Source organism: Medicago truncatula, chromosome 8 (genome assembly GCF_003473485.1).
Source record: "Medicago truncatula cultivar Jemalong A17 chromosome 8, MtrunA17r5.0-ANR, whole genome shotgun sequence".
Lineage (NCBI taxonomy): Eukaryota > Viridiplantae > Streptophyta > Magnoliopsida > Fabales > Fabaceae > Medicago > Medicago truncatula.
The window spans coordinates 7,659,410-7,730,945 of NC_053049.1; the positions used below are offsets into that span (position 1 = coordinate 7,659,410).

Consider the following 71,536-nt stretch of genomic DNA (forward strand, 5'->3'; position numbering starts at 1 on the left):
GCACATTGGTTGGTGTTAAAAGTAAAACTCTAGGGAGTTATTTTTCTTTTTTCTTTTTAAATTAAATGGTGGTGAGGTAGTTTCCACTACCAAATTAGATTAAACATTTGTATGAGTTTGTATCATGTATGCGGTTTTCTAGTTTGTAGTGATGATGAGTGTTTTTTATGATGATTTTAAGAGATGTTTTCATCTCACCCATTTGGGTTTTATTGTTACTATTATCATCCTATATCTTATTGTTGTTATATATCTATATCAGTTAGTATTTTAATTAACAAGTCTGGTAGTAGTGATATGCATGTGATAATTGGTCGGTACAAGTACAATACAACTTCCTTAAAAAAAATAAAGTACAATACAACTCACAACGCATGATCCTTCCCATCCCTTCAATAATGACATTACATTGCACAATCAAGTGATACAAATACAATTGGAGTTTAAAATATTTCAGATAAATGGTAAGTACCCTGCGGGATAAATGGTAAGTGGTACATTCACTACCCCCAAGAGGACAAGAAACTACTAAAAAAAATGCAAAAAAATAGCAAGACCATCAATTAAAGGTAGACATTAATGGTATTCAGCTAACATTACAAATTGCACCAACTTTTACATCTCTACCTCACGATTTGAATTCATTTAAAATTGTCATCAAAAGGAGGAAAGAAGGTTTTCCTTTAAGAAAAAGTTCATCACAAGTCTTTTTAAAAATATATATCATAAATTGCAGAGGTGGGTGTCTAAACAATCATGGTATTCAATATTTATCTTCAAAAGAGGCTTGTTTGTGGCTTTAAACGCCGCCGCAAGTGTACGGTAAGATTAGATACTTCAAATTAATCGGTCCTTAAATTAGATATTGAGTTTTGCTTATATGATATGCGAAGTTTGACATAAAACACAACACTGATATTTGTGTGTGTGTGTGTGTGATTTTGAAAATATTTGTGGTCAATACATGTTTATTTTTTAGTATGTCTTTTATCATCATCACGAAACAGGTTTTTAGAAAAAGCAATTTAGAGAGTATGATTATCTTTTATTAGATTAATTTCTATTTGAAGGTAATGGAGCTTATTCTCTACTTGTCCTTGAAAGTGTAGTTCAATTGCATGAGTTGAGACGCTGAAAGAGTATTAACAAGATTTAGGGTTCAATAATCAATTTTTACCGCTAACAATTTCATCCTCCTATAAATTAACGCTAAAAGAGTGTTAAGAAGGTCAAAGTCTTTTTGAGGTAGATTCCAAAATGGTGTTTAACATGCTAAATTTCAATTATGATAATGGATCTGAAAGTAGATTATTAAAGTCTATGAATCTATCTTTAACTATGTTCGTAAGTTTTATCATGAGGCAAGCGAATGTGACTCACTCATTAGCTGGAGCAACATTGTTCATGGCTAATCCCCAACGTTTTTTATCATCCTCCACATTATATTTTTGATATTATTATGAATGAAATAAAATTACCATTGAACTATTTAAATGTAATATCTGTAGTGAGTGAGTTCTTAAATTGGAAATATTTTTGCATCGTAAAAGTCCTATAAAATGGATTGTTCTCAATAGAGAAATTGGACAATGACACTGACTTGCTGAAAGCATTGTGAAAAGATTGCGGTTTTTGTTCGAAAATACATACTCTATCCTATGCAATATTGCACATACTAAGACAGCTAATTTTTTTTATTGAAAATAATTATTTATTGAAACTGGACACGCTGACGATTGTCGATTGAGAATTGATAGATCACTGATAATGTATAACGTTGTTTGGAACCATAGATGATACTAAAATCATTACAACACTAAAATGGAATTGGCCACATCCTTCATGGACCAATTTTGTATTCTCTTAAAACTAGTTATGCCTCATTCCACATACTAGAGATTGAAGATAGCATTATCTCTAATTTAAACTCTCAATAAGGTGTAAAACCAACTTTACAGTCTCAATAATAGCAAAATAATTAACTCATGAAACATTAACTCAAATAAAACGCATGAAAAGTGTTGAACATGGGAGTGAAGATTAATCCTTTTCCAACCTTGCAATATACTTGTCATAGTATTGCCCTGCTTTCTCAAGGTCTCCAAGCTCAGTGTAACAATCAGCAATTGCCCCAAAAGCTTCTGTGCTCCCAGAGTCTTCTCCTTCTCTTTCAGAGATCGACAAAACCATCGAATGGTATTTAACAGCATCCCGGTACTTTCCTTGTCTTTGCAATGAAGCTCCTGTAATATAATAAAATATGCAAATATTCTTATGGTTTGTTTGAATTGACTTATTTGAGCTTATCTACTGAAAGTATTTGTCTGACTATTTGGGAGAGCTTATAGAAAAAGCTCGTGACATGTCCATTAGCTGTTTTCACCTTATTTCCATATGCTCTCCAAAATGTAATTTACTTTATATTTTGTTATAGAAATTTAGCTTTACATAAACACTTATATGAAAATCATTTATGCTATAAACTATTAACTAAGTTGTTTACCCCAGTATGACCTTAAATGCCTCTTGTGAACTTCTTCACTCATTTAACACACACAAAGTCTAATGTTGATTGTGTAGGAGCCTTCAAGAAAACACATATCGATAAGCAAAATAAGGAAGATTACATACCTAGACCCCTAGCCGCTTTTTTCTCCTCAATAGGATCCTTAATATTCTGTGCAAGCTCGAGCGCAGTCTTAAACTCCGTGAACGCTCTATCAGGCTGCTGATTCCTTAGAAAATTCTTTCCACTTTTTAACTTCGAAATTAGCTCCTGCTTCTTTGGGTCAACAATAATTTCACTCTCAGCTATCCTACCACCACCAATGGGAGCATAACTCAAAGTGGGAGCATAGGACTCGATTTTCGCTTGCTTCCTTAAAGCTGCGTTAATCTGGAGTAATTGCTCATTTAACCGCTGTAATTCTCCTTTCCTTTGTCTTGCGACCAACCCTATCAGATCAATAAATTCAGGAAAAGGATGAGATATCACTTTCCATAAAAAGTACAAATAAAATGCAGCGACCACATTTTAGTAAAAGCGCAGGTTTAACTTGTGATATACAGAAATCAGATATTCAAGGACACAAGCCACCTTTATTTATTTGTTCACTTCTAAAATTTCAACCAACACATGTCTCTGTTGCTTTCTCATCAAGTTCTATACTTCATTAAAAACATTGAAGACAACTTAACTAGTTAACACATTGGGCTTTCAAAGGCCTTCATGCTCCACGTAGCGAAATATCTTAACTTCTAAACTAAACTTGTGTACTTCAAGATTTTTAGTTGTAAACGAAATAAATTTAAGTAATACGCTACTCCTATATTAATACAACCGATGAACCAGTTAAATCAACAAGGAAAAAAAAAGTTATAAAATCTGATGCGACTAAATGAAGTTTTAGTCTTAAAGCACTTGGGGTTTAGAAACATTCACGTGCTAATATAAATGTATATCGTAATCTAATAGTACCTTACCTCCCACAGTGGCTCCAATGAGGGCTACTGCTAGCAGTATAGGCATATTGAACATAGAGTTATCCGCCTCACATGTTTCGGCCAAAGCTTTACAAGGCATAGAGAACATCAAAAAATTGCTCGCAAGAAACAGCGATGAATGGAATCTTTTTGGCATGTCATCCTGATAAGGCAACCATTTTCAGTCATAAATCACAAGTCAAAGAAAAATAAGCCAAAACAATCGTTTGTAAAGATATTGACGCAAAATAGTATACACAGTTGATAATTTCCAAAGCAGGATTTTAGATAAGGGACCGTAATAAAAAATTTAAGAGTAAATCGTCATTTTCGTCCCTAATGTGCGAGGCAGTGTCACTATAGTCTCTAAATGGATTTGAAATTACAAAAGCATCCATCCCTGAGTGTGTCTTTTGAGTAATTTCATGGACTAAACTGATTAACTAAAGACATCTTTGAATATCAACTAACTAATGAAATACACATCTGAGGACCAAACTCGGTAAAGAAAGATACATTCAAGAATATTTTTGCAATTTTGATACAATCAAGGATTATAGTGACAATGCTTGACACATTCAAAGACCAAAATGAGTGTTTACTCAAATCTTTTAATTTCCTCATTTCACTGCAAAATTACTTTTGAAACTATAGTAACATTTTCACAGTAAAAATTTCAAGTGCATAAGATTACCTTACAGTTTGAGCAGTGAAGCACGGTTGGAATTTTAGAAGACCGGTCAAAAGTATCTTTCAAGAGTGGCACAACCTTGTCCACTTTTAAAGAAAAACAAGTGAATTTTCCTGATTCATTCAACAAGTCCAACCTCATGTGAGTATCACTGTCTTATAATAAGTTGCACCATATCAGACATTTTCATTAATTTGACAAACTTAACTAGTTTCCATAAGGCGTGCCGGTAAAGAAGATACACTAAAATACTTGGACCTATTTGGATAAGCAACTTAATTACACACATACAGTATAAACGCTTATCACGTGAGCGCTTATGTATAAGTTACATCTATAACAAAAGATAAAATAAAGGTGAGCTGTTTTCATATCAACTATAAGTTGTTTTCATGAGCTATCTTGGAGAGCTCATGAAAATAAGTTGAAAACAGCTCATCGACATTTCATAAGTTGTTTCCACAAGCTTTTCCAAACAGTCTCACAAGTGTTTATGACATTATATAAGCTCAAATAAGTCAATCCAAACATGCCCATGGTTGATGAACTAGATGCTAAAAAAAATCATAATTTTTTTTTCTTTTCTTAAGAAACTAACATAATAATAAAATTTAATCATGAATTGTATAAAAACAGAAAAAGGGTTCAACCAAAAACAGTTTCAAAGTCTTATATATGATGAAAGTTATGATTTTTAGTGTCATTTTGAAGGAACAAAGCAACTAACCTGAAAGGTGAAGGTTGGTGTTGTTGGAGCAGAATTGAGGAAGTGAAGAGTGAAGACGAGAGTGGAAACAGGAACAGCGTACAACAACCGCCATTGCTCTCATTTGTTTTGCAAAGGTTGTGCTGTTCTGAGAGGATAAATGTTGGATTTTTGGGGATAACAATGATAATCCTTGGATTGTGTTTTTGTGTTCTGTTGATAGATTTTGTTATGGATTATTACAACTTATACCATGTGTCAGGACATAGATTTCTTTTACTACTACTTTATTAAATTCTTATTATGCTTTTGTGTTTATTTTACTCACAGGGTTATGTTAGTCTTTTTCTTAACAACTACATGTTACACTAAAAATACAAATTAACGGGAACAAAAAAAAAACTAAGAAAAACTTTGTATGAATCTCATAGGACAGCTTGATAAAAAGTGAACTCTAATAAAATGATTTTGAAAAAAAGAACTAAAATAAAATAAGTGCATTTATATTTTTTTAAAGGAAGAAGTTCATATCTTTTCATCCCTAAAAAAAAAGTTCATATCTATTAACAAGTCATTGATACACATTGGTGCACCAATAAACAACTCGAAGCTAGTGTTCAACGGGGTTGCATGTGTTAATTCATGAGCGACCATATTTTTTTGTCTCCGGTTAAACTCAACCACAGAGTTGTAAAAAGATTTGTGAGATATTTGTCTACAATACTGAATAATGCTACCAAACTCAATATTGTGAATGCTTCTGCCATTCAAAGTGTCTACCACTATTTTAGAATTAAGTGAGAAATTCATACCATTATGGAAGAGACCCACTGCAACACTTGAGAAAGACATATTGCTTCACCTAGATCAACCGAACATAATGGAGAGAACCATGTTGTTCTCGCAAGGACAAAGCCACCATCGGAATAACGAATGCACATTCCTATGCCAACTTTATTATGATCAGAAGAGAAAGAATCATCAACTTTGCATTTATATCTACTTGGTGTGGGTCTCTTCCATCTATGAGTAGGAGTACAACTCGGTCGTAGTTGAGGTTGTGCTTCGGTTGTCTTGACATTTGTTCTCATCTCATGCGTGAGCTTCCAATCTTCTAGCATATGCACACCACGTTCAACTACTTTTGTTTCATGGACTTGCTGCCACAATTTGAAATTCTTTCGCTCCCAAAGACTCCACATTATTGTTGCAAAAAGGGGGCATTGTGCCGTTTGGAGTTTTTGTAGAATACAAAAAACCACAGTGGCTGTCTCAACATACGAACTTAAAGCGTGCTTTGTAATGTTCCATAAATTGGTGTCGCACCACACTTGAGTAGCATGTGAGCATGTAAATAGTGCATGCACAAAATCTTCAAAATCCTCATTACAAACAATACATTTAATATGACAAATAACTCCTTTACTAACCAGTCGTACACATGTGGAGAAACACCCAAAGAACACCTTTCAAACAAGATTCTTAACTTTCGTGAGAGCTTTGATGTTCCAAATCGACTTCCAATGGTTTGGACAAGTGTTATGGATATTTTCGGTGCAAATTCGATAAACGTTACGAACATAATACTTTCCATTCTTCTCTCCTTTCCAAACTAACGCATTTGTTGTGACTTTGGAAAAAAGAGGACTGTTGAGGATTGAAAGCGCACTAGGCGGATCAAAAAGGTAATGAAAAAGGTAATGTTACTTTCCTTTAATTGATAAATAATCAGAATCAAAATGTGTACAAAATTTATATATAATTAAATATTATTTTGGTCCAATTATACCAATAAAAAATAGAAGAAAAGAAAAATAAAAATAATCATCATATTAAAGACATTAAATCAACGTCTCGTGATGATTACTCAATCGGCAGAGACAGCGTATTGTTTTTTTTTTTGGTAGATGAGACAACGTATTGTTATATGTTGTGTTCAAGGATCGTTTCTGACACCCCACTTATATTAAAAGATAAATTTTCGCCATTAACCTACTTGACCATAAAAAAAAGACATAGCCTAGCGGCTAAAATTTCAATAGAAATATATTTTTTATATAAGATCAAAATTATGTTTTTTCACAGTGTTCAATATTATTCCTTGTTATATATTGATATAGCTAGTAATACTATCTTTGCAACAATTACTCTGCTTGGATGGCTACGGGTCGTTATAGTTCTTTGGGGTGTAACCTTTTTTCATTCTTTTGGTAAGGTCGCTTCTCTTCTAAGTTCTTTCTTTTTTGAAGAATTCTAAGTTCTTTGTTATCATTTTAAAATGACATATTTTTCTTTAGGAGTAAGGTCGTTTCTATTTGCTTAGGTTTGTTTGCACTTGAGAAATTTATTTATCATTCAATTAAATGATAAATTAATTAAAATTATTTAAAAAATAAATATAAATAAATCCACTTAAATATTTAGGAATATCAACGTCCAAGACCAAAGCCTTATTTGTTTTATATGCAACTGTCATTTCATTATTTTTTTCATTAGTTAGTTGTACAAATGGTTAAATACCAATTATTATTGATACTCTGATTGTTTTCTTGGTGTTTCTTCCTTAATACATCTTGTATTAGGAAGGCCAATTATCGTCGTAATATATTTTATTTTAGCCTCTTAAAAAAATACTATTATTGATAAAACAATAAAATAAAATAAATAGATTAAATATAAATAGTAAAATGAAGATTACGTTTTTAAAACAACTTGTCTATTAGAATCAACAAACACGAGTTCTGGATGTAAGAAGGCAACATGCCATAAAGTTGTCCTTTCTTTTGTTGTGAAGACCCACAAATTCAAGAATATCTAAGTAGCCTAGACGACCAACCTTTAGCTGAAACTTTTGTTAGAGATTTCAACATCTAGGGACAAAAACTCAATCAAATTAAAATTGGAATCAAAAGCTTGAAACAAGAATGGAAGAAAGAAAATGCTAACATTTCTAAACTAATCGTCAAATTAAAATTAGAATAATGTTGTAAAGCATAATGAAAGAGAAAACCACACGAATTAGTGTTTCTTACCGTGAGACCGTGAACGATGTGAAAAAACGCAAAGCGGGTGACAAGTGTTTGCGTCAAACCGGAAGAAATGAAAACGAATAAGGTTTTGTTGAATCGTCAAATTGGATAAGGGGAAATGGAGGGAATCGAGTGTGTGATCCAATTTACTTTTCGCCTTCAAATTTTACGATTTTGATCTCCTAAATTTATTTGTTAGATTTTATCTCTTCGTTCAGACGTATGTGAAACACATGCACTTCAGAGTATCCGATACATATCATGCACTAATACCACCCCTCGATACGTATTGGGAGTATGGTGATTAAATTTTATTAAAAAACTAATAATTTGTTTCATACATTTCAGATACGGATGGAAACCGGTACATGCATACATATTTTTTTGTTTTATTTTATGTTTTCTTAAAAATAAAAAAAAAGTAAACATTTTTTTTCGAATTTCTTATTTTTCTTTGACTAAAATAATAAAAATGAAAAAATATTATAATATATTAGTGTTAAACCGACACTCCGTGTCTGTCTGTCAGCTTTTTTTATTGCGTTAACGTGTGTAAATTATGAACAAATATTTCTATGTAATTCATATTTCCATTAAGATTAGTTAGATTTTGATTAAAATTATATGTATTGTGTAGATGTTTGTGACGTTTAAACTCTTACCATTTTTAATGATACTAACAATATATTGTTATTTCGTAAGAAAAAATAATATATTATTATAGAAAAGTTTGTTCAAGGATATAATTAGAATAATGAAAAATCTAGTCCAAAATCTCTCGCAAAACTTTAACGTCAAATTATATATATTGAAAGGATTCAAATTATATTAATTATTCTCTTAGTTTTTTAAAAAATGAATAACATTGCGAATTGAATAATATTTTGATTTTAGATTAAAAAATAACTATTTAATTTTTTATTCTTGTTGAAGTATAAATTTCTATGTATAGAAAAAATCATAAAAATAACTATTTAATTTTTTTTTACTTTTTTACTATTCTATTTATTTTATTTTGTTTGAGATCATATGTCCTCTCATCCACCTATAGCCTCTACTTAAGGAAGCACAATTTTTTCTTAATATCTTGGCCCAAATTTCTTCATTTTTGTTAGTTGAGTATGGACAATGCATAATATATGCAAGGTCCAAGGTTCGAACTTCGAACACCACCAAAAAAAGTTGAATATTTCATGTGATTGTTTATAAAAAAATATAATTATTTGATAGATAATAGATACATAATATATATAAATTTAATGAGGTTAAAATTTACAATTAATTTGTATTTTTAACTTATACATATATATAATATTCATTATCACATGAGATGCATGTATGACTCTAATATTCATATTTAATACATGAAAAATTAGAAAATATGTATTTAAAATTCATGCATGTAATTTTTTACATTAAATTCATGCATGTAATTGGTTGGTGGTGTTCTCGGTGGTTAATATGCATGTAGTTGGTTGATGGTATCTTTTTATGATTGATATGCATGACTTCTACATGATAATGAACGAAAATAAGTTGTATATGATTTATTTAATATTTAAAATTAAGTTTTCTAGTTTAAATTTAAAGATATATAATTTGTGTTTTCATCATTTCTTTAATTAAAATTCATAACACTTAAATTTTGAAATCACAACTTAAATTGTGAATTTTATAATAAGTTTAATATTGATTCTTCATCAAAAGTATTTAAGTTTGATCTCTAATTAAAATGATGCGTGATATCACGGACAATATCACGGATGAATCCATAATTTTTAATAAATGGGGTTATCATCATATCATCAAAATTTGATCAGTTTAATCAGAGGGTTTGTATCTTATCAAAAAGGAAATAGATGATTTGTAAGGTGGTGGTTGGAATCATCGCATCTAGTCCTCCTTCTAGCTTGATCAAAATCAAGTGAAATATATTTTCTTTCTATAATGAGGTGAAGAACCTCTCTATTGTCAAAAGAAAATGAGGTTTAAGAGACACAAATATAAATACAGACGTACGTGATTGGTGCATGAAACTTTAGTATCATTTAAAATATCTAAATTATTTAAAGAGATTGGTATAATCTCCTTTGCATCAGACTAATTATTTTTGTTAAAAATGAAATGTTTTCTACATACCTTGGTATAGTGGTATATTGGTAATAGACTGTGACATTATGAAACATTGTGAATTACAACGATATATTATATCATTCAATTGTGTTTGATGATCAACAACAACAATGTCCTTAGCAGCAAGACCAGTACAACCAACAACACCCAACGAAATTTGAGCCTAAACAACATCAACAATAACAGTCAAACATTTTATAACAGTCAAACATGTAAGATCAGAACGATTATATAAGGTAAATATATTGAATGGTTTAAATCATGGTGTATGAGTGTTGTGCCATACCGACATTGTTCTTACCCAAAAACCTGACGAGTTCCTAGAGGATGACATTGTTCTTACACAAAAACCTCGCAAGTTCCTAGATGAATATATAATTGATTTTGTAGAACTGATTTTGTCATATTTGGTTACTTTCGAGTATAATTGATTTTGTCTACAAAATTGATTCTATTTGAAGATTATTAATTGTAGCTTTTGATTCTATAAATAACTTTTACACTCAAATTTATTTATGGTTCAACTCACTTTTACATGAATATATTATATAAACACAAATCACTTTACTCTCAACTCATATTTAGTCAGAATCAATTCACTCGAAATTAAATTTTGTCCATGTAGAACCAAAAGTACACATTTTGGTGAGTGTAAACTTCCTGTTATTTCTAACGTGTTTTCCACCCACCAAAGTTTTGACATATTCTTCAACTACGTTATCTAGAGCTTCATTGTTTTACCGATTCTCGGTCCTTCTGCAACCCAGAGACAAACAACTTCCTTATCAAGCAAGCCATCAAAGCACAAGTCAACTTTTAGCATAGCGAGATTGTTGATGCTCATATAGTTTGTTCATGCTCATTAATCACCCTTTGGCCTATTGAAGGTGATTCATTAAATAGTTAGTTAGCTAATATGTTTGGCTTAATATAGGTGAAACTTTATACTAGAGTATCAGGATTCTCTCCATAACACTAACAATCTTGGTAAGGTGCAATAGTTCAATTACCTAAATTTAATCACCTCGGTTCAATTACTTTGAACATCAAAGCTTCATCTAATTTGTTCTTCTTTCTTTGCTCATTTTCATCGTTCCAACAAAGAAAAATTCATGATAATTAATCTACAACCACAACAACATATCCCATGTAATTTTCACTGTTAAAAAAATAAATAAATCTATAAACAACTTATACCGACTCTGACATTCCAACACCAATGATAATTTGAGCAAATCACATAGTTCAATGTATCACATATGTGTCTGACAACATGTCTAGCATAATCCAAGCAGTGTCTGCGCTTGATAGAGAAATATAGAAGAGATTAATCTTAATGCAAGGGTGTGAAAAGTTTTACCATGTCATCTCATCACAACCAGTATTAAAAATCAAACATTTCAAATGATCTGACAGTGATTGTGATTAACTACTATCTATGTATACATCACTAGCAAAAGGGGATAATAATACACATACGAACCCAGCAACAATTATTGCGAAAAGAATAAAATAAAATTATTTTTTGACTGGTTTGCGGCGGCGGTGATGATCGTCGTCGTCAGATTCATCGGAAGAGGGAGGATCGTGGTCTTCATCATCGGATACAGACGGCGACGGAGGAGAAGGATCAAGACGTGCAGAATCTTTAGCCCATTCAATCAATTTCCGAATCTGAACCTCTTCATCTTCTTCCTCTTCATCTTCACTTTCATACCGAAATTGAGTTTCCGATGTAGAGACAGTGGCGCCGGCAGGATTGGATTTGATTTTGAGAGCATCGAATCTGGCGTTGATATCCAACGGTTGTTGAGATTTGGATTTGGTTTTGAGAGCTTGAAATCGACGTTCCAGGTTGAGGTCGAGTTCGGGATCGGGAGTAGGATTAGGATTGGGATTGGGAATGGTTGAGGAAGAAGGTGAAGGACGAGATAAGTGGGAATTGAGAGAGAGGTTTAAGAGGATTTCGTCTTGTGCGGCGCGTAGCATTTGTTCAACTTCATCTTCGGGTTCTTTCTTCTGCTTTCTGTTTCCTCGACTCATCCTCACAGTGACAACGATGGAAAGCAAGGAGAGATGGAGACACCAAATTTTCTCCAATCCCCACTTTCAATTTTTTAATACCCGTAAACAAATAAAAATATTTGAAATATCATAGTACTAGAAAAAAAATTTGTTTTTCAATAAAATTCTCTATGTTCCTAAAAATAAAAAAATCTCTATCTACTAAAAAAATAAGAGTAATGTATATTTCAACAACTATTTGAGACAATTTTATGACAACTTCATTTTCTCTTTTTTATTGGTAAAAGACAATAGAGAGCATAAGATCATAATGTGAGTATAAAAGAGAGTTATCAAAAAATTGTCATAAATTGTTTGTACAAATATCATTTTTAAAAAAATAAGGGCATGCAATAATTTTTTTTTTTTTTGTTTGAGCAACATATCTCTATTTATACTATGTTCTATTTTAAAATTGCGTCGCTGGACGAGGACGGAAGTCCCCATAAAAACTAAAATTCATGTCTCACTAAATCACATTACAACTTTTTGTTAAAATTATAAATTGTTAAAAATATCAAAATAATCTTTTGTCCACAAAACATCGTACTGGACAAAAAAATTGTACAATATTTTAAAAATTTGTCATGTTTTCCTTCCTGTTGGCTTGTATTTTTTTGTCCAATACTTATATTTTAACAAATCAAACGCATCAATATATATGAATATTTTTTTCATAAGTTGATTGATGAATTTCTCTTTTTATGACTGTATTGGTGAAAACCCTTCAATTATTGTATGATTTTATTGTGATGATAACTTATCGTATAATTTATCATTTTTTATATATGAAGCGACCAACTCCATCTAAAAATTCACACAATTGTACGAGACAAATAAAAAAATACAAATAACTTGGGGAATGTTTTATGATGGAGAGTGTCAAACCGAGAGCGTAAGAGCAACTGCTGCTAGCATGGCTCAACCTTACAATTTTCCAAAATGTTCATCCACTAATTCGAGACTTTTTTTGGTGGTGTCCAGGGTTTCAACCTACGACCTTTATATATATTATGCATTGTCTCTATCATCTGAGTTAAGCTTGTGAGGACCACTAATTCGAGACTTATAAGAACGGTCACCTCGTTCAAATGTTAATTTATCATGGTATAAGTGTTTCATTCCCTCCCAAGAAAAAAACGTGTTTCATTCCCTTTTGTTAACCAAAATTAAGGATATTTAAAAACGTTTAGATAAGATGATATATACACCATCTCAATCAAACTTAACCATGCATCATCTTAACTTCTAAAAAAAGTTTACCGTACATTACAGAACTTGATAAATTAATTTTCTGCAGTTGCAGGTGAAAAATACTAAGATATTCGACGGCTTAATAGTCAATTTCCCAATGAAATTGTAAGTTTCATCAATTACCCCTATGAAATTAACAAAACTTCAATTATCCCCCTGAAATTTCACAACGTTAGTCAATTTACCCCCTCCGTCAAATTTTTCTGTTAGTGAACATGACGTTTTGCAAATACCCCCTGAAGTTTTGCACTTATGTGCAAAATGTCCCCCAAACTTAAAAATTTATATTATTTTTTTCTTAAAAACAAACAATTAATAGTTAAATATTAAAACTAACTATTAATTTTGAAATTTGGGAAAACTACATGCATATATACATCAAAATAGGCTCCAAAATGAGGAAAAATATGTATTTTTTAAAGTGACAATAACAGGATGATTTGTGGATTAATATTGTGGGTTGTGTAGTTTAAATGGTTTGAGCAAATTGTTGAAAAAGTTGGAGGAGTTAAAAGACTAAGATGGTGAAGGAGAAAATATAAATTTAAAACTGATTATTAATTTGTTTATAAACCTCTAAAAATAATAATTTGTCTATTAAAAATAACCATTATTGTCACTTTAAAAATACACATTTTTCCCTATTTTGATGTATATATATATGTAGTTTTTCCAAACTCCAAAATTAATAGTTAGCTTTAATATTTAAGTATTAATTGTTTGTTTTTAAGAAAAAATAATATAAATTTTTAAGTTTGGGGGGCATTTTGCACATAAGTGCAAAACTTCAGGGGGTATTTGCAAAATGTCATGTTCACTAACATAAAAATTTGACGGAAGGGGTAAATTGACTAACGTTGTGAAATTTCAGGGGGGTTATTGAAGTTTTGTTAATTTCAGGGGGTAATTGATGAAACTTACAATTTCAGGGGGAAATTGACTATTTACTCGATATTCGACTATTGATAAAAAAAATAAAATAATAAAAAATACATATTTTTTTTTAATGTAAGCGTTCAAACAAGAAGAGAGAAGGTAAATCGACCCGGTTGAATTGAACCAAGCAAGGGTTTAACGCAACACAACACATCAAAGCAAAACGCAAACTACAGACATACCTTCCCGCCCGGAAAATTCAGTGTAGGTGTGTTGGGGTTTGGGTTTTCTAGGGTAAGCAAGAAATCAGAATGGAGGAAGAAATGGCAATGGATTCTCCTTTCTTCGATCCACAAGACCTCACCACTCGCGAGAAGTTCCGCAGATACGGGTCACTACTCTTTCCCCTCTTCTTTTCATTTTCCATTTTTCAACTTCAATCGAGTTTCCCTTCTTTTGGTTCATTTTGTTAGGGTTTATGCTTTTAGGGATGCAGATTCACTTTTCAATTAAGCTTATAGCTTATAATGCTTCTTCTAGTAATTCTCTTAGTTAATTTTCAACTTCTTTTAACTTCTAATTTTCACTCCTTGATTTAGGGTTTATGTTTTGATAATTGATGCAACAGCGTTTGAGTTTAGAGATGCAAAATTCACTGATTAATTGTTAGTGCCACTTCCACATTCAATAATGATGGACAAAATTGTTGTAGTTGCTGTACTTTACTTGAAGATTGTTCTACATCATTTGAAATTCAGAGTTATAGAATTTGACCACTTCTCTGATTGTATTTTGTAAATTAATGTAGCAACATTCTATAATGTGATTTTTTGCAGGAAGAGGCACTTGAATTCAGGTGCCTCAGTTGAGCAAGATTACTCGGCTTCCAAATTAAGTGAAAGTGGGCTGTTTTATGATGGACAAAACATCCATAGTCCTACTAATGCTGCGCTTATTCTTGAAAATATTAAACAAGAGGTTGAGAGTCTCGATGCTGATTACTTGGACGATAAGTCTCTGTATTCCTCTAGAAAAAGGTCATCGGCTGATGTTCCTGGAATCCCTGGCATGGATGATGGTTTTGACTCTGTACGCTATTCGTTAAAGGCTTGCAAGCAAGAAGGCGACTCGTTGGGAGATGATGCAGACAATATCTTTAATTCATTTGCTTCTCTGTTTGATACCTCTTTGACAGGTACCATTCATATATATATATATATATATATATATATATATATATATATATATATATATAACACGGTTTCCCGAAATATTTACGTTGTTCATTTTCTTTTTCCTGTTAAATTTGGATAAAAAGATATCCTTTTCAAGATTGAAATTCCATAAGGTACAAGGATATATTGCTTTTGGTTGTTTAAAATTTGCTCAAGCATAATGTATGCCACTTTTAGGAGAAGAGACTTTGTTTTCCTGTTAGTAATAAAACTTTAATCTAAGTATGGTAAAAGAAAAATAACCTCTCTCCACTGTGTACCCTTTGTGCAAGTGCATTTTTGTGTCTTTCTCAGGAAAAAAAGGAATAGCGTGGTTTTGATTTTGTTGATTATTTTTGCAGGAATGATGCCTATTCCTGATCTGATACTAAGATTTGAAAATGAGTGTCGAAACGTTTCAGAATCTATCAGGTTTGTTTACTATTAGTTGGTGTAATCATATATGTAGAAACTTTATCATGCAAATTTTCATGACATTTATGTATATCTTGACATTTATGTCTGTAATCTATGGGATTGAGAGACCTGAAGTCACCCTTTCTTTCATTTTAGGCTGTTATTGCTTTAGACTTCATTATTTACTTATTTATTTACTTATTTATTGAGTAGTGGGTTTATTGGAATTCTCTGGAGGATTTTCTGTATTTTAAGTTTCGTATACCAAGAAAATGAAGGATAGTGTGTGAGAAAATCAGAGATTTCTGTATCAACGTGAGAAAGTAAAACTGAATTGAATCACATAACTGAATATACATAAAGAGACTATTTATAGAGGTAGGAGACAGTTGCAAACTGTTAAATACAGTGGCAATGGCTAAGGTTTTATTATTTCTTACTTGACCAGTCTTTATCTATGTCGTTTTGATATCACTAACTTGCCAAAGTAAATCGTTGCTGACATGCATTTACTAAAACAATATAACTAGAAAATCATACAACTCAGGCGATAAAGATAATTGTATATTCATGAATCACATACTTTTTCATAGAAGCTTTTAGATAGATTTTTGTTCCATGTAATAAAAACTCAATGAGGTACTGTTCTTGGTCAAAATAAATTTTTCGTATATTCATATGAATCACATACTTTTTCGTCGAAGCTTTTAGATAGATTTTTGTTGCATGTAATAAAAACTCAATGGGCTACTGTTCTTGGTCAAAATAAAATTTTCTGTTTCCAAATTGAGGTTAAAGCAATGTAGCTGAAGCCAATGAGCTAACAGCCCATTTGACGCTTTTGTTGTATGGGGGTATAGCATAGGTACATACATTGCTATATCTGAGGCAAGGCAGATTTTCCAAAAACATGGGTACACACTGTTGCTCAATACTGCTGCTGTTTTGTAGCTATATTTGAAAAAATACGAGCGATATACAAAAGGAATGCATGGTTATTGTTATTAATTTGGAGTGTAAAATCCTAGTTTACTGTAACTTGAAGAAATTTGCTGTGTTTGTCAGCACAGCTTCTTCTTTGTTTGCTGTCCTGTGAATTGTCCATTTATCAGGAGTTTTTGCCCTCCTTCTACGTTTCTCCGATGTTCCTTAATAAATTCGTATTATATTAGGGGAAAATGAGGGTTGTCCTAGACTCTTGATTCTACACTGAAGAGTCGATAAACTGAATATGTATAGTGTGTACTTGGATATTAAAAAATTACTGTTATGGTAATATAATCTTGGCTTTTCATCTACAGGTATGGCTTGAACATAAGGCATCGAGTTGTTGAGGACAAATTAATGAGGCAGAAGGCTCAGCTCCTGCTTGATGAAGCGGCAACATGGTCTCTCTTGTGGTTCCTTTATGGGGAAGGTAATATATCGCTATCCTTAGATGTTCTGTTTTTAAGGATTAATTATGTCTCCATCCTTAATTGTTCTATGATGTCTGGTTTTTCATGTTTATTTCCTTCAGTTTACTGACCCATAACATACTCATTTACAAAATCAACACCACTGATGTTTTGACTTACTGTGTTTATCGTCATACTTTTTAATTCAAATATGGTATTGAATGCTATCTTTTATTTCATACTTGAGATATACTCCCTCCATCCCTAATTATAAGCACCCTTTGAATTTTTTTTTTTTGTCTCTAAATATAAGCCACTATACAAATTATTAGGTGCATTTATTATTTTTTCTCCAAATATAACCCTAATTAATACTACTAACTTGTCTTGGAATATGAAAAGTCAAATGAAATACACATATAACAAAGTGCGATCTAGTAACATTGACACATAAAATGGACTCATTAACTGCACCACCAACTTTTCTTAATATATGTGAAATTGGTTAGAGGGGCTTATAATAAGGGACATAGGGAGTAGTTTGCATGTTGAGGGAATCTATTAGTATTTACCAGTAATTCACATAAGTTAAATAAGTATGAAAGTTTGCTCAGGAGGAAATTGCTTCCCCCATATTCAAATCGAGACATGGAATGGAATAAAGTGCCTCTGCAGCTTATGTCCTTACTTCAGTTCTCCTCTTTCTTTGGATTACTTTGGGTTTTCTTTTGCTGATCCTTTTCTTTTTAACTTTTTTTTTTGCAATTGTTTTTTCCAGAGACGGAAGAGCTTTCTAAAGAGAAAATACTGGTAATGTGTGTGTGATATACTTAATGTAACAACATAATCTCTCCTCATCCATGGCATAGACTTATTGAAATCTGTTCACTTCTTACAGGTGAAACAAACATCACATTTAATGGCTTGTGAATTTGTTACGGAGGACCATATAGCTCAATTGTGCCTCAGGATAGTCCAGTGGTTAGAAGGTTTAGCTTCTAAAGCACTTGACTTGGAAGCAAAGGTGCTATTTTCCTATATTTTCTGCACGAAATGTTGATTTGTTTGCTAGTTGCATGTTATTTTTTGAATAATGTTACTAGTACAAATTTGATTACCTTGAAGGCTGTATGGTGCTGTCTGATAATTTTTAATAAAAAATTTTAAGTTAGCAAGTATGCCCAGACTCCAGAGAGAGGTCAAGATATAAAATGATTAATTGATTGGGAACGTGAAAGGAAAAAAGAACAATGCTGCCAGGCTACCCAGTCGCTTTACATATTCAAAATGCCGTCTTCTTGAAGGGCGAAGAGAATACCCTTGAAAACGCAAGCATTCCTATCACCTAAATGCACTATATTTTTGAAAGTGAAAACCATACAATTTCTTCAAAAATTAGCTCCTCAGTATATGCAAAGAAATAAAAGCATCTTAACACTATACTAGTGAGGTTATGATTATGTCATTATTCTAAGTTAAATTATACTTCAAAAGAATTAGGTGTAGTTTCATCTTTCAACAATGAATACAAGATAGAATTCTTCTTCTTCTGGCTTTGATTGGGTATACAATATATATGTGAAGGCAGTGACAAGTATGAGAGGAGACAGTGGGGTTACAATGGATTTTGATATATATATATATAGATGTAGGTTTGTAAGGAAGATCAACTTTGAGATGTTCCCATTTTATTTGTTTCTAGATGTGCTTATTAAGGAGCATATCTAACAGATGGTGCCACAATTCATTTTAATTTTTTATTTTTTTTTGCAAATGATATAGTCTTACTTGGATCAGTAGAAGAAGTAAATTGAAAGTTAGATAGATATGAAGACAAATCTTGGCATCCCATAAGTTTCATTCAAGTAGAAGTGAAGAACATATGGAATGCATGTTTAGAGAAGGCGCAGAAATATGGCTCGAAGATAAAATCTGAAGAATCTACTGTAACCTAAGTCTCACTCTAAATATCTTGGGTCTGTTTTATGAAATGGCAAGGAGACAGGAGATACCACTAATAGGATGTTCGTAGAATGGATGAAATGGAGGAATATTTTAGGTGTCATTTGTGATTGAAATGAATTGCTATAAGACCTGCATTATTGTGTGGAATTGAATCTTGGATGTTAAAGAGCCAATAAGAAAGTAATTTCAATGTTGCAAAAATGACAATGTTATAACGGATGAGTTGTCTCATAAGATAAGATAGGATTAAGAAAGAAATCATTAAAGAAAAAGTCAGGGTAGCTCCCATTGTAGAACTATGATAAAGTTGTCATAGGCAGTCTTCGTATGTGTCAAAAAGACATGTTGAAGCATGGTAGACTAAATGGAAGACAATTAAGCGGCTTGGGGGGAGATGGAGACTAGACATGGAATTAATTGACTTCTGTAGACATGGTCTATGATAGAATATTATAACGTTAATTTGATTCATATTTGCTATTCCACCATGGGGGAAAAGACATTGGTAGTCATTGTATGTATATGATAAAGGGGAACATAACATCATACCTGTTGCAGTATGTTGGAAATATGCCCTCGCTGCTATCTTCCCCTAGCTGCCTTAATTGCGACAACTTTGGGAGCTTTCATTGCAGCCATCACTATCTTCATGTGTTGGCTATGAGGGTGTGTTTAGTTCCACATTAGAGATATGACCTGATTTGTACTTATATAAAACTTGAGCAATATTCACCTTTCAACCCGATTTTATAAGATTAAATGTTAAAGAATCCCACATCAGATATGAGATGGCCTGACAATGTGTTAATAATTGGGGGCCTCACAAGCCGGTTTTGTAAGGATGAGTTAGGCCCCAAATTTCTACATGGTATCAGAGCCTCCTCCAAGATCTGTTGAGCCATCGGCTATCAGATTTTCACTATCAGGCCACCCACCATTTACATATATCCACGCTCCAGATGTCCAATCCTAGGCGTGAGGGTGTGTGTTAAAGAGTCCCACATCAGATATGAGATGGCCTGACCATGTGTTTATAAGTGGGGGCAATCCTCACCTCACAAGCCGGTTTTGTAAGGATGAGTTAGGCCCCATATTTCTACATTAAATTAGGTCTAAGAGGAGTGCTGTCAACACACTCTAATTGATTGAAATTCAAATGGGTCTCCCTAAATCATGTAGGTCCCACATAAATTTAATAGGACCCATTTGAATCTCAACCAATTAGAGAGTGTGTATTTAGAAGACTGTGTTGTTAGCATAATTCTTAAGTTTAAAGTCCAAATATAAGATGGTATCAGAACTTATCCTACATCTGTTGTTGGGCTTCCTGCATCTGCTTCGTTCAAGCTTCAGATGTAAAGCCCTAGGGGTGAGAGGGTATTTTGGTAAATGGTAATCTTTCTTAATTGTGGTCTGCTCCTAACAACCTTTGTTGTGGCAACTTTGAGATGCCTACTTTGTAGCCATCAGATTCTTCATTGTGTTGGGTGCGAGTGTGTGTGTATAGTCCCACATTGCCTAGAAATATGGTATAAATAGGGCCTATAATTTTATATACCGCATACATTCTTCATCTTTCAAGCCAAACCGGTTTTGTGCATTTGAGTTGGCCCCAAAGCCCAATTTTTAGACACTGCACAGGTTAGTGTTTTTTTGGAGTACATCTGTACATATGCAGGGTAGAGTACTCATTTTATAAGTCAAGTCAGTTTTGTGGGGTTGAGTTTCAGCCTAAAGCCCAAATTTTTAGACACTGCATAGGTTAGTGCCTGTAAGTTATTTGGAGTACGTATATTAATACTATCTTGGAGTATCAACAAGTTGCAATTTTGGTCCTTTTGAAAATAAATAAATGGAAACGGTTAATATGTTCAAGTAAAACATGTTCCATCCCCATGTCATACCTTTTATTGTTTTTCCTTGTCTGCATACATATTTTTGTTTGATTGGACATTAATGGTTTTTGGTTTCCTTTACATTTACGCAGGTTCGCGGATCACATGTGGGTAGTTATCTCCCCAGCAGTGGTGTTTGGCATCATACTCAACGTTACCTAAATAAAGGAACTTCTGATAGGAATGTTGTTCATCACCTGGACTTTGATGCTCCAACTCGTGAAAATGCAAATATTTTGCCTGATGACAAAGTACTTTACACTCCATTGTGTTGCAATTCTTTTACATCTATTACTTGGTTGTACCAATAAGCTTTATAATGGATATGGTAGTCTATGATTTGTGTATTTAACTTCAGAATTATTGAATTTTATTCTAAAGGATTAAATATGTTTTTAGTCCCTAGAAAATTACAACTTTTCAAGTTCAACTCTAGTCTTGGTCTACTGACTAAAAATAGTTCTTATAAATTAAAATAGGAACTAAAATTGAATAAAATTTATGTTGAGGTTAGACTTGAAATGTGCTTATTTTGTAAGGATTAAAAGTTGTAAGGATTAAAATATATTTAGCCCTAATCTAAATAAGCATACTTAATACCTTCAAAGTTGCATAAGGTGTCATATAGTTGGTTATTGAAATTTAATGGCCCAAGTATTGCTCATTGGTAGATACTTTAGTAACCAGTTACCCATCATGTTTAAGGGGAGATGATAAGTTTCAAGAGTCTTCACTTGCTATTGAATGTGGTTTCCTGTTATAGTTTTTTTGATGATCATATAGATGAGTGAGTCTATCTTTCTATGGACACTAGTCCTATAAAATCTTGAATGTCCTTGATGTTTTCCGTTTTGGGCACAGAAACAAGATGAATCTCTTCTAGAGGATGTATGGACTCTTCTAAGGGCTGGAAGGCTAGAAGAGGCGTGTGGACTTTGCCGTTCTGCTGGACAGGTGAGCATTACTTTGAGAGACATGTCAAGTTTATGGACTTCATAGTTCAGCAATTAACAGCTTAATATTTTCTTGTAGCCATGGAGAGCTTCCTCTCTGTGTCCTTTTGGAGGTTTGAACCTGTTTCCTTCTGTTGAAGCTCTGGCGAAGAATGGTAAAAACAGGACTTTGCAAGCTGTTGAATTTGAAAGTGGCATTGGTCATCAGTGGCATCTTTGGAAATGGGCTTCCTATTGCGCATCAGAGGTAGTGGCAATATGTTACTCTGATTGAATGCTCTTGCTGTTCCATTCATGTTTGTGCCGTTAACTTCTTTATTAACTAATACCCTTGTCTCCAGATTTTTCGTGTTTTCAAAGTTATTTTTTATTTATAAAAATTAAAAACTTCTATTTTGCCCTTTATTTTGCAGAAAATATCAGAGCTAGGTGGGAAATATGAAGCAGCTGTGTATGCAGCCCAATGCAGCAATCTAAGACAGATGCTTCCACTCTGCACAGATTGGGAGGTATTTTTTCTTCTATTAATTTATTGCAGAAGTTATCATTCATTCATGCAAAAACCCTTGAGAAAATGCCCTTGAGATTCATAGTTATACTTTTTGTGTCTGATTGGCAAGCTTTAGAACAGAGTGATAGTTAAACTAAATAAAGAAGACTGTCTTTATGGTTGAGGCTGTTAAGCTTCATTGTCAGATTCTTATTTCTATAACTACTATAAAAGTCAGTAAATCTAGTATTCTTTTTATCATCCCACATTCCTTGTTGGAAACTTGAACATGATTTACAGAATAGCATTTAACATTTGCAGTCAGCATGCTGGGCAATGGCGAAGTCTTGGCTAGATGTGCAGATAGACTTGGAAGTCACTCGTTCACTGCCAGGAGGAGGAGTCAATCAACTTGGAACTTTCGGAGATGTAATGGACCGAAGTCCTGGACAAGTTGATGGCTCCTTTGATCCTTCTAATGGACCTGAAAATTGGCCAATTCAAGTTTTGAATCAACAGCCACGGCAACTTTCATCTCTTCTGCAAAAACTTCATTCGGGGTATCTGTACAATTCTTTTCACATGTGGCCCTCGTTTTGTTGTTTCCTATTACATATCTGTTTCGTTTCTGTTTTAGGGAAATGATCCATGAAACTGTTACACGGCAATGCAAGGAGCAACAACGACAAATTCAGGTATTTCTGTAAAAGATGTTCTTTTTTCTTTTTTGGAGTTTCTTATCATCATATTTCAACATTTTAGATTATTTTGTCTACAATAATAAGAAAAAGGTGATAAGTAATGAGTTGTTGGGTCCTTCAATTCCAAATATGATGTAAACACGCAACAGTTCATTATAAGACAGCCCTTTACTCAAATTATGTGATCTTCAGCTACTCTGTTTCCAATAATATTTTATGTAGAAAAAGAAAAGAAACGGTGCTACCACTTTGGGTACAGACTACAGAGATAATATTAATCAACTCTTTTTTGTTCTCTTTATCTTTCTATATTTATATATGTTTCTGACGTCTTAAGTTGTACATTGCCTGACAGATGACCTTAATGCTAGCGGACATACCACGTGTACTAGACCTTATATGGTCATGGATAGCACCTGTGGAAGACGACCAGAATGTATTTAGGTAAGTTTTATTACTAGTTCTCTTTCCCGTAACTGGCCAAATAGGGTCTTGCAATACCACATTTAGAGACACTTGACATCAAATTTTTTTTTTAACAAAATTAAAATTAGCCTCACTGTAATGAGAGAGAGAGAGAGAGAGAGAGTGTGTGTGTGTTGAATCTGAAATGAAGAGAGAGAGGTAAGAGACTAAACTATGAGAGAGAGAGAGAGAGAGAGAGAGAGAGAGAGAGAGAGAGAGTGTGTGTGTGTTGAATCTGAAATGAAGAGAGAGAGGTAAGAGACTAAACTATCTTAGCTTAATCTATTTACTCTAATATTCCCCCTTCAACTGAGGGTGTCACAAACCCTCAGTTTGTCTCCAAGATAGATGAATCTAGCAGTAGACAGAGGTTTAGTAAGCACATCTGCCCACTGATCTTGAGCAGGCACATGAAGAGACCAGCAGCTCCTTCTTGATGACTTTTTCTCTGACAAAGAATATATCCAATTCCATGTGTTTTGTTCTAGAATGAAGAACAGGGTTGTGAGCTAGAGAAACTGCACTAAGGTTATCACAAAATATTTGAGGGACTTTACTTTTCACTTGTAGTTTCTGAAGTAAAGATTGTATCCAGATGATTTCAGCAGAGGCTTGTGCAAGGCTTCTGTATTCTGCCTCTGCATTGGACCGGGCCACCAGTGTTTGTTTCCTTGCCCACCAAGACACCAAATTATGACCCAAAAATATGCATGCTCCTGATGCACTCCTTCTGTCATCAGGGGCTGAAGCCCAATCAGCATCACAAAACCCAGTGATTGGCAGTGGTTCAGTAGTGCTAGCAGGTTTGAGAAGCAAACCATGATGCAGGGTTCCTTGTAAATATCTGAGGATTCTTTTCACTGCTTTCCAGTGATCCTCTTGAGGTGCAGATAGAAATTGGCACACTTTATTCACAGAGAAGGAGATTTCAGGTCTGGTAATTGTTGCATATTGCAGGGCACCAACTATAGATCTGAAATATGAGGATCAGAAACATTGTTGGAGCCAAACCTTGATAACTTGGTGGTAGATGCCATTGGTGAAGCCATACTAGGTATGATTGGGAATTTTATTCAGCACATGTGGGTAGGAAGGCAAAGAAATGTAGGGAATTGTGTAGAAAATGAGGAAGACTAGAAAGATAGAGGGGAAGCAAGAATTAGTTAAGGTCTGGGAAGGGAGTTTAGCAGACTTTTGACGTGCCACCGTCTCTCTCTCTCTCTCTGTTTTTTTTTTCCTTTTCATTTTCAGTTCATGCAAGTCTTGTACAGATTATCTCAGTGATTTATATTAAAACTAAACATAGTTTTGAGTGTCCTTTCGGAAGACCTTCCAGTTGATGGAAATCAGTTGACAAACATTTTTTGTGCCTCTTACAGGCCTCATGGAGATCCTCAGATGATACGATTTGGTGCACATCTAGTACTTGTGCTTAGATATTTGCCCGAGGCCCGCGAGGAAATGAAGGGTGCTCTCATGGACAAGATTCTGACCGTTGGTGATCATATTTTACACCTGTAAGTAATTTTTTACGATGTTCTTCACTTCTCTTGAATAATATTGTTAGAGGGAAAACTTAACTTAAATATTAGAGATGGCCACTCTGTCCTTAGAAGATTTCCTAATTCTTCTGTAATACTGCACAACTTTCTAGTATGCGTTGGAGCTGAATAATTGTATGTATTGAATGGAATTTTGCTTCACTACTTTTGATTGAATTGGAAAAATTAGGTATGCCAAATTTCTGTTTTCAAAGGAGCACGAGGAGTTGGTGGGCATATATGCTTCTCAGCTTGCACGTCACCGTTGCATAGACCTCTTTGTTTACATGATGGAATTTAGGCTACACAGCAGGTATAATTGATTCTCTCCTTCTGTCTGTCTGTCTGTTTTTTATTTTATTTTATTTTTTTATGCAATAATCATGTGATTCTCTCTGATGGAGTATCTAATTGAACTTTTATTGATGTTATTTTCTATTTGTTGTATGATGGGTCTCATCATGGGTCTCCAATCAAGGTATTCTACTATGGGTAGAAAAGGAATAAGGGTAGGTTGGGAAATAGAATGGAGGAGACTGTTATGCATGTCTTCATCACTTATCTCTGGCTAGTTGAAGAAATTGGGAGGAAAGAAATAAGAGAAATAAATTGGAAAAAGAGTAAATGAAGAGAAGCAGATGGAAAACATGTATTGTTTGGATGGATAGAAATTGGAAAAATTTATATTGGCTTGTTTTGATGAGTAGAACTAGAAGTAGAGAGAGGTTGAGAAACATATTTACCCTTGGACAGACTCGGTAGCTTGGCATTCCTAACTCGTTAGAAACAGTATGTAATCAATATTAATAGTCAACACACACACATCAAGTAATAATCAGTTTGATTGTGTGTGTATCACTATATACAAAATTATGGTATTAATGTAATAAATAAATTAGAGATGTGGTTTCTGGAATCATGTAAGAGATGAGAATATGAAATGAATTGAAAGGGGCGTACGAAATCCTCTGGGTAAGAGATGTTACTATGAGAGACCTGTAATAAAATACGTACAAAATCCTCCGGGTAGAGTTTGGTGTGGCTCTTGCCTCAGGGCAGAAAAGTTCCTTATCTGATATTTTCTGTTCTGTTTCTGTATTTCCTGCTCTTTTCTGGGTTAATCAATGCTTTGTTCGCTGAATTCTTCTAAGATTATTTAGTTAATTCTAGATCCTTTCACTGTATGTTAGGTAAATCTCTCGGGAGAACTACTTTGGCTGTTTGTTACCAAGTAAAATTATATCTTGTCTGAGGATCATGTGAACATGAAACTTAACATTCAAGTTAACAACCGACTCTACTTGCTTTCATGGGTTATTTTATCCAGGAAGAATCAACTGTCTATTATATTTTAACATTCTTAGCTAAATAATTCATTATGAGGGAAACAAAATTCTAAGATTGAGGGTAGGATCCTTCTAAAGCAAAAAAAAAGAAGTGGCAAACGGTGAAGACTTTAAAAATATCCAGTCAAAACAGAAAACTAATCCCATTGCATAATGGTTAAATGAATTAGAAACTACTTAAATACGGTCATGATTTGAAATTCACGTAGGGATAAGAACGCAAGTATGCACAATAAAAGAAGTTAATAAAAAAGTACCGACCAAGGTAGTAAGAGTTGAGATCCTACGTAGATTGGGGAGGTGTCAAGAGTTCGTGAATTGAGTGATCGTAACACGGATCGTAAGATCCTACCATTTTCACAAATTTATAAATATATGCATATAAATCAACATAATTAGGTAAAAAGAACCTTTAAATTACACCCAAAATTCTTTATAAAACTCAAATTTAGGATTAAGATTCATAGCATAAAGTCATAAATTCCAGAAACAACTAAACACTCCCCATAAGCAAATCCAAAATATCAAAATTTAATCATAACCACAAGTCACACTGTACAATACAAACAGTAGCGAAGAAGAGAACTTTGTTCTCTTGCATCCCAAACAGAGCAGGGTGAGAATGGAAGTTTGTATGCATAGAAAATGAGTGTTTAAAACATGTTTTTTAGGGTTTAAATCCCAAAAGGTGCATCAATGAACTGGGTCGCTGACCCGATCCACAAAACATATCTGAGAAACCCAATAAAGGAATCGACAGATTCACATGATTCCACCGCTCCCACGATTTTTCACGGCAATCTCAGTCGCGCCCACCAGATTCCGATTCCGGCCTTACACGAGCACGCAAGGGGGGGAAAAACCGTAGAAGCGTCCAACCTACCATGGTGCTGACTACTTAGAGAATAATCATATTAGGTCATTATACATAATTCCACCGCACAAAACATCATCCATATGTTACACTTGTTTGTTAACTCAGAATTGTTTGAGTTTATGAATCTTCGTATAAAATTTGAGTCAACTTTGCTCTAATTTTTTTGTTTGTTTGTATAAACTGGGGTAAGCGAGTGTGTATTGAAGGGGATGGAATGAGTGTGCAATATAGTGGTTATTTCCCCTCAGAGATGCCTAAGATGACGGTTGTTCAATCCCCCCCCCCCCCCAAAAAAAAAAAAAACAGAACCCAAATGAAGCAGCTGAATGTAAGGTGTTGTATAACACAAATGACAAAACATTAACCTCGCAGTTGTAGCACTAGACTCCAGATATGCACTAACATTGCAATGTGTATGCGTTAGCAAAGGACGTGATTGATGCTGTATTAGGTCTCAACACCATAGCTCCTACCATAAACGAAGTCGTAAACCAAAAAATACAAACACACCCATCATTACAAGTTTGCAACGGATGCAGCAGGCCAGCAAGGTTAATGAATCCAACTCTGATGAGTTAAAACCTAGCTCTATGCTTCTATCATCGGGCTGAATCCAGCTTCAACAAAGGGAACCTAGTCCCACTGTTGTTCAGTCTTTTGTGATTTTAAACTGTGATTTGTCAATTTGTCCATCAGTTTAAACTTTTTATGTCCTTTGTGTGCTGAGTTGTGAATTGTCTTGTGGTTTTCTGGATTTGTTCATCAATATTTAACTGATCTGATCGGGATGTCTTTGAATGTTGAATATTTCTATGCAAATAGTATTTAATTATGTTTATATTGTTTAAAAGATTTTTAAAAATTAATTTTATGTCAAGCAAACTCATAATGAGTTGAGTCTAAAGAGATTCCATGAGTTTTCGTAGATTCCCAAGTTTGAAAACCTTGATTTATATGTAACTCATATTGGAAAGAAGGGTATTTGCATGACAAAAATATAAGGAAGATAAACAGTTAGTTAGAGGGGGTTAGTTCAATAAATTAATAAGGGAAACTAAGAGTTGGGGGTTCATTCAGGGTCTAATTTTTATTTTTATTTTTTGAGAATTGAGCAAGTGCTTAGTTGTGAAAATGGAAACTGTTTAGAACGTGGATACCCTTGGAACAGAGAAGTTTCTCTTTGTTATTTCATATACAATCAATTAATTTCTTTTCTCTATTTCCATTTTGGTTTTCGTAATTAACTCCTATGATGTTTGTTTAATTCAACAGCGTACATGTCAAATACAAGATATTCCTTTCTGCTATGGAATACTTACCATTTTCTTTGATGGACGAATCTAAGGGTTGTTTTGAAGACATTATTGAGAGGTACCTGGGCTTTATTTACAAGATCCATAAAATTTTATCCAAAAAGATGTTGAGGAACATATAAAGATTTTGCATTTCATAATAAATCTATTTGGAACAGAGTTCTGTTGAGATCTCGAGAGATCAAGATTGGCAAATATGATAACCTGTCAGATGTTGCAGAACAGCACAGACAGCAGAGTCTTGAAAAAGCTAAAGTCATCCAGTGGCTTTGCTTCACACCACCATCAACAATTGCTAATGTCAAAGATGTTAGTAAAAAACTTCTTCTTCGAGCATTGATACATAGGTAAGTAAGCAGTGAATCAAATTGGATTGTCTAATAAACCGTGCATTTTGAATGTGAAACAATTGTGAGAAGTGACACTTGGGAGTATTTGCCATTTTTCCATATAATTGTTGTACAATTGTTTTTAATGTCTTGTCAGTGTTGAGTGCCTATTCTCATTTGTATTTGGCATCCGATCCCAAATAGTGGGAAAAAGACTTGTGCTGTTACATTTGAAAATATTAATATTTGAATTTTGAAGTATTAAAATAAGAATCTATTCTTTCCAGTCCACCTGTTGGCTGTTAGTGCACAAATTTTTGACTTCACTGGAAATATAATGCATTCCTACAGTTTAGCCGTTATAGTTTAATTTTCCGCTCGTTCTGAATTTTAACCTTTTTTCCAGTCCTCCTGTTGGCTGTTGGTGCACATATTTTTGACTTTACTGGAATATAATGCATTCCAACAATTTTGTCATTATAATTCCATTTTCGGCTCATTCTGAATTTTAACCTTTTTTCCCTTCCATGTAGCAATGTACTCTTCAGGGAGTTTGCCTTGATTTCTATGTGGAGAGTACCAGCAATGCCTATAGGTGCCCACACAGCTCTTGGTTTTCTTGCTGAGCCCTTGAAACAACTTGCAGAGACTCTTGAGATCTCCGATGATCATAATGTTTTCGAGGATCTGAGGGAGTTCGAAGAATGGGTATGCTGAATTACACTTGCCCAACTTAGTTATTAAACTTCACCTGCGTCTTTTCTGGATTGACTATAGTACTTAATTCCCTTTGCATTTTACTAGCGGGAGTATTACTCCTGTGATGCAACCTACCGCAATTGGCTTAAAATTGAATCCGAGAATGCAGAAGTTCCTGTCTCTGAGTTGTCACTAGAGGAAAAGGAAAGGGCTATTTCAGCAGCCAAGGAAACACTGACTGCGTCTCTTTCGCTGCTAGAAAGTAAGTTAAGTTGACAACCTTGCGCATAACCCATGCTATGAGGAAAATGTCCAAAAAATTTAGCAACACATCAATCATGAAACTTGTTTGCCGTGTTATTGAAAATGAGCTAGTTAGTTGACGTGTTAGCCGCATACTTATTTGTGATTCTCTTTATACAGGAAGAGAAACACACTGGCTGGCTTCTATTGATAATATATATGAATCAGCTGAATCTGTTTTCCTTGAACTTCATGCAACTGCAATGCTCTGCCTGCCATCTGGAGATTGTCTGTGTCCAGATGCTACTGTATGCACCACACTGACGAGTGCCCTCTATTCTTCTGCTGGTGATGAGGTTGTCTCAAATCGGCAGCTAGTGGTATGTTTGTTTAACCATTGAAAGCTTATTAAGCCTGCAAATATCATTGTAAGGGTGGTTGTCTTAAATTGACACCTTATTGCATAGTAAGCTTTAGTTTGATGGGGAGTGTTAGAATATCAAGAAAAAGACTCATCATATCATTAGTGTATCTTTATTTAGAGTATTTTGGATGGTCTCAAAAGGGTGATTTCCATATTTCGTGGTATTTCACATTGTTTTCTTATTTAGTTAGGATTAAGAGTCCAGTATTAGTTTAAATGGGGGTTATTATTTTGTATTTTGTATCATATCCTTCACAAAAATATCATGAAAATTTGTATCACATTAACAACAATATCAATATTATTTTACATTCTATATATTTCTTTTTCTTACTCCATACCTAAACACTATAATTATACTGGCATTTACATTTAATCAGTGTCTAATACGTATTGGTTCTGTAAATAGTTATTCTGTATGTAATTTTCAACTAATTTATAGCGTATGCAGTTAGTTGACAATAAATGGACTGGCTTTACCAAGCTTACTCTTGTTATGTTATTCTCTTACAAAATTAATTGTTATCTGCTACTTTGCTTACAGTCTAATATTTTGTAGGTGAATGCCACTATATCTTCAAGGGACCACTATTGCATTGATGTTGTTCTTCGTTGCTTAGCAATAGTCGGTGACGGACTTCGACCACATGATTTCAATGACGGTGGCATTCTTAGCACTATTATAGCTGCTGGTTTTAAAGGTAACAATATTATTAAACTACATATAGCAATATAAGCTCCATTTATGGTGCTGTCTCGTGGTGGTTTGGTTTGATTTAGTCCATGGAAGTTCTTTTGCAAGGATGTTTCATTTAGGTCTTTTCAATCCTTGGACCAGATTTCAGTTGCTAGCTTTGGTGGTAGTTTGGTTTAATTTTTATGACAATATGCAAATCTCTCTCTTATTTGGTGAATTTGTTGGTGCATAAAATATTTTTATGGAGATTTCTATGGCTGTGCGGCTGTGTGTATCTAAGATAAGATTAAGCGATTGGATTCTATTTGATATAAAGCACCATATTTTTAAGAGTTTCCCAAATAGTCGTTCAATGAAAACAAATGTTTATGTGAGAGGAATACTCTGTCAACATATGGAGTATGGTCTTTTCAAGTGTATTTTTCCTTGAGTTGTAATGCATCCTATAGTTTCTGTGAAAGGTGTGCTGAGTCTGTGCTTTACATGGTTCTAATTTCTATCCTAAAGGACTGTTGCATGAAAGGGATGCATAAGAAATGTAAAATCGTTCTTGGGCTTAGTACCTAACTAAACCTTTTGGGATGAGTTGGTCATTGAGAGAACTTTCAGTGGGGAAAGAGTATTTTCTGATATGAAAATTATTGGTGTAAGATGATTATTATATTATAGAAGGATAGGTCATAAGATTTTGAGCTCATGTTACTATGAGAGACCTGTTTGAAAATGAGTAAAAGATCCAGTAAGTTTGTTTACTTCCTATTGTAGGCGAGCTTCCTCGGTTTCAGGCCGGAGTTGCAATGGAAATATCCCGATTGGATGCTTGGTATTCTGACCAAGATGGCAACTTAGAGTTCCCTGCAACATACATTGTGAAAGGACTTTGTCGAAGGTGTTGTCTCCCAGAAGTCGTTCTTCGATGCATGCAAGTAAGTCAGGAAATGGCATTAATATATATTTATCTTTGTGGGTACAATTGCTAAAATGAATTTTTGATTAAAATGTTCAATTTAAGAACATCTAACACTCTGGACATCAATGATTAGTTACGTGGTTGATTGTTTCTAAACTGAATGTGTAAAGAAATTTAGACGAGGAAATATTCCCCGTTTTTTAAATTTTCACTGATTTGTTATGTGCAATATTGTCTTATCTACAGGTTTCTGTTTCTCTCATGGGATCAGGAGACCAGCCTGATTCCCACGATAACTTGATTGAACTGGTTGGCAGTCCTGAAACTCGCTTTCTTGACTTGTTCAGTCAACAGCAATTACAGGTAAGATACTATTTCTTCTTCTCAAAGAAATATCAACTTCACACTGTTTATCCTGTTTTATACCGTTATTGGCTTCTTATTTCTCTGCAACACCGATTATATCACACAAGTAACAAGTTAGATACCTTTGATACTTTTTCAAATGTTACCGAGACACCTATTATACTGACTAGATGTTTACCATTTAATTTGTAGGAGTTTTTATTGATGGAGAGGGAATACTCAATCTGCAAACTGGAGCATACACAGGAATGATTGATTATAACCCACTGGGCAAACTTAATCCAGTGCATTATCTAGAGCTACACTTTTGAAAGAATCTAATGCTTTTATAAAACGCTTGCATTTTGTTATTTATACAGCTATTGTTGTGCTTTCAGTAGAAAAGAGGGAGGATGAAAGTGTCTTTTGAAATTGTTTGTACCTTGTTCTTTAGAAAATTTTCCTTATTTGTATATAGTCTCTTATTTTTGAATCATAATTTTATTTGTTTTTCTACATATTGTTAACGTGTCCTTGAATTGTTTTCTATTCTTGCATATATCCATAGACCATTGACATTAGGAAACCCTACAATAATTATATTCTAAAAACAATTGGAGCTTAATTATGTTTATGTAATTTAGTTTTTCAAGAAATGGCTTTGTTTCCACGATTAAGTTTTTAAATGGTAATTTCAATTGAAGTCTCCAACTAGTTTCATCTCAGCGGTCTCTGGTTTATGGGAAATCCTTCTTTTGTATTCATTGTTTCTTTTTAACGATGATAAGAGTGTCTTTGTCAAGGGTACTGGTTTAATTAAGATTTAACTTTTTTATTTTTATTTTTAAATAATGATAATTATTAATCCATATTATAGTATGGACTACAATCATCTGCGAAAGAAAGTTTCAACTGTTTTTCTGAAGTGTGTGATATTTGTGAATTGCAAAATGAACCTTGATTCTGGGAATTTCCACGAAGAACAAAATATCTGAAAACTTATGAAACTTGATTCTTTGGCCAAAGAGTAATTGTATAAAAGCAAAACCAACAAGGACTATCCAAAACATAGGCTAAGTTATCATGCTCACATCCCCCAAGTTATGAATTTCCAAAACAACTCCAGTGCCATTACCTTGACAATAAATATCATCCACTTTCATGTTAAATTTCAAATCAATCGGGGGTATACCAATTCGACTGTGGAGGTATCGTATGCACAATCATCCTGGCTGCTAAAGTTGTCTTGACAACAAGCAAATTTGAAAAGCCTTTCTTAATTGGGATTAGAAGTAGTACTTTAGAGCTGAGCAAGATATCCAGTTAAATGGATAAAACAATATTCAAATCCAAAATCGTATCCAACAAACTGGAAATGTGCACATAAAACTTAATCGGTATATTCTAAAACGGCCGGTCATCTGCTGGAGGTCCACTTCCATAACCATATACATTTTTTTGTTTTTGGAAGTTTTTTACAAACCAAACCCCTAGGAATCTCTCTCTATGTGTATGTGTGTGTTGATTCTATGCATTCGTTAGTACTTGAATTGCATATTGACATAAACTCCCAAGCACAAGAACATTTTACTTCGTTTTCGAGAAATCCTTTTGCATAGAATAATTCATGGACACGGATCCTCTGACTTTTGGGCGCAGAAGTCAGGGTGCCTTTCAATTATTTTCAGTCGTTAGACAAATTTTGTGTCTACTATTTTGCCACCTGAAAAAATGCATTATACTGCATATGTGAACTATACGACCTTTTCTCCTCTTGATGAAAAAATATGGATGACAATGGATACCCTATAGGTAGGGTACTGCATGTCTTTTCCTAGAATTTGTGTTGAGAGCTTCATTGTTGGTGTCTTAGAATTTGTGTTGTAAGAAAAGCCAACATTTTCAATAACCCATGAATGTCTTTCTATGTCTGCCCTCTGCCAAATGTTTGTTTAACAATGATTATGTGATGTGTGAATGATTTGTTAAAATAATACTGATTTTGTCTTTTGATTGTATAGGATGATGGTGAAAATTGTAAATTTTTGTGTGATTGAGTTGTTTAAAATGTTATTGTATTGTGCCAAGTCTGTATAATGTTGTAATGAAAAGAGGCTGTCAATGAATGAATTTAACCCTTCTGTCAAAAAATTTCAATCAAATTGGTTCTTCTATTGTATGTCTATCCATCATATCGATCCCCAAATTAGTGAAAACACCATCAAATAAGTCCTTGAATTTTCACAGCATATGTCACTATGATCCTTGGTGCATACATTTGCTGAACAAAGTAAAAAGTAAAAGACATACACTTTGATTGTAAAAAGACAGACATTTGCATACCATCATAAGTCATACATTTGATGTTCATAAGCCATTACATAGCCAAAAAAATAACATTACATAGCCATCAAGTTATTTGATGTTCTTAAGTCATTGCATATCTAAAAAAACATAAATTAAACAAGTCCAAAAAGCATTAATTAAACTAGTCCAAAAACATAATTTAAGCAAGCATCACTGCTTTGAAAATCCTGGAATTGGGATAAACTCCATGTATTAGGGTGGAGTAGAAGCGGATGGCCCGCAATTTGGATTTGGAACTCTAATAACTCAAGAAGCAGTTGGATTTTGTGAAGCAGGATCCCTAAGTGGTGTTTGTTTATGCATATCATTTGAAATCACTTGTTATCTCATGTCATACCTCCTTGTACCTATTCCCTGCAAATAAAATCAATCATATCAGCCCTTAAATTATAACAATATCCATCAAATTAATCCTTCAATTATAACAATAAGTATCAAATCGATCCTTATCATAGAGGGGTATAATTGGTAACACAAAAAAATGACACTGAAAAGTTAACACTGTAATTTTTACCATTTCCATCAAATTAGTCCTTGTACATATGACTGCCTTGTTGACACGTGTACAAGACAACACATCATGCAAGAGGACACATCATCACCACTAACGGAGCTTTTGGATGGAGGGACCATTTTGATGGATGTCTGTAAAATACAGGGACTAAATAAATATTTCGCAAAATTCAGAGACGAATTTGGCTGATTTTTGAAAATTCAAAGACGAATTTGAGATATTAGTCTAAATATGACTATAAAAAAGTCTAAGCTTTATCTATTTAAGAAAAAAGTTTTGATCAATGTAATTTGTCATAGTTTCACACTTATTTCTATCTTTTTTTTTTTTGAGCAACTTATTTCTATCCTAAATTATCACATTTAAATCATTTAATGAATTAAAAATGCATAATTCGCCTTAATTTTTTTTAGGGGTTCTTTCGTTTTAGTTTATTTTAGTAATTTTAGTAATTAACTTTGACAAGTCGATGGTGTATAACGAACCAAAAAAAATGCTGTGTGTTGTGGGTATGGCAGTAGGAGAAATAAGACGAAGCCAAACAGAACACTAATCCAAAATCCATGTTATGTTATGAATTGATCTAACAATGCATTGAGTTGATTCATACTTCAATTCAATCACAAACCCATTTTTTTTTTCTTCTGTTAATTTCTAGGGTTTCTCAATTCACACAAATTTCCATGGGTGTCTCCTTCAAGGTCTCTAAAATTGGCACTAGGTTTCGCCCCAAACCTCTTCAATCTTCTCAAGATGATGACCAATCTCAGGTAATCAAAACAACTTTCTCAATTCTGGGTCTTGCTATTTTATTTCAAAAGTTTGCGTTTTTATCGTTTTTTTCTATGATGATACTTTTTGTTTATTTGGGTGATTTTAGAATGAATTAAGGTTAAGATCATGTAAAGATTGATTTTTGTTTTTGTTTTTGTTTCTGAATTCTGGGTCTTGCTGTTTTGTTTCAAACGTTTATGTTTTTGTTGTTATTTCTATCACAGTGTTTCTGATTTTAGAATGAATTAAGGCTAAGAACATATAAAAATTGAATCTTTTTCCGTGTGTTATTTGATTAGCTAGGTTAAATTTAAGCATCCATGCGAATATTGGAAATTGTTCAATGTTTTGGAATTTAAGTTACTTTTATTGATTGCTTTAATTTCCTTCATTTGTTTATACAGAGTGATCTCGCTGAGGCTGGTGAAAACAATGCTCGGTTGCCGAATTCATTGATTTCATCTGAAAATCGTTCATCAGTAGCAGGTTAGTAATCAGAGTTTATTGTCTAGTTAACTTGTGTTTCAATTATTCAATCCTGAGTGCTGTGTTGTGGTGGTTGTTTTGACAGACAAGGAAGCTTCTTTTACGTTGAATCTGTACCCAGATGGTTATTCTATTGGAAAACCTTCCGAGGTTTGTAGAAAACTAGTGTTGTTATTTTGTTATTGTGGAGTTGTTTAGCTCAGCCAGTTAAGTTTCTAAGTTGTGTAATTTGTGAAGTTTCAGTATGCTGCTGCAAATCAGTCGTTACCGAAGTTGTTACTGCCGTATGATAGGTCATCTGAAACCCTTTTCTTGGTAATTCTCTTGAAATTCTAAAATTTCCTTTTTGTTTTTTTCAGTTTTAAATTTTCTGTTATAAAATGTTATGATTATTGAGTGGGACTGCTGCGCAAAACCCATGTCCCATGTTGGCTAGAGATATGACTTGCATAGACGTTATATAGCTTTAGACAATTTTCATGTTACAAAGCTGTTTTTTGTCCAGTTGTGTTATGCCGAAAACCTAAGAGGGACATTCATCACTTTGTACATTTATAGTAAGCATTGCTATATGTATGAGTATGAACGAAAAGCCTCTTATTGAGCTTTCAAGACTGTTAACCTGATTCAATTAATTGTTAACGACTAGTATAATTTCATAATGTGAGTCCGGGGGGCTGCTGGGTTTGGGCTACATATTTCTTCCTTTTTACATTGTCTATCTCAAAGGTGGAAACAGGAATAGGACCAGAAGCTATGCTTTTTGTCTGGGACTTTCCTTGGGTGGCTTCAAATTTCTTGTCTAAATCATCATCTTATGCTTTCTTAATTTTTATTTTTTATACTTTTTTATTTGTTTGCATATGTTAAGTATTTCATGTACTTACGTTCCTATTTCTGTCATTTTGTGTTTGGAGGCCATTGAGTCAGGTCACTTGCCTGCGGATATTCTGGATGATATACCTGCCAAGTATGTTGATGGAGCACTTATATGCGAGGTGAATCTTACATATTTTTGGCATGATTTACTTTTAAAGGCAACATTTAAATTTCAATCTATTGTTTTGTTAAAGAATTTAAAAAAAATATTAAGATTGCACAAATTTTTCCACTGCCATTTAGTTTCATTTGTAGTGTTGGCAATTCATTAAGGAGTTTCAGTTATGCAACACTCCCTGTGCCAGAGGAGCTTTTTCTTATTGACATCTCTTTTAATTTTTTGCTTCTTCTTTTGATTGTCGACAGCTTTTATGTGTCATTTTTACTAAATTTTATCACCATTTTATATATACTTTTAATGTTGCATACTTTTATTTGTGTTCTAACCTTTTGTGTTTATCAATTCTGTAATACTCCAGGTGCGTGATTATCGAAGATGCTCTTCTGAAAAGGGAGCTGGCATTGCATCAGTGGAAATTTCTCCTACTGTGAATAAAGTATGCCTCAAGATGTCATTGGAAAATATTGTTAAGGACATCCCATCTATTACTGATAAGTCTTGGACTTATGGTGATCTAATGGTGAGTATAATCACTAGTCATGAATGACCAATTCATATAATTTATTATTTTATTGGGTATTAATCTCACTTAACTATGTTCACATTGATAATAGGAAGTTGAATCAAAGATACTGAAAGCATTACAGCCAAACCTTCATCTAGATCCTACTCCAAAGTTGGATCGACTGTGTCAAAGTCCATTTCCAACAAAGGTATAAACAAGTTAGATTCTCCCCTAATGAATTTATTGTGTGGATGTATGCATCCTAATGTTGTTGAACTTGTGTTTCAGCTTAATTTGCAGAGAAAGCGATTAAGGAATATCCCAGAGTTAGCCGTCACTTCTAGTAACAAAATCCATGGCAAAAAAGTATGCATAGATAGAGTACAAGAGAACTCAAACAACAGGTTGGGTGATTCGGGAGTCACTACATCAAATGCTATTGTACAACAGACTCTTGAAAATCCAGCAATGCAAAATCTTAACCCAAGCATTGCCATGAGATCCAAGAATGCTATACCAGATTCTTCCATCCCAGGCTTTTCTATGATGCCCCATCAATCAAGATATCCAATGGCCGTTGGAACTCAAAGAAGCATGCTAGAGCATGGATCAATTGCTGGTATTAATTCATCTGGGGCTTCTCCTGCTACACAAGATGTCACGATTTCATATGCGGATAATCCGAATGCGAGTGTCTCTTTTCATGCAAAAAGAGAGAATCCGGATGGACAATCATCACCTTTATCTAATATTGCGAAAAGAATGAGGCCTGCTTCCACAGGTGTTGATGCAATGCAGCAGCATCAAATAGGCTCACACGTTGACGCTCTTCAAGGATCGGATATGAATTGGCAGAATACACTATTACAGCAACAAGCAATGGCCAGAAGTATTCAGTATACCGGTGGTGGCGTTCAGAAGTTTCCCCAGCAGGGTTTTGAAGGGGGGTTAAATCAAGATACAGGGGCTATTCAATTTGCTTCTGGTCAGCAAGGCATGAGGTTAGTTGCCAAGGAAGAACAATTTGAAATGGAAAGAATAGATGGTGCAGGGATAAACCGTAATAAAAGTGAGTTGGAAATGGATGCAAGCAATTTAGACCCACAACAATTACGGCTTCAGCAAAGAATGCCACAACATGCATTCATGAGATCTAATTTCCCACAGACAACCTGGAATAGTCTGGGCCAGCAAATCGAGAAAGAAGCCAAAAAGGAGGATCAGCTTCAGAAAAGGAAACAAGTACAGAGTCCTCGGTTATCTAGTGGGACGTTACCTCACTCGCCATTATCTTCAAAATCAGGTGAATTTTCTAACGGTTCAGTTGGACCCAGTTTTGGACCATCTTCAATGAACACCGCACCCGGAGCATTGCAGAAAGAGAAGGCAGCAATGGCTTCACTTACTGCTGCTGTTGGAACTCCATCAAATGATTCTACACAAAGGCAACAACAGGCACACCTAGCTGCAAAACGGAGATCTAATTCCCTTCCCAAGACACCTGCAATGAGTGGAGTTGCTTCTCCTGCTAGTGTTAGTACTGGTGTCCCATTCAATGCAAATAGTCCGTCAGTTGGAACCTCGGCTTTACCTGAGCAAGGTCTTCAACATATGTTTGACAGGTTCTCAAAAATTGATATGGTGACGACGAGGTATACTGTTTACATTTAAAAAGCATCTCAATATTGTTTTTCGTAATCCCATGTTTATGATCTTCCATTGATCTTTTCAAAGAAAAAAGTAAATTCAAGTATTCTATTGTTGTGATGAAAGGTTTTTGACTAGCATTTTAATCAGACAGTGTTGTATGGGACGGTTTGGGTTGGGAGGTAGAAAGCCATCACATGAATAAACTCAACGTAGTATTGGATGAGAATGTTGCATTGGGTGAGTGGAAATATTAAGATAAGATGAGGCAAGATAATATTAGAGAGTTGGGGGTATGTGTGGAGGAGACTCATAGGTTCTGTAGTAGGAGAGTTGATTAGATGGTGGGCAACCTAATCGCCAGAGGCAGAGGAATACCAAGCAAAACTATAGGCAAAAACTATTAAGAAAGATTTAGATGTCAGTGGTTTAGCTATAGATATGATTGATCCATATAGCTGACTCACCTAATAAGATAATGCTTGCTTGTTTCTTGCTGTAGCCTTTGGTCTACAAAAATAGAAGTGTTGGGCTCTTATGTTTTCAAATTTCATGAAGTGAATTTTACTGTTCTTACGTATAACCTATTGACTTTTATCAGGCATAAACTTCACTTCAAGATGAAAAAGCCGGATCAGCTCATTAAAAAGCAGAATACGTATGCACCACAGCGTGTGGCAGCTCATCTTTCAAATGCAGCAAATAATGAGGGATTGATAGATGATTCATGTTCTTTATCAAAGTCACTTACAGGTGGTAGTATGAACGCATGCAAAATGAGAGTGTTAAGTTTCCGTTGGAATGAGCGTGTAGTTCAAGGTTTGTTGCAATTTTTGCTCAATCTCTTGTTCTTGGCAATATATAGTTCTTTCTTTTCCATATCTAATGCTCATTTTCTTTCTTCTACAGGAAATGTTGTTAATTTAGTTCCTAGGTTCCGAACTAGGATGATAATGGCTGAAAAGCCATCTGATGGCACCGTGGCTTTGCATTATGGGGACATAGATGAGAGTGATTTCATAGGGGCAGAAGATCATCTCCCTACATTACCCAATACTGTAAGTTTCATGGCGTACATATTGTAATATTACGGTTTGTCTAACATGTGCAATATTGCACATGTTAAAACAACTAAAAGTAGCAACTTTTTATTGAAAACAATAATATTTGTTAAAAGATTATAAACTGCAGAAGTTTCAATGCAAACTTATTAATTTGAACTTCTTCTTAACATATGCAAACTTTGCACGTGATAGAAAAATCCTTAATATTATATGTGTATTGAGCATTTACATCTGAAGTCAGTTGAATGCAAATGTTTGAGCTGTCACTTACCTTTTTCCATGGGGTCCTGTTAAGCGATTCAAATATTAATTTGCTATCTGTATTTATCATAACTTTTCTTCTTTACCATACGGCTTTGACACCCTTTTAAGGAATCCCTTGCCATTTTATCTCATTGGTACCATTTTTTACAAAAACTTTGGCCATAATATTTACTTTCACTTGCTGCTAAAAGGCATATAATTTATTCCCACGCATGATTTCTTAATGTCTCGGTATTAATTGTCGACCATGAAATCACTATCTAAAGTTAATGAACTATCAAAGCTACTGTAGCACACATATTTGAATTTCTTGTCTTTCAATACAATAGAAAGGAGTTTTTGCAATTTTACTGCACTGATTTATGAAACCATTTGTGGGCAGCATTTTGCGGATTTGCTTGCAGACCAGTTCAGTTCACAGGTATGTTACTCTTTTTGAGCTTGAATCATACGATGGAAAATCTCTGTCAAATTGTTTTCTTAATTGTAAAAAATCTGCTTCTTGTAGATTGAACATGATGGATATGTTAAGGAAGATGACAGAATCCAAGTCAGACCGAACCTTGTGAACCTTCCATTGGGAAGTCAATCTAGTTTACCTCCTAATGAGATGCAGCAATATGGAGAACCAATTCCAGGTCAGTCAAACAATGAAGCTGCAAAACTAGCCGGTGGCAGTAATGCATCTTTAAACTTACCGCAGAGTCTTGTAGCAAATGCAAGGATGTTGCCACCTGGAAACCCTCAGGGCTTGCAGATGTCCCAGGCACTTCTCTCCGGGGTCTCAATGGCTCAAAGACCACAGCAACTGGACTCACAACAAGCAGTTCTGCAGCAGCAGCAGCAGCAACAGCAGCTTCAACAGAATCAACACTCTCTCCTTCAACAGCAAAATCCACAATTCCAGAGATCTTTGCTCAGTGCAAATCAGCTTTCACATTTAAACGGGGTTGGACAGAACTCCAACATGCCATTGGGTAATCACTTGCTAAACAAGGCCTCACCTCTTCAGATTCAGATGCTACAGCAACAGCACCAGCAACAACAACTGCAACAGAACCAGCAACCACAAATGCAAAGGAAAATGATGATGGGACTTGGAGCTATGGGAATGAGTAACTTCAGAAATAGCTTAGTTGGTCTTTCACCCATGGGCAATGCCATGGGAATTGGAGCTGCAAGGGGAATAGGAGGAACCGGAATCTCAGCACCCATGACGTCTATTACAGGCATGGGAAATATAGGTCAGAACCCAATGAGTCTTGGCCAAGCTTCAAATATTAGTAATTCTATAAGCCAACAATATAGGCCTGGAACAATGCATTCAAACCAAGAACTTTTATCAAAGCTTAGACTGGTACATAATCGTGAAGGCATGTCAGGTTCACCTCAGTCTAGCATTGCCAGCATGTCGGGAGCTCGGCAAATGCACCCCAGCTCTGCTAGTTTGTTGAGTCAATCTTTGAGTAATAGGACTAATATGAGTACGCTGCAGCGAGCAATGGGTCCTATGGGTCCACCAAAGCTTATGCCAGCGATGAGTCTTTATATGAATCGGCAACAACAGCAGCAACACCAACAATCGCAACAGCAGCAACACCAACAGCAGTTGCAATTACAACAGCAACAACAGCATATACAACAGCAGTTGCAGCAGCAATTACAGCAGCAGCAGCAACAAGAAACAACTTCACAATTGCAGGCAGTTGTTTCACCGCCACAGGTGGGATCACCATCTACCATGGGAGTTTCATCGTTGAGCCAACAAACACATCAGCAAGCAAGCCCTCAGCAAATGAGTCAACGAACTCCGATGAGTCCGCAACAGATGAGCTCAGGGGCAATTCATGGTATGAATGCTGGTAATCCTGAAGGTCCAGCAAGTCCTCAGTTGAGCTCTCAGACACTAGGGTCTGTTAGTAGCATAACCAATTCCCCTATGGACATGCAAGGTGTTAACAAGAGCAATTCTGTCAACAACAATCCACAGTGAAATTACAAAACCTAGAAAGTCCATACCCAGTTTCTTACTTGGAAGCGAATAATGACGAAAATTTGAGCACCAAAGTTCGTGCTATAGAATATGACCGAATCCTAAAGTAGGAAATGACATGATTATTTACACATAAATAAAGCATATGTTAGGGGAATTAATTTTTGCTACTCTAGAACCACTCAAGGAGGAATCACATATATTATGTCAGTTGTAAATTTTTTTTTTTTGGTTTTCCCCTGCCCTCATTCATCATCACAGGAATTTTTGGGATATTTAGGCTAAGCTTAGCATGTGTTATCTCTACTTTGTAGAGCGAACTGTGCATCTTTAAATCGTTTTAGTAATGTACACAAGTAGTTCCATAACTTTGCTCTAATGTTCAATTTTTAATTATCCCTGGAATTATTATAAGTTTTGTCAAGTTGTGAATTTTGAATAACATGTATCAATTACTATGAATGCTTGTGTGCAATTTAAAACACATAATCATAACTTGTTAATGAACAATTGAGTTTGAGTTAGTTTATTATGCTCACAGAATTGTTCATAAATAGAATCCTTAAGACTTGAGTTTTAAAGTAAAAGGCTTTGAGTCTAAATGTTAACCGGTGCCCCTGAGGCATTGGTTAAAGTTTTGAAGTTTTCTTTACTGGGAGACTATTAATAAAGTCAGGCGTATTCTTGAAATACAAGTCTTCATTCTTTCTTCTTTAATTTGTTTTTATACAAAACGCAATCAAAGTTGTTTTCATCACATAAAGAAAATCAAAATTGTATTAATCACAACTTTGAAAGCTAATCATAAAAGTATCCATCCCTATCAAAGTATGAACAACTGTACATGCTTCAATCTTAGGGAACTCTACCAAAGAGCTTAAATAATGTGAAGATAAAAGACTCCTACAATTTAAAATAGGGAAATAAAATAACTCCATATTCAACTTTCCCTTGATGATTTTCATGCTATCCACCACCTGCTTTGTATCTAACTTGAAGTTCACCTTGATTAAAATAAGTCGAAAAGTCCAATGAATAGCATACAGAAGGTTGATGGCTTCCCCTTCATGAATTAGGAGTCTGTGAGAGTTACGATAAAGTCTGACTTTATATATAGACCCTCTCTCATCGCATAAATTGAAACTAACACTGAAAAACTAAATTAAATAAATTGGTCATGGTGGTACCAGTAAGATATAAAGTCTGTGGTTTTACCATATTAATCAAGAAAATCACAATTGTAAATAGAATAGCACCTAAACACAATGATACCTCTAGCTAGAACACTGGGAAAAATCTAACAGTTTGGTGTACATAAATTCCCCTAGCACATTATTTTATCAAAATAAGAAAGAAAATTCCATAGAACTTTCTAATTTATTCCATCATATCCATGTTGCTCGAACAAGTGGTGAATGAGGAAATATGATGACTCTCATCAAACCTCCTTGAAGTGAAGCCTTAAATTTGGTTGCCAACGTTTGACTTCAACATTAGTATTAGCAAAACAAACCCTAAACCGACCAACCTCGAAGCAATTAAAACAAGACATTAAGCTTCACATATAATCAACTAATTTCAACCTCTTCAAGTCCTCTGTAAATTTTTCATGCCTTTTTAACAACGTTCTTGAGCTCTCTAAACTAAATGTGTCAACAAATTTTTCATTACAAAGCATTGAAGGCGCAGACATATGTTGAGTTTGACTAATCCAAAACTTGACATTTTCCTTACACAATTCACTGCATGATCTTTTTATGAATAAACTATTCCAACCCTAAAATTAGGGAACCCTAAGTCCTTTGATAAGTAGGGTTGTTCCTATGAAATAGGATGCTCGACTCTAATAATATAATAGATCTTTAGTAAAATAAAAACGCAATTTTTTTAAACTTTCTAATCCTAAGAGGCAATTTAAGAGGCATACAAAAAAAATATAGAACCTGAAATTTAGGAGGCATATATTAGCAACATATACCAAAATTTGTCAACATTCAACGTCCACTTTGTAACAAAATTAGCAATTATATTTTTCAATGTTCAACATATAACAAAAATTTTTATATTCAACATTCAACATACTCCATCCGTCCCAATTTAAGTGAGCTTTTTGCTCATTTGACACTTGTTAAAAAAATGTATTAATAAAGGAGAGAGAAAAATGGTTTCAAGCACTCTTGTGAAGTATTGACGCATTTGTCATTAACATAAATGCAAAGTATAATATTTTGAGTTGAGAGTGATGAAAGTAGTATTAATTAAATTTATAATTAGAAAAAAATAATTAATATTGCATTAAAAATTGAAATGAGTCAGTTATTTTACGATAATATTTTTTTTTACAAAATACTCACTTATTATGGAACGTAAGGAGTATATTAGAACCATATATTTGCACTCCACCCGTAGACACGTTAAGAAATAAACATATAGAGAAAAGAAAGTGTATCGTAATATAATTTCTTTAAAAGATAATATTATTTTACTTTAATAATTTTTTAGGTTTTAATGTGACCGTAAAGAACAACCAAAGAAAGAGATAGGGTAAATAAAATTAGGCGTTTGAGAAGTTATAAGAGAGGTTTCATATCCCAAATCCTAATCCTAAGTTTGAAATAAAAAAGGTAGGTATTACCTAATATTTGTTTACTCTCAGATTTGAGACACCAACCCCCGATATAAGTTCTCAACCCCATACTCTATGTATGTGCTAGTTGTTTCTCAAAATTTAAAGTCATGTGCTGGTCTTATATAACTTTCTCTATGTATATTTCACAAAGTTTTCGATGTGGGACTAGTTTGCTTTAAAAGAAAGTGTGACTATATGCTATTAGGTATTAGCTGCAGGTATAGAAGAATAACATGCTTGATAAGCTATAAATGATGTGAATGAGATCAGATTTGCATTTCATTTCTAGTATGACTTCACTAACACTTGCATAGGTTGGAGAGGTGAAAACTGCGGCAACATAAATTCTATCACAAACGAAATGGATTGTACTAACAACATTACATCCATCATAATCAACTTAACATGTTTTTCTTGTACTCACAAAATAATCACTAACATTGTAACCATACTTGAGGAGAGACATAGATAAAGAGAAATTTATGTACTTTTTCACAAAAAATTGAGGATGAGTTTGTTCATTCCACTACCATTATCTTTTCATTTTAAATTTTATTTTTTAATTGAATAATAATGTCTCTTCAATCTCTGATGAAGAATTAGGTAGCTTGCATTTAATTTTCTTTAATTCATTTTTGAACAAATGAAAATCTTCTTTACCATGTTGCAAATTATCATGCATATAAAAATGTGGCACATGATACATGTGACATGTCATAATGAAACATGTAATTGAAAGTTGTGTGTACAAATTTAAAGGTTTATGTGTACAAAGGATCTTTCACCAACAAGCATCATGTTGTTTTCATTATCAATTTGTGACCAAAATTTCAACTTTGGGGTGAATGCATGAGACTAGAGTAGCGGGTGAGCGCATGCATGAGAAACAGTCAATAAAGCACGTTCAATGCACATACTTCTTCGGTCTCAAATTATAAAGAAAAAAACTTATTTTTCCTGTTAAAAGTAAAAAAATTAACTTTTACCTTATTTAATTATTTTGTTTAAAAAAAACATAATTTCCAAGAATTCTTTTACCTTATTTTCATAAATTAAATGTAAATTGCGTTTAATTTTATCTACATCATATTTTCTCTATAACCAACAAACAAAGAAAATTGTTTTTACCTTTTTCATGAAACTTATTCTAGTGAGAGCACAAAAAGTTATACTTCAAATTATTGTGTTTTAGGTTTCTTAATAAATGTGATTTTGTTTTTTATTTTCTTATTATTTGAGACGGAAGGAGTATAATTTAGCATGAATTTGGAATTCAAAAAGTTGTACTTTCCATTTTTTTTTATTTTTTTTTGTGTAATTATATTAACCTAAAAAAGAAGCAACAAAAATATCAATTACTGGAGGGAATTTTAAGGAATGAAATTGATAAAATGATCAAATTTAAAAAACAAGAATCGAATCACCAAAGTGACGCAGCAGAGTTACATTTTAGAGGACGTGAAAATGTTAATTCAACGCAAAAACATAATAATCTTGATTTAAATAGAAATAAATCATTATTCAATGAAACCGAAGGAAAATGGAAAATCATAGAATTAGTGCTAACCAACAGTGACGTTGAAGCAAAATCCCTAATTAATTTTAAAGATAATAAACCATTATGCCTTTATGAACTTTGATTAATTCCTTGGTATTTAACTTGTGCTCTTGAGTGTTTTACTAAGACATGAACAAGGTTTAAATCATACCAAGAATCAAGAAATCAAAGGACATTTGAATTCATGATCTAACTCTGAGGTCAGAAAGTTATATCAGAATGTTGCTCAGAGATCATAATGTTCAATTAGAGATCAGAAGGTTGTTCTTATACAAGCCAAGAATCTCAAGAACATTGATCAAGGTCATGCAAGGCACATGAGACATGGATATATGTCTAGGAAAGTACATTTGCATGGATCAATCAAGCAATAAAGACATATACAAGAATTATGTCAAAAAGGATACTCAATGTTCATTTAAGACTATGAACTTTGATGTACTAGGAATATTCCACAAGGGAATATCATCCTAGATATTAATATCATTGCTCTTCATTGTCGTTTCACTATTAGTATTTGATTACATCAAATGGTAGTCTTACAAATCATCCTAAGTAAAACAGATGGAACATTCTGATGGTCAAAATGTTCAGCTCTGCACATGCTTACTTTATGAACAAGACAATAGGTGAAAAGAAAGCAAATATGTCTTGTTCAACAAGAGATAGACACGTATGAGAGTTGGTACAGTACAATGACCACACAATCCCTTCAAATTATTGTATTTTAGGTTTCTTAATAAATGTAATTTTAGCATGAATTTGGAATTCAAAATGACAATAATGCAACTTAGCACTAATGTATGTACTTTTTTTTTATTATGAAATTAGCACTTTTTTTTTTAGGGAATTATGAAATTAGCACTATTGATTGGCTGAATAAAACTGAAAATGAAATCGAAACCCACTCCACAAACGGTGCCTTAAAAAAATTATACTTCAAAAAGTTGTACTTTCCATTTGCTTTTTTGTGTAATTATATTAACCTAAAAAAGAAGCAACAAAAATATTAATTATTGGGGTGAATATATTAAATAATGAAATTGATAAATGATCAAATTTAAAAAACAAGAATCAAATCACCAAAGTGACGCAGCAGAGTTACATTTTAGAGGACGTGAAAAATGTTAACTCAATGCAAAAACATAAAAGCATAAGCTTTGATTTAAATATAAATAAATCTTTATTCAACGAAAATGAAGGGAAATGGAAAATCATAGGGTTAGTGCAAACCAACAGTGACATTAGAAGTCTATTGCTACATGCATATCATGTACAGTAACCAAGTTCTGTATTTTCACATTAAAATATGAGAAGGCAAAGCTTATTATCAAATTGATTAAGCAAGTTGTATTTCCACCTTTCACATGGAAGCATGATGTTATTCTATACCTGCAGCTAATAGCGTAGTCACACTTTCTTTCAAAGCAAATTAGTCCCACATCGAAAACTTTGTTAAATATATAAAGAGTAAGTTAGTTATATAAGAACACCACATGACTTTAAAATTTGATAAACAACGAGAACTTATTAGCGGACTTGGAAATCCCAGATCCGAGAGTAAACAAATTAGGTAATAAATACACCCTCCGTACCTATATATAAGACCCTTTTGCCAAAATCACGGGAATTAAGATAATGGATAGTTGTATTAAAGTTGTTTGTAATCACTTTGTTTTTACGATTTTATCCTTTAAGAAAGAAGGTTAGTTTATGTTTTCATTGAAGAAAAAGATGTATAATAAATAGGGGCATGTATGTAAAGAAATAATTAATGTAGTTGGAAATAACAAAGGAGTCTTATAAAAAGGGACAAAAAATATTCTCAAAAGTGTCTTATAATTAGGGACGGAGGGAGTACATTGTTTGTTTTAAATTTGGGATGCAACCTCACTTATAACTTCTCAAACGCCCTATTTTGTTTACTCTTTCTTTTTAGTCAGTGACTCTTTTAGACAGTGAATAGGTAAAAAAAGTTCGAAATTGTAACTTTCGTCAACACTCAACTTTTAAAAAATTTCAAAAACCTCTTTCTTTATCGCTGGTCCACTGTGAGTTATCGTTTAACAATGTACCAGTGGTAAAGAGTGAGGGACAAGTCCTTGGTCAATTGCCTAACACAATTTGGAGTTATTGTTTTGTGACAAATTTTGCACTATTAGTTTATTTATTTATTTATAAAATTAGCACTATTAATTGGCTGTATAAAACTGCAAACGAAATCGAAATTGAGAAGGTGAAGTATAGTTTGATTCCTAAAACAATAAAGGTTGGTCGATATAACGATAGCGATACAAATTTAGAGGGGGTGAATGAATTTTCTCTTGAAAACTTTGCGCATAAACTTTCTGTATTCGATTGCCTATTGGAAACAGTGCAATTCCAATAAACATAAACTAAGTAAACAATTTGATATTATACTAATTAGGTTCAAAACATTCATTCACTTAACACGAAGTAATTAACCTTATCACTAATTATCATATATCAAATTGTAAATTGCGGAAATTAAAGAGAAATGAAGAGAAAACAACAGGGTTTATAGTGACCCCCCAATTGTCCTCGCTATGGGGTACATCACTTTTTGTATAAGAAATTATAAGGTCTTCTACTATTATGTTGTTGGAATTATAGAATCAAGCACAAAGATTCTTTTAATTTACGAATCCAATTGATTCTAAATCTTCTATGCTAAGTAACCACTCCAAATCCTCCAAGGTCTTTGAACCTCAAACTTCCATGCACTCCTTCAATCTTCTTGCCCAATTTACGACACATTACCAATGAGTCATACCCAGCAAATACAAATGGTTATTTTGAGACCGGAAATTGGTATGAAGGTGTAGTACTAAGCTCTGCATCGATCTATCATTTCTCATTTTAAAAATCGATTTTGTTCGTCATTGCATATTTATAGGTGGTATGACAAGAACGAAGTCACAGTGGACCAGTGGTAAAGAGATAGATTACTACATACATGTTGTCATTGATATTCCTTTATGTGGTAAGGGGAACAGTCCGAAAAGAGCATATAAGCAAGAGTGGCGCAATTCACATCACTTAGTGATGTCATTTTCGGGTAAAAAGGAAAGAAAAAATAGAGATGAAATGAGAGGAAGTCTTGTGTAGTCACAAATATTTATGCACACTATTTGAGTGCATACACATACTTAAGAAAGGTGGAAATAGACAACCCATTATACCGTTCCTATCAAAGTGACAACCTAAAACCCGACCAAACTATTTAGAAAATTGATCAATATTGAACCATTGTTAACCACCCGCGGGTTGGATCGGATAATATAAGCACTTCACCTTTGAAAAAACAAAACCTGCCTTTGGAGGTCTTTCATCAATTACAGAAAATTCATAAATTATGTTAAGAATGTTGGCAAATTTATTTACACATATAAATCTTCTAAAAATAGATCCACTAGAATAACTTGGCAGAATATATCTCAACTTTTAATAACTTGGCAGAACTTTTCTGTTCTTATGTTATTTTGGCCTGCCCTCTACTTCTAGATTTCAGATGACCATACTTGATTATAGTTCCTATTTCATTAGATTTCGAGTTTACAAGCGAGTTGGTTTAAAATAAAAAGGGCCTTAACATCCATCCATTAGTATTAAATAAAAGATAAAATGTCCCACATGGAAGCATATTTTTTATACCTGCAATTAATGTTCCACAAATCGAGTGTTAACTTATCGAGTTTACTGAGTTTATATTTTTAGGTATCAAAATCGTGTCAACTCGAAGGTAAATTTGATTTCTGATAAAATCAAATTGTTTGACGAGTTTGACTCGAGTTAACTCGGTCAAACTCAGTAAACTCGAGTAAAATCATAATGTAATTCTAACTTTTTTAAGATAGTTTTATTAACAACTCTAGGAACTTGTGAAACTTGCCTTTTTGAATGTTTAAGACTTAAGAGACTTATGATTTTGCAAGCTTATTCTGTATTTTGATGTTTAGTTGAACATATGCTTTATTATGGTGGTTGAAAACCTTTATAATTTAATCATATTTTGCACTATTGGACTATTTGCAATATTATTTATATTAGTTAAACTCCTACGAATTTACCTGAGCAAAACGAGTTGAGGTAAATTTTATTTAATTTTAATTTTAGATAAACTCGTACGAGTTCTCGAGTTGAGTTTACGAGTCAAATTTACTCAAACAAAACGAGTTGAGGTAACCTCTCAAGTTGTAAAACTATGCCAACAACTAATACCTAATAGCATAGTCACACTTTCTTTCAAAGCAAACTAGTCCCACATCGAAAATTTTGTAAAATATCGAGAGTAGGTTAGCTATATAACACCAGCACATGACTTTATATTCTGAGAAACAACAGGCACATGTATTAGAGTATGCAGATGAGAACTTCTATCAGTTGTCACATCATCAAATTTAAGTGTAAACAAGTTTGGTAATACCTTAATTTGTTTCAAATTTATGATGTAACCTCTGACATAACTTCTTAAATGCCCAATCTTGTTTTCTTCTCGGATCATTGACACGATGACATTAAGACCTAGTCAGGCCACAATAATCCACCTCATCCAATTTTTTTTTTTTTTATATTTTATAGTAAAAAATTATTAAAATAACATTATCTTTTAAAAAAAGATGAAATATGTTTTTTATCCTTATAAATATACTAATTTTTTTTAGTCTCTCTAAAAAATTTCTTCAACTTTAAGTCCTCCAAAATTTTTTCATCTTCACTTATGGCCCTTATTTTAAAGTAAACTCATATGTAGAATTTATATTTTCTAATAAACTTTCGCAGAAAAATTCATAATATCATAAGAATCTCTCTCAAAACAAATTAGAATTTTTTAACAAAACATGAATTTCATTTGAATTTTTATATCTTTGACGGTTAAAAATTCATATTTAATTTATGTTTTGCTAAAAAATTCTATTTTTTTGGGAAATATTTTTACAATATTCTACACATTTCTGCACAATTTCATTAAAAAAAACTAAAATTAACTTAATAGGGATCAAAAATAGTGATCGAAAATTTTATATGAACTAAAAGTTGAAGGAAAATTTTATATGAACTAAAAGGAAAAGTTGATATATTTATAAGACCAAAAATATATTTAACTTTAAAAAAGTTTACGTGTTAAAAATTACATTTTTTTCCCATCTCGAAGTATTTCAAATCATTTCAAATGTATAGATAATAATTTTAATTTTTTTTATGATCAACTTTCTACGTAATATTCTTTCAAATTAAAAAAAACTTTGTACTTAATTATATTTTGTGATAATTTTTTTTGGACAATACCTTTTCTTTTAATCACATTATGTTCTTACTTTCTTTTTCTATTTCTTTTTCTCTCCTTATTGTTTTTGACCAATTAAAGATTATTACAAAAGTTGTCACCAGATCGTGATAAAAATATCATTACTCTATAAATAAAAACTTCATACTTAATAATTATTACAACGTAAATTTTGTGTTTTATATATAATAGTTTATTTAGGCGTTCCACCCAAACTATTTTTTTCTGACTCCGCCATTAGTTCTTTGGATGAAGAAAATTATTCCCCCTCTTCTGGTTGCTGGGGATGCAGGATTGTGATAATAATTAGAAAGGTGAGCTACACTACTATTATTTATAATATAGACCTACTAGTATTAGTATATTATGATATAAAATATTTAATATTAATGAATGAGAAAAATTGAGGCCTAAGTTGTCTTACTTGAAAAAACATATCATCCAATAATTTAAGCAAAACTGTGTTAGAGTTCAAATAGTATATAAGATTTTTTTTTGACAAGTGTTCAGTTAGTATATAAGATAAACTATATATTTATGATAATCATTATCTCCATTGACCATAATAATGATCACAAGGAAAACTTATTAAGAAAAATTTACTCGTTTCACTTTCAATATTCCTTTGCTACAAATAACAATTGGCCTTCACTATTTGTTACAGACCACACAAACAAGAAACTTTAACTGAACATGATCTAGGTCGAAGTTTTTGAACAAGTGACTTTTCAGAGGCAATATCAAGCAGAGCGATGGATCCTAGTTATGATGGCATTACAAAAGAGTTTTTGAATGGCTTAATTCAGAAATGAAACCATTCTTATCGTGTCACAATTTTTCCATCGTTAAATGCCAAAATGCATTTCGTGTATTGTTGGTGTGTAAAGGAATATAATGCTCTTGCCCAATTATAATTATATCATTGTTGAGTTATTTTAGCATCAACCTGAATCTTTGTTGTCTTCTAGTTTTCTGTTTCTTACACTTTTGATTTGTAATTTTTTTATCAATGTTGTTAAATAGCAACATTCATTTAAATTTAAATTGATAAACTACATCGATACAATACAAATTTAAAGTCAATAAAAACAGAAAAGATGAATCTACGAACAAATTCACAACATCCATATCTCCGGATTAAAACGTTGACGACGCTAAAGTCATTGACGACGAAATAAAAAAAATGAAATAAGATTTAAAATATGTTAAAATCACTTATTTAACTAAAAAGAAAGAAAAAACAATTCGGAGGAATGATTTTGGGTCAAAATTCGACAGATCAAGATGAAGAAGAAAAATAGTGACGGCTAGGTTTGAGAAGCTCACAAACAACATTATTAAGAGTAATCAACACAATAATTATTGAATTAATTGTTTCTCGGAAAAATGATCCATCGGCTTCGATTGTCGGAAAAGAAGATGCAACATTGTGAATGACCAAAATAAATTTTCACCTTAAAATAAATGGACTTGATTTATTTTTATTTTTTTGTCAAGTAGCTTAGTGGCTAGAGCTCACACAATTTAATTGTGGAGAAGTGGGGTGTCCGGAGTTCAAATCCCGGCCCCTGCATATAATATGCAATATCTCTACCAACTGAGCTAAGCTCGCGATGATGGACTTGATTTTTTTTTAATAAACTTGAAAATAAATGTTACATATTTTTTTAAATACACTCATATCGTTTGTTTTTTAATTGCGTTAATGTAAGTAAATTATTAGTAATACTTTTTTGTTTGTGTAATTTTAGATTTTATTTGAACTATTTAATTAGTTATTTGCTTTAGATGTAAGGGGTTTATTTAGGTTGTCTTATTATGTCGAGTTCATTTGTTTGTTAAAAAAAAAAAGGCAATTAGGTAGAGTTCATTTGAGCTTATTTATTAGAGTAAATTACACTCCCTTTTAGAGCTGTCAAAATTGGTCGGGCCATATGGGCCGAACCGTTTAGCCCGATTAATTATAGGGTTTGAGCCTTAAATATTGAGCCCAAATTTTAATAGGGCTTTTTAGCCTGGCCCTAAAAAGTTCAGTATCCGTTAGGGCTAGTCTGAACGGGACGCGGGTAGCCCGTTAGCCTGCATAATTAAAAAAAATCCTATAAATTATATATATTTTTTAAATAATTCTTTACTTAGTTGATCATCAAATTAAAAAATAAAAGTGAAAATTCAATGAATTAACACAAATATAAATTTAATAATCTATTTTTGACTTTCACATTTTTTTATTAGCATTTGATTTGGATGTGTTAGTGTAATAGGACATGGAAATGTTGATTCGTTTATATCCGCTAAACATGAAATGAAACTTATGCAACTTATAACATGTGCACAACAGTATAGCAAGGTAGGAAACTTTTTTCCAACTGAGAAACTACCCTCGGTTTGGTTTTCTTCTATGTTACGTCATTTATAAATAAAAACAATAACTATATCCCGACAATATACAAATTTTTTAGAAAACATCAAATCATATTTTCACCATCTTTACAGTGTTGACAATAATTCAAGCATCTTAGAGGGGACCAGTGTAATTTACTCTATTTACTAATATAAGTGCTTATAAAATTGTTTGGTACAAAAAATCATAAGAGCTTATTTTGGGCGATCCAAGATTCCTTTACAACTTGCTTTCTCTCTTGCAACTCTAGAGACACGAAACTCTCGATTTGCGTTTTCTCTTCATTCTCTCTAGCAGGCATGTCAAGAAAATTCAAACCTGACTGAACTCACCTCGAAATTAAATTGAAAAAACCGAATTAACTAGGTGTGAGAAAAACTCAGATTCACGGGGGCATGATGGGGAAGGTGATACCACCCCCATCCAACCTACTTACATTTGAATCTGATCCTCTCCTTTCTATAACCTCTGCATCAACCTTGCAACCATGCACATAGGCTGTCAGATAAATCCAATGGTGGTTTTGGAAAAGCAATTAAATGGTGAGATAAAAATTTGAAAATATAAAAAGAAACAATATAACATTTTTTTTTTTACAAAAAGAAACAATATAACATGATTTTTCACATTTCCCACAAATTTGGTTATTTCTACATATAGAAATAGATTATTATATTTGATTTGAATTTTCTTTTAAAAAAAAGTTTCATGAAATTATGATTGTATTTAAGGTATAATCGATTTGAGACCTATAAAATTTGAAAGATTAGTATCTACAGTTGCGCGCGAATGATATCCAATTTACACCAAAAAAATTGTTTTGTAAAAGGTACGGAATAATATTCCCGTGAGCTTAGCTCAGTTGGTATGGATATTACATATTATATGCAGGAGCCGGGGTTCGAACCCCAGACACTCCATTTCTCCACAATTAAATTGTGTGAGCTTTAACCAATAGGCTACTTGACAAAAAAAAAAAAAAGGTACGGAATAATTCAACAGAACCAGGAAATACAATATGCTTATCGTCACCCAAAATCAACCTAACCAATACAGAACCTATATAAAATACAGACATGTGAAATAAAAAGGCTCTCGATATTGCATCTAATGCAACAATGAGGCCATTACTAGCTTGTAAAATAAAATCTAGCGTTAAATAATTAAATGGTCTTTTTAAATATACCAACATTTAATTTTAGCCCCCTAAAATATTTCTTAGGATTTTGATTTCTCTAAAATTTCTCATCATAAAATTAGTCCTTACTTTTTAGTCAACTTGTGTTTAACATTCATATTTTTTGGGTAAGAAATCATAACAATATTTTTCAAACAAAATTATAACTTTTTAACAAAACATGAATTTAATATGACTTTTTAGCTCCAAAAACATAAAAGTTCATATTTAATTCATGTTTTGTTAAAAAATTTTAATTTTTTGTGGAGAAATTGTCATAATAGTCGACCCATTTTTTAAAAATTTCATTCAAAAATATGAAAGTTAGACATGATCAGTTGACTAAAAAGTAGAAACTAATTCATATATGAAATTTTTTGAAAGGACAAAAAATCTAAGGAATATTATAGGGGGACTAAAATAAAATGTTAGTATATTTAGGGGGGCCAATTACATGTTTAATCCTAAAATCTACAGGCAGATATTCATGCTTTGGAAGCTTCCACTCTTCCCCTTAATATGAAAATAGCCAAATTTGCGGGAACAATAAATGTGAAAGATCATGTGTTATATATATTGTTTCTTTTTATATTTTCAGATTTTATTTATCTCGCCACTTTAATTGCTTTTCCATATCCACCACTGGATGTTGCGTGAAAAGAAAAACCCTAGTTACTTGTTGGGACTGTTGTGCTTCCGCAGCGTTAAGGACCGCACTGGCGCACTGCACCTTGATTCTGCACTTCTTGAGTGAGAATGTCTTCAAAAAGAGTGATAATGTTAAATTCAAAGAATCTCCGTGAATCTGGTGGATCAGAGAATGATTCTGTACAGGAGTTGGAAGATTATGCTGTTCACAAGGCTGAGGAGACTACGAAATCGGTCCAGAATTGTTTAAAGATAGCAGAGAACATAAGAGAGAATGCTACCAAGACATTTGTCACCCTTCATCACCAGGGTGAGCAAATTACTAGGACTCACCATGTCGCCGCGGACATTGATGGACATTTAAGTCGGGTATAATCTTCTTAATATACATTTTTTTTCAAGTGCTTCTATACGGTGCTTCTTCATGTTGCTTTACCTTTATGAAAAATATTATATATATGTTGCTCTTTTGTGATGAAACCCTAATAAGTATTTTAAACAATAACTTCTCTTATTATAAGTTGAAATTAGCTTTTGCATATCTATGTTTTCACTTGCTTCCAGGGAGAAAAGCTTTTGAGAAGTCTTGGTGGCCTCTTCTCCAAAACTTGGAAACCAAAGAAGACACGTAAAATTACAGGCCCAGTTATTTTTGGAGGTTAGTAATTTCTTTGCAAGTGTTTTCTTTTCTATATCATTCCGGGTTGTATCATATATGCCTAATGTGCGTATGTTATGTAGATGATTAGATGATGTTATAAAACATGACCTAGAATAAAATACAAACTATGAAGACTTGCACAACAAAACAAACTATGAAAGTAGTATGAAATGTGCTCTTTAAGGATTTTCTGCGTAATATACGATAATCTCCTAGGATTTAATAGACTATTCTCAATGACCGAGGATACAGCAAGAAAAATTTTAATATCAGGAAGATGTACCCAGAAAACAATTGGAAATGAGGGGGCGGTTTGTGTTTGTTGTGTGTGTGTTGTGGTTTTTTCTCAATCTTATATCACCACTAATATGTCATTAGAACAAAATTTGCATTTGGGTTTCAGCTTTTAAAATAAAATAAAATGCTCCAATAAAATCAAGATGAAAAGTTAAGTGTCATACAAGAGGGAAGAAAATCAGTTTCTAGTTCATTCAACCAATTTTATTATGTTTCTACTTTCTACAAGAGAGCAATTATGATCCTTTGATATTAAGGTGTTCAATTTTTGTATTTCCATGGTATAATATTTGTAATCTCCAATCTTTTTACTTACGATAATGATGTCATAATTTTTTTATTATGAATTTATATATTTTTGTATGAATATGATAAATGTCATTGAACCAGATCATATTGAAATTTTTTGATCCGTCCTTAAGCACATAATATATTTAAAACTTTTGAAATATATATTTAAAATTTACAACAGACGACGCGGTCAGAAGAAAAGTAAGCCACTTAAAACAGAGAGAGAAGTTGGGATTGCCTTCGGCATCCAAAGGGCAGTCCAGGCTGCGGACTCCACCTCAAGAACCAACAGTTGCACTTGAAAAAGTCGAGGTTCGTATCAACTATCAACTCAATGAAAGATTGAACTGTTGTATAAAGCCTTGTTGAACTTAACAAAGCTTTAGCTTCTTTCTGATATGAATCTCAATAATCTTTGTTGGTTACTTGTGTACTAAGTTTCAACTCTATTGATCATATCACTAGTTTGCGACCATTTATAATATTGCAAACTCTCTTCATCTTTCATTTGTGATTTTCCTCTTTACCTTGCACAATATTTAGTGTTGATATAAATAAAATGTCCTCAAATAGTTTGAAAAAGGGAATCAAGATGATGCACTGTCAAATTTAAGTGATCTATTGGGAGAGGTAAAAGACATGGCTGTTCACATGGGATCAGAAATTGAGAGGTTAGTCAATTGCATTATTCTATTTATTGTTTTATCTTAAACAAACAACAATGTGATGGTTGATTTGGCATCTGCATCAACCTTTGAGAAGGACTTTAACCTGTTCTAAGGTTTTCATATTTAATAGTTATTTTGGTAAATGTTGCAGGCAAAACAAAGCCTTGAGTCATTTCGAAGATGATGTGGATGAGTTGAATTTCAGATTGAAAGGTGCTAATCGACGTGCTAATCGTTTACTTGGAAATTAAGATTGATTTTTTCAACTTTTAATCATTGTTTTTCCATACTGTAATTGATCCATCGTTTGGGTTAAAACCATCTTTAGTTTACACTAACAGAATTTGCCCTAGATTAAACTGAAATGCTAACGTGCGCGATATATATGTCGTGCAAATCCGACGAATGAGTTGGCTACACTCTTCAATTATATATATGTCGTGCAACATCTTGGTCACATAGGAGGTTTCTATCATGAAACCAAATTTGCAAATGGTGACAATTGGTGCAGAATTTTATATTTTGTAGATTTCAATTTTATTTTATTTATCTTTTTGGTATCAAATATCATTCATTACTCAAACAAGTTCGGTGGAAAAATGACTTGAATAGAATGCATACATGTAATGGAATGAAAGAATTAGTCTCACACGACCATGTTGTATTTGATCTGTTAAAAAATAAAGGATAAAATATTGACAAGGAAAATGCATAATGACAAGTAATCTCACGAAGCCATCATGATAGATATATATTCATTAACTTAGCACCACCACTAGCATGTTTTCCACCAAATCCGCAATTAAAATCAAAGAAACTGTTTTTCCATTTAACCATTTTGTGTGAATTAGCTATATATCATTTGCTATATATAGCATGACTTTATTGGCAACTTCAATTGTAACGTGTTTGATTGTAAAATTGTTAGAGGGATAAGACAAACTAAGGGGCAATGGACAAGACAAAATTGAATTTGTGTGCTTTACTAAATCAAATCACAATTTTTTATCTCAAGTAAAAGTTGTATAAAATAACAAAATAGCTTTTTGTCCACCAAACATATCATATAATACAAAACATATATAATTTGTGAAGAAACAATTAAGTATGATATTCCTGTTGGAATATTTTATTATTTAATAATATTCCAATATTAGCTATTTATGGGCAAATATCGTAATAATAATTGTATTAGCTATTTATCAATTGTGAGCCTTAATTGATTAGTGATCAAATTAAGTAATAAGGCTAATTAGATTTCTATTTTGGATAATTAATTATTTAATTAGTTGATATGGACTCAACATGAGTGGATGTCCGGATGGCCCATTAACGGAATAATGGGAAACCCTAATGGCCATCCAATATAAAAGAGGCTATGGTCCCCAATATACCGTACATGGCATACTCTCTCTTCTCCCCATCTGAAGAGAACTTGAGGCATAAAGGTACCGGTTGAGGAAGAACCAAATCCGCCGCCGCTAACTCTATCGTGTGTTTCAGATCATCTCTCTTTGGTTATCGTTGTTGATGAGAGGGTTGCTACAAAAGCTTATCCAGGTATTCTTAATACCCTAATTCTTAATATCCTTGGTAAATCAAACATGTCGTAGATCCGATCATAATCATGTTCAATGTTTTGTTTGCTTCCGCTATTGATTCATAATTGTTGAACATGTATTATGAAATCTGTTTATATTAAGACCTAAATTTCCAACAATTCCCATACAACCCGACTCACCCTCTTCGCCATCCTTTCCATGGATTGTGATTTATTACTCAGGTATTTGAAATATTAGTATGAATTAATTATATGAATAATTTAATTTCTTTAGAAAAATATAAATTTACTAACAATTATTAGTGAATCAAATTATTATTTTTTACTAACAATTCTTAAAGTTACTTGATCACGTTTTAGAAATTACCTTTTTTATGGGTCACGTATTCATCCTAAAGAATCAAAATGAACAATGAATATAACTATAATTTGAAGTTTATCAAAATAAAAGTACTGTACTGTAAAATAAAATAACACCATAAAAAAAAACTATAACTAGTGAGGGGAAAAAGCTATAACTTGGAGTTTTTATTGTGATAAGTATATAAAGTTCAGATTTTTAAATGATAGGAACATAATATTCCTAAAATTCCTATATCAATAAGTCAAAAAAATAAACTTAGAACTATAAAGGATTTGGAGATATATTTTTAGGTATATATTCTTTCAAGTTAATAATTTCAAATTAAAGTGAGATTTTCTAAATCTTTCAAAAATAAAAGTGAGATTTGCTAATGAATATTTTCTATTTATTTTTAATTAATTTTTTATATAAGATAAATATCATGATATATTCTTTTTTTTTTTGGTAGACGAAATGGCAAAGTCATTATAAACTCACACACACAAGTGGAGGTACCGGGGTTCGAACCCCGATCATGACATCCGGCCTAACAATTTCGGCATTTTACCAGTTGAGCTAGGACTTCTGGATATATATTCTTTTTATCCCACTAATTATTGCTATATTATTTTAAAAAATAATTTTTAACGAACTTTCTGTTGATAGAAAGATAATTATTATCATTGTTAAAAAAATTATAGTATTTTTTTTCAACAAAAAATTAAATTAAAGTTAAGGGAGAAGTGACCGTCAATGAACTGAAGGAGAATTAATGTGAAGGGGAGGTTTGGAAGAACTCAATAAGTGCTACGCTCTCAAATGCTCTTTTTTTTTTTCTCTCTCTCTCTCTCTCTCTTTTCTTTCATGGATTTATGATTTGCAGGTGGGAAACACTGTATTATACTCCATTCGTCCCTTAACGTAGCCATCTATTGTCTTTTTTACATTTTTTAAGAAAAGTTGTCATTGTAATTAATGTGTCTGTTTTGTGTGTTAATATTACGAAATTGTCCTTTATTTGTATGTGTATTAAATTTCACTTTTCATATTTCAAGATAAGATATTGATATTAATTAGGGATATGTTTAGGAAAAAATAATAAATACATCTAGTAATTTGAAAAGATGTTTATATTTAGGGACAAAAGTAAAATCAAATGGGTGTTTACATATAGGGACATAGAGAGTAGGTCATTTGTTTTGTGAGTCTCACTCACTTCCATTTTTATCACTCAAATTTTTCAAAAAATTTCACATTTTTATTTTGATTCTTTTACTAATTTAAGCAAATTAAAGATGACATTACTTGTATAATTAATATTGGTGATATTAGAGTGGATTCATACGAATTTATTCACCGTGCATTTGTTTGTTTATGCAAACAAAGTCTTGTCTAAAGATTGAGTCAATCAAGATAACAATTATACGTTCCAAATTAAGATACAATTTCTGATGTTACAAAATTGCCACAATCTTTACACTTATTTTCTTTCTCCTTATAAAATGATTTTTATTTTTTGTTCCAAAAAACACACAAGGGTAAAAAAGAAGTCCATGTATAAAATGATTAGAATGAAACCTAATTTTATTTTTGTTGGTAATTAAGTTTTCTATCAAAAGAGATGAGATTTCATTAAATAAAGATGGTATAGTCAATAAAACGACTAAAACCAAATATTAAGTAAAAAAAATAAAAAATCAGAGCAATTGGCCCTTTTTTCACACCCTCAGCAAGCATGTTTTTGGAGGTGTGCAAAGAGCTCAACTGAGCTAGGCCACCAAATGTGACAGGCCTCAAAGAAGTAGCAAAGGAAAAAAAACATGTTATTGTTTCTTCTTTGCTACTTTTTTCTTCTTCTCAACCTCTATTGTGTTCCCTCCCAACCTCCATCTCTCAGCCGCGCACCACCACATAAACCGCTAACCACCACCAATCCAACATACATCTATCCTTTATACTCTAGTTCTCCTTTTTGGACAAGAATTTTATGCTATCAAACCATCCAATTTGTATAATTATACATAAAAAAAATCTTATTTATATAATCACTTAGTGAATCAATTTAAAAAATTATTTCAAAGAATCACAATAATTCTTTGTTTTTTTTGTGTAGAATTGTGTACATAAGGACGGCCGACCCTCGGTATAGATAAACACTAGCAAGCAAGAAAAGCTAAAGAAACAAATAGCCTAATTAATCAATAGAGTTAAGACCGAAATATTACTTGATCCACTAGTTAAAATCAAAACATAAAATTACAAGATGGTGGCCAAGGACTAAAGTCATAAATAAAGGGAGTAAATAATACCACCACCAACCCTATATATTTACAGGTCATAAATAAAGGCACCAAACTAACACCTAAACTCTATCTAACACAAGCAGAGCACAGAATACAGAAGAAGCTCAAGCTATATTATTGTTAACTCTACTCCTATATCTCCTATCCTTCAGCAGCTCCATATATGGGAAAGGCTGATCCAGATGATTCTATTTCATTGTCACATGCAATGTGCTTTGTTGGATTGACTGTGATTTCCGTGATTAATGAGGTAATTTTTCTCTTTGTATTTGTAGTGGATATTTTGTATCATAGAGAAGGTACCATTTTATAATCCCAATGGATGATGGGTGGGCAATCATAAACCCTTAAATGAAGAAGCTCTTGATGATCATGGTGTGATTCATTGCAATGGTTATGGCCATTTGGTATGTCTTAATGGGAGAGGAATCATGGATCTATGGAACCAAATTAGCACCAATCTTGGAGCAAGGTACATTGCAGTTGAAGATGCTTCAAGGAAAAGGTCAATGTATCTTCGCTTATTTCATTGAGTTGCTTATGTTCACTCTTGTTTTGGTAGGTGGGGTTATGGTTTTTGTCGTGGAAGCTTTGGTGTGACAGAACAAAACTATAATGAAGCTATTGAAACTCTTGGTTCATTAGTTCTTGATGATATTGCAAGAGATCTGAGTAAGACAAAGTAAAAGATGTCAAGCAATTCGTATGCAAATGTTAACTTGTGCCCTTAAGAGTACATGTTAAAAAAACTCATTATAGAAATATATGTATCAAAAGTCGTGCATTCAACTTCTTAAACATTAAAATGTTATGTTTTCCAATGTAAAATTACTCATTTTAGGTTCCTTAACATGTGCCTTAAACATTAAAATCAGTTTAGGCCTCGTTTAGATTGGCTTATTTTGAGCTTATGCGGGTTTATCTACTCCCATAAGTCTTTTTAAAGGTGTTTGGGTAAATAAATAAAAATAGATTATCATAGTTTCATAAGCTGCTTATGTCATATTTCAATAAGCCTAAATTTTCAGCTTACCCTCCGGCTTAACAAGGAGCTTATGAATTTATGTAACCTCCTTCGATTCTCTCTGATCCACTTTTTCAAAACATATATTTTAGACTTAAATGCTCTTTTGGTTCCTTAACTATTTAATTGGTATCGTTTTGGTCCATTAACTAAAAAAAAGATTGTTTTAGGATTTTAAGTTTTTTTTTAGCCTCGTTTTTGGTCCCTTCTGTTAGGTTTCCGTTAGTTTTAATAAAAAAACGTTAAGGGTGGACACGTGTCACATTGTCATTGGCTTTGAGATTATTATTATATTTTTACAAAAATATATATATATATAAATATATATATATATATATATATATATATATATATATATATATATTTTAAAAAAATTCATAGAACTAATGACAAGGTGACACGTGTTAACTTTGGGAACGTGTCACGTTGTCATTGGCTTTGGGATTTTTTTTTTTAAAAATAATAATTTTTTTTGTAAAAAAAAAAACGCAGAGCCAATGGCAAGGTGACACGTGTTCAGAAGTTAACTTTTTTTTAAAACCCTAACGGAAACCTAACAGAAGGGACCAAAACGAGACTAAAAAAAACTTAAAATCCTCAAATAATCTTTTTTTAGTTAAGGGACCAAAGCGATACCAATTAAATAGTTAAGGGATCAAAAGAGCATTTAAGCCTATACTTTAATTATAATGTTAGTTATCTTTGGCGGTGCATGAGTAATAAAATTGTTATACACTTATCTTACTAAAGTAACACACGTAACTAAGATTTTACTATTATTTTTTTTAAGGAAGTTTTTTATTATTTTTTTTGTTACGTAACAAAATGAAACTGAATAAAAAAAACAAACTTAACTTAATATTTTTTTTAAGGACGAATATTGATTATACTATATATATATATATATATATATATATATATATATATATAATTAATATATTATAATATTATTTTTTACATCTTAATTAATTTTATCAAAAAAAGTCTTGATAATTGTGGTTTGATTCTCTGATTTTTTTTTTAACACTTTTAATATCTAAGACACGTTTAATATCGAATGATCTATTTCAATCTTCATTTGTCTTGTTAACAAATTTAAAATAATAACCAAAAGTGATTGCCACAACATATACAATTTATTTTGCTTGCTTGTTCAATGACTGATTTTCTTCATTAATAAAGTAAGGTTACAAAGTTTCTATCTTTTTTTTGTCAAATAATCTAGTGATTAAAGCTCACACAATTAAATTGTGAAGAAGTGGAGTATTCGGAGTTCTATCTTAATTAGTGGTATATATCATGATTATTATTTAATTTAGTGTTTTTTTTTATGTATTTGTCTTTTTAATGAGAAATTTGGGCTAATAATTTTGTCACCTACTTCATGACTATAGCTAAGTGGAAATTAGTTAACCATTGACCTTAATTTGAAAGTGAAAATTTTGACTATTGGTGTATCATCATAAGAAAAGGAATATAGGAGTATAGATAAAAATGTGTGAACAGGGCCGTCCATTAGGGTGGAAACAGCTCTATGAAGCTGAACCTCTAAAATTTGAGGCTTAAAATATATATATATTTTAATATATAATGCAAGTTAAATGGATTACATACAAGTGATGTGGATTATAGTGGTCGTGGGTATGTGACTTGGTTGTAGTGTTTTTGGACTGCAGTATCCTTAGTCTTGAGTTCAACTCCCAATATTCTAGTTTTTCTTCTTTAATTCATTATTTTCTAAATAATTAATATAAATTTTTTTTTTCCGTATATGTTGTATAAAATAACATTGCTCTAAGTTCTAACAACAAACATTATATAATTTATTTAAAAAACAATAAACATTATAATTATTCTAAAAAAACATAAACTTCTGATTTGCCTCTATACTACCTAAGAAAAATAACAACCTAAAATGTGATAAGAATATTCATTTGAAGTTGTATTTTTATATTATTAATTAGAATTTTTTTTTGTCAGTTACAAGACTTTTTTTTTATATTTACAAATGTTATTTTTAATTTCCCTAAAAAAAAATGTTATTTTTAATTAAATAAAAAATTATTCTTTAAAAAGATAATTTATTTTATTAAGGACTTGTTTTTGTCATGAGAGTCAGACACCTAATTTTATAGGACGGTCATGGGTGTGAAAGTGATACATGGGAGATTATATAATTATAAAGTAGTGTTATTTGAATATCAATTTTACTTGATAAATGACAACTAAATTGACAACCACATTTACAAAGAAAAGTATGCATTAACACAAATATCAAAGTAATAGAGAGAGAAAGTAAAAATATAATGTGAGTATAAGAGAGAAAGTTGTCACAAAAATTGTTAAAAAATTATTCTAGAAATATCATTTCTCATAACTATATATGGTTAACACTCAAAACCACAAACAATGTTGTGTAGCGTACGCGTATACCTCAAAAAAAAAAGAGAAAAGGAGCGTAGTTAAAATAAGCAAAGTGTAGTTTTAAAAGAGAAAAGGAGCGTAGCTAAAATAAGCAAAGTGTAGTTTTAAAAGAGAAAAGGAGCGTAGCTAAAACAAGCAAAGTGATTGTTATTATTATTATTTTTTTTATAAAAGTGATTATTACTTTTTGATAACGAAATCACCTTTCAAAAAAAAGATAACGAAATCAGGAAATTAAAGTGGTTGAGTTTGGGGCACCTTAAAAGGATTGAATTATTGGTTAGGCTATATGCAAATAAGTTCAAATAATATCAAATTGAACGACAATTTTTCTCGAGACGATAAACTTACTATTTTATTATTTAGGTTTAATATATGCTTTAGTTCCTTAAATTATTTTTTATTTTCATTTTGGTCCTCTAATTATAAAACATTTCAATTTGGTTCTATAAGTCTTCCTCCGTTTCTTAATATGGTCCTCTCCGTTAGTTTTTTAATGTCTAAATTTTTTTATGTGATTTTAACCATTTGATTGTATGTCCATTGTATCTAATCTTCTTCTTCTTCCTCATGTCTTCATTAACTTTTTCAGATTTTTTTTCATTTCAAAAACCTAAATCCATTCTCTGTAATTGAAACTAAAATTCACAACCTCAGATTTACAACATCACAAAAAATCAGTAATCAAAATAACTCAAAAATGAAATCTGAGTTCCATCAACAGTCGCCATAACAGAGAAGAAAGAACAATTCATCCTAATTTCTTTAATCCCTTTAAACCTCCCATTTTTGGTTCTGAATCAATCAATAGCCATTTCTTCTTCTTCTAATGAATTTGATTCGAAATCCAAAAATTCAATGATCTAGATGAAGAAAATTAAGGAAAAGAAAAGAAAAGGAAAATCAGAAAAGGAAAGAAGAAGAAAAATGGGAAAGAAAGATAACGAGGGGAAGAGGAAAAAAAGAAAGAAAAAGAAAAGGAAAAAATGAGGAGAAAGTTTGACCAAAAAAAAATGAGGAGAAAGAAGAAAAAATTATGGGTTGGTATGAAAAATGGAGGAAAAATTAAGTTAAAGATGATTAATCGGAGGATGAAGAATGGAGGAAAAATTAGTTAATAAATGGTACACTATAAGATAGAATAGACATGCACAATCTAACGATCTTCTTTTTAACTAAAATATCAAATGGTTAAAATTAAAAAACTTAGTAAGGTCTATGGAGGACCACCTATAATGTTGGTCCACCTTAGACATTTAGTGTTAAAAACAGACGAAAATGACCAAAATGATAACGGCATAAGAGTTATGAGACCAAATTGAAACACTTTATAGTTAGATGATCAAAATGAAAATAAAAAATAAGTTAAGGAATCAAAACATGTATTAAACCTATTATTTACTACGATTTTATGCACTTGTGAGTATTTGCCCTTTCATCCATCAAATACCCAATTCACTCAAAAATAATGTAAATAAACTCTATCACAATTTTGTAATAATTAAACATTTGACCAACACTTATAGTCAAAATTCCCTATAAAAAAAAAACTTATAGTCAAAATAAGCATTAATTAATTTACTATATCACGTTACACAAAATAATATTATTTTATCATATTTTGATTGCAATTATTTTCAATATATATTAATTTTTATGACAAATATACTATACTTACTCCTTAAGAATTTTATCATATCTTTTTTTTTTGAACAAAGAATTTTATCATATCTTGATTGCAATTAATATATATTGAAAATAATTGCAATCAATTTGTTATGGTAATCATGAATTAGATGGTTCATGGTATGTAACCAAAAAAAAGATGGTTCATGGTCAAACATAAATATCCTTTTTTTTTTTTTTTTTCAAGGAAAGTATATTTAATTCTTGTGATATCCTCCTATATAAACCCCTTGCCATTGTATAGATAAAAAAAATGTCTCAATTGTAAAACGTATCGATCCCCAATGTCTACTGAAGGAGATTGTACAAACATGGAGGAAGTAGAGATAAAAAAGTGGAAGGAGACAATGAACAAGAAGAGCCTCAAAGAAAGAACGACATCAATGGCTAACTCACTCACTATTGAGGCTGGAATAGTTTCCAACATCACTAATCACTCTTCAAAGGTTTCTCTACCAATTGTTTTTTCATCTTCTCTTTTTTCTCTCATTGAATTATCTCTTTCCAGTTTCCACACACATATACAATGAAATTAATCTTTATAGTTACGTACATAAATGATACTATGAATCGTTGAATTTGTCAAAATCTATTCCATGATCTCTCAACTTACATATACTTTGAATCAGTGAATTTGTCTAAATATTTTTCCATGATCTCTTACTGATGATCCATTCTTGTGTAACCAAGGTGGAGAAGAAAATTCTTCCATGATATCTTTTTTCCAATTCCCGTAAGTGATTTGTATTGAATTAGTGATACGGTGGTATTCGAGTGATTATGCTTCCATATGCTAAACAAATTCCATAAGCCATTTAAAAAGGGTTGAAGGGTGTTTTTGTTAAATTGGAGTGTAACCGAAATTTCATGGGTGTAATTAGAATAAATCTTAAATTAATTAGTTCACGTTGCCATTTTCTTTTTATTGAAAATAATAAATAAATTATGTTGTAAATTAGATGCATTTTTGTCCATTTGGATTAAATTTATAATTATAATTACTTGTTTCTTGAATGTTGATTATTAATTAATAGTTGGGTTGGATGGCTACTCTTGCTTTGACATTTCAAAGTTTGGGAGTTGTATATGGTGATATTGGAACATCTCCACTTTATGTTCTTGCAAGCACCTTTCCAAAGGGTATTGATCACACTGATGACATTCTTGGGGTCTTATCTCTCATATATTACACCATTTTGGCACTCCCATTGCTCAAATATGTCTTTATTGTACTTAAGGCTAACGACAATGGCAATGGTAAGATATCATGTTTACTACACATAACTAAATAATACTTTTGGTTAAAAAAAAAAAAAAGCAAAATAATAGTACATAAGTAAAATATTTAATGAGATTGTTTTGGCTTTTTATTTAGGTGGGGCATTTGCACTATATTCATTGCTATGTAGGCATGCCAATGTGAGTTTGATTCCAAATCAACAACCAGAGGACATGGAGCTTTCTAACTACAAATTAGAAACACCATCTAGCAACCAACAATTGAAGAAGAAGCTTGAAAATAGTCATTTTGCACGTGTTCTTCTTTTATTTATGACTATATTGGGAACTACCATGGTTATAGGTGATGGGGTTTTCACTCCACCAATGTCAGGTTAATTATTAACTTTCACCTTTACAGTTTTGTCTACTAAATTTTACTCATCACCACAAGTAAGTAAACATATGTATTGAGAAAAAAACAAAATAATACAAATTGGTAATTATTACACCATGTGCACAATGCATTAAAAGAGAGTGAAACATAGCTTTAAGTGATACTACAATTAGCTTAAGTGTAGTACAGTTACATCTTGTATATATATGTATGATTGTATGTATTGAGAAAAAAACAAAATAATACAAATTGGTAATTATTACACCATGTGCACAATGCATCAAAAGAGAGTGAAACATAACTTTAAGTGATACTACAATTAGCTTAAGTGTAGTACAGTTACATCTTGTATATATATGTATGATTGTATGTATTGAGAAAAAAACAAAATAATACAAATTGGTAATTATTACACCATGTGCACAATGCATCAAAAGAGAGTGAAACATAACTTTAAGTGATACTACAATTAGCTTAAGTGTAGTACAGTTACATCTTGTATATATATGTATGATTGTACTCACTTCATTCACAAGCAATAAGAATCATTTTCACATTTTCTCTAGTTTCATAATAGTAATCAAATTGACCGCTCTAGTAATTATTAGTAAAGCACAACGTGTCTTACCAAAATGTCTGATGGAAAAAAGATTAAAATCTTGGTCAAACATTGACATGTTCACAAAAACTATAAAGAAAATAATACTTCTATATGCAATGTTTTTTTTAGAGATATTATATGCAATGTTATTGACCATTTTTTAACATTGGATGGACTTGACAAAAATATTTTGCTCAATTGTACATGCAGTTATTTCAGCAGTAAACGGAATCAGTTCTAAATTGGGTCAAGGTATTTAATTTAAGAAGACTTCAAATTTTTATTTACTTATTTATTCTTTTTTTGTGTGTTTTTTTCCTAATGATTTATTTTGTGTTGTAATTATTATAATATTTTGCTTATTTTTCACTTTCAGATTATGTTGTGAGTATCACTATAGCAATATTGGTGATCCTTTTTTGTGCACAAAGATTTGGTACTAGCAAAGTAGGATTTTCATTTGCTCCAATTTTAACCATATGGTTTATATTAATTGGAGCAACTGGTATTTACAACGTGTTCAAATATGATGTCAGAGTATTACTTGCTATCAATCCAAAATATATTGTTGATTACTTCCAACGCAATGGAAAAAATGCGTGGATGTCATTAGGTGGAGTATTTTTATGCATCTCAGGTATAATTCACATTGTTATTTTCCTATGCAATGGTAGAGTGCATCGAATATGAATCTTAATATTTTTAGTACATTTTGATGAAATATTACATTTTTCCCAATTATTATTATAAAATTTATTTTTTGTCCAAAAATTGTAAGGGTTTAGCATTGAACATTTTTGGGAGGTCCATATTTTACAAGCCTGTAATTTTTAAATTTTTTATTTGAGTTCTCTTTTATTTTAATATTCAAATATATGTATTTATGCTTAATTTTAGGTTGTGAGGCCATGTTTGCTGACTTGGGTCACTTCAACGTTCGAGCCATCCAAGTAAGTATTATTAAATTGGAATTAACTTTTGTGCTAAAATGAAAAATCGCAATGATTTAATTATGTGAAAAAATTGTGATATGTTATTACGTAAAAAGTAGTACAAAATTAATGCAAATGACAAAAGAAAAAAGTGTGGTGATTTTCTATATAAAAAATAATATAGAACTTTGTATTTGAAAATTAGATCTTTATTATAATTACACACTTGCACTATTGATGTATATATACATTTTGCAGATGAGCTTCTCTTTTATTACACTTCCAGCAATATTGGCAGCATATAGTGGACAAGCAGCATATCTTAGAAAGTTTCC

The 71,536-nt window shown here is 32.4% G+C and overlaps 7 protein-coding genes across 8 annotated transcripts in view; 5 read left to right on the forward strand and 2 right to left on the reverse strand.

Annotated features, from left to right (window-relative positions):
* Positions 1–256, forward strand: part of LOC11423046 (oligouridylate-binding protein 1B) — a 5,651-nt gene extending 5,395 nt beyond the window's left edge. Inside the window, exon 12 of the mRNA XM_003627306.3 lies at positions 1–256. This exon is cut by the window's left edge and continues 324 nt beyond it. The gene's annotated coding sequence lies outside the window, so the exon portion shown is untranslated.
* Positions 257–1,736: 1,480 nt separating this feature from the next.
* Positions 1,737–5,122, reverse strand: LOC11424348 (protein FLUORESCENT IN BLUE LIGHT, chloroplastic). The gene is made up of 5 exons (XM_003627305.4): positions 4,902–5,122; positions 4,178–4,287; positions 3,484–3,646; positions 2,632–2,955; positions 1,737–2,243 (listed from the first exon to the last, which is right to left on the reverse strand). Exons 1-5 carry the CDS (start codon positions 5,002–5,004, stop codon positions 2,041–2,043), a joined length of 903 nt encoding a protein of 300 aa, XP_003627353.1. The 5' UTR covers positions 5,005–5,122; the 3' UTR covers positions 1,737–2,040.
* A 6,101-nt stretch (positions 5,123–11,223) lies between these two features.
* On the reverse strand, positions 11,224–12,166 carry LOC11421252 (uncharacterized). The gene has a single exon (XM_003627303.4). The coding sequence runs from the start codon at positions 12,083–12,085 to the stop codon at positions 11,561–11,563; it is 525 nt and encodes a 174-aa protein (XP_003627351.1). The 5' UTR covers positions 12,086–12,166; the 3' UTR covers positions 11,224–11,560.
* Positions 12,167–14,399: 2,233 nt separating this feature from the next.
* LOC11418924 (nuclear pore complex protein NUP107) lies at positions 14,400–32,977 on the forward strand. Its single transcript, XM_003627302.4, has 24 exons — positions 14,400–14,627; positions 15,073–15,431; positions 15,813–15,882; positions 17,169–17,284; positions 18,043–18,074; positions 18,163–18,288; positions 21,217–21,375; positions 21,986–22,078; positions 22,157–22,324; positions 22,491–22,586; positions 22,889–23,127; positions 23,205–23,262; positions 23,624–23,712; positions 25,113–25,250; positions 25,465–25,587; positions 28,770–28,868; positions 28,969–29,157; positions 29,673–29,847; positions 29,944–30,100; positions 30,262–30,461; positions 31,065–31,206; positions 31,968–32,128; positions 32,359–32,475; positions 32,671–32,977. Exons 1-24 carry the CDS (start codon positions 14,548–14,550, stop codon positions 32,728–32,730), a joined length of 3,246 nt encoding a protein of 1,081 aa, XP_003627350.2. The 5' UTR covers positions 14,400–14,547; the 3' UTR covers positions 32,731–32,977.
* A 2,805-nt stretch (positions 32,978–35,782) lies between these two features.
* LOC11434056 (protein PHYTOCHROME-DEPENDENT LATE-FLOWERING) lies at positions 35,783–43,503 on the forward strand. 2 transcript variants are annotated; one of them, XM_024773758.2, is made up of 12 exons: positions 35,783–36,108; positions 36,517–36,598; positions 36,684–36,748; positions 36,836–36,913; positions 37,516–37,596; positions 37,957–38,118; positions 38,213–38,311; positions 38,392–39,755; positions 40,352–40,569; positions 40,660–40,808; positions 41,461–41,499; positions 41,587–43,503. In XM_024773758.2, the coding sequence occupies exons 1-12, from the start codon at positions 36,022–36,024 to the stop codon at positions 43,069–43,071; spliced, it is 3,909 nt and encodes a 1,302-aa protein (XP_024629526.1). In that variant the 5' UTR covers positions 35,783–36,021; the 3' UTR covers positions 43,072–43,503. The 2 variants fall into 2 exon arrangements, with proteins under 2 accessions (XP_024629526.1, XP_003627348.2); XM_003627300.4 differs by having other exon boundaries at positions 35,784–36,108; positions 36,842–36,913.
* Positions 43,504–56,924: 13,421 nt separating this feature from the next.
* Positions 56,925–58,963, forward strand: LOC11419924 (SNAP25 homologous protein SNAP33). Its single transcript, XM_003627297.2, has 5 exons — positions 56,925–57,164; positions 57,360–57,453; positions 58,226–58,356; positions 58,618–58,715; positions 58,864–58,963. Exons 1-5 carry the CDS (start codon positions 56,925–56,927, stop codon positions 58,961–58,963), a joined length of 663 nt encoding a protein of 220 aa, XP_003627345.2.
* Positions 58,964–68,234: 9,271 nt separating this feature from the next.
* LOC11428628 (potassium transporter 5) overlaps positions 68,235–71,536 on the forward strand; it is a 5,042-nt gene continuing 1,740 nt past the window's right edge. The window contains exons 1-7 of the mRNA XM_003627311.3: positions 68,235–68,499; positions 69,088–69,310; positions 69,429–69,665; positions 70,480–70,521; positions 70,646–70,906; positions 71,167–71,219; positions 71,460–71,536. The exon at positions 71,460–71,536 is cut by the window's right edge and continues 38 nt beyond it. Coding sequence (XP_003627359.2) covers positions 68,338–68,499; positions 69,088–69,310; positions 69,429–69,665; positions 70,480–70,521; positions 70,646–70,906; positions 71,167–71,219; positions 71,460–71,536 — 1,055 coding nt within the window. The 5' untranslated portion in view covers positions 68,235–68,337. The remainder of the gene's footprint in view (positions 68,500–69,087; positions 69,311–69,428; positions 69,666–70,479; positions 70,522–70,645; positions 70,907–71,166; positions 71,220–71,459) is intronic.

Excerpts from the sequence above, each read along its gene's own strand:
- LOC11424348 (XM_003627305.4), bottom strand. The coding sequence starts at position 5,004 with ATGAGAGCAATGGCGGTTGTTGTACGCTGTTCCTGTTTCCACTCTCGT. Across the intron at positions 3,647-4,177 it reads TTCACTGCTCAAACTGTAAG|GATGACATGCCAAAAAGATT; the intron begins GTAATCTTATGC and ends TTGCCTTATCAG. Across the intron at positions 2,956-3,483 it reads CATTGGAGCCACTGTGGGAG|GGTTGGTCGCAAGACAAAGG; the intron begins GTAAGGTACTAT and ends TTGATCTGATAG.
- LOC11421252 (XM_003627303.4), bottom strand. The coding sequence starts at position 12,085 with ATGAGTCGAGGAAACAGAAAGCAGAAGAAAGAACCCGAAGATGAAGTT.
- LOC11418924 (XM_003627302.4), top strand. The coding sequence starts at position 14,548 with ATGGAGGAAGAAATGGCAATGGATTCTCCTTTCTTCGATCCACAAGAC. Across the intron at positions 15,883-17,168 it reads AACGTTTCAGAATCTATCAG|GTATGGCTTGAACATAAGGC; the intron begins GTTTGTTTACTA and ends TTTCATCTACAG. Across the intron at positions 21,376-21,985 it reads ATATTTTGCCTGATGACAAA|AAACAAGATGAATCTCTTCT; the intron begins GTACTTTACACT and ends TTTTGGGCACAG.
- LOC11434056 (XM_024773758.2), top strand. The coding sequence starts at position 36,022 with ATGGGTGTCTCCTTCAAGGTCTCTAAAATTGGCACTAGGTTTCGCCCC. Across the intron at positions 36,749-36,835 it reads CTATTGGAAAACCTTCCGAG|TTTCAGTATGCTGCTGCAAA; the intron begins GTTTGTAGAAAA and ends TAATTTGTGAAG. Across the intron at positions 36,914-37,515 it reads CATCTGAAACCCTTTTCTTG|GCCATTGAGTCAGGTCACTT; the intron begins GTAATTCTCTTG and ends TTGTGTTTGGAG.
- LOC11419924 (XM_003627297.2), top strand. The coding sequence starts at position 56,925 with ATGTTAAATTCAAAGAATCTCCGTGAATCTGGTGGATCAGAGAATGAT. Across the intron at positions 57,454-58,225 it reads AGGCCCAGTTATTTTTGGAG|ACGACGCGGTCAGAAGAAAA; the intron begins GTTAGTAATTTC and ends AATTTACAACAG. Across the intron at positions 58,716-58,863 it reads ATGGGATCAGAAATTGAGAG|GCAAAACAAAGCCTTGAGTC; the intron begins GTTAGTCAATTG and ends TAAATGTTGCAG.